The following is a 72089-nucleotide window of genomic DNA, read 5'->3' on the forward strand; positions in this document are numbered from 1 at the left end:
TATGTGACTTTGAACCTTTCTGTGCCTCTGACTCCCCACCCATGAAATGAATGCTAGAATAACATCTATGCTATTGTGTACTTTTAAGGAATTGAGTCAGATTTAATAGGTGTCAATGGTGATGAAGTGAGGATGGTGATGGTGGTCATGAGATGATGGTAATTTTAGTAATGATGCTATAGAACAATTCTTCCAAGAGTAGTCCAGGAAGACTTGGTAGAATGGTGACATATGAACATGGAGTAAAAACAGAAAGATTTTCTACCTAAAGGAGAAAGCAAAAGATCCTTAGGACATTGCAAGCAACACTGAAAAAAGTTATAGGACACTTCTGAAAGAGCCTACAAAAAAATCCCCACATCAATCAACAAGCAAGCGCACTCACTTGTATGAGTTTATATTTTTCATGTGCATACTGTGTCTGAGGGGGCCAGAAAGGGCCACTTACCGGGTTCTAGTACTGCTGAGTCCCTGATTGGGAGAATTCATTAATGTTAATTTGAGACTCACTTTCATGAAGGACACTGTTAAAAATCTTAATTTGTATGTCAATACTAAGAGAATTCACATCTATCAAAGACAAGAGAAAGGAATAAAGCAATTGTTCAAATGATTGGTCTCTAAATTTGATTAATTTCTTCTATGTTCAATGTTAGAAATATAAAAAAAAAATCTGAGGGAAGATGGCTTAGTGGATAAAATGCATGCTATTCAAGCACCAGCTTCAGTTTGGCTCCCCAGCACTCGCATAAGTGTGTGTGTGTGTGTGTGTGTGTGTGTGTGTGTGTGTGTGTGTGTAATCCTAATGCTGGAGGGACAGAGACATGTGGATCCCACAGGCTCACTGGCCAGGCACTGTAGCCAAAACGGTGAGGTCCAGGTTCAGTAAGAGCCCCTGTTTCAAAAAAAGTAGGTGGAATGAGATAGTGGAAGCCCCTCAATGTCTTTGGCTTCCATAAGCAAGTGCATAAGCAAGTGAATCCACACATGCAAGCAAGCCCCCCCCCTCTCTCTCTCTCACACACACACACACACACACACACACACACACACGTGAATCCTGTGCTAAATTGGTCTCTGGGAAACAAAGGATAACAAGAATGATTTGAGAGAGACCTTTCATCGGTAATACCTGTAAGAAGGAAAAGGGAAATGAAGCAGTGGGCTGTGGAGAGCCTGGGATCATGAAGCAGCTCTGAAAAAGACTCTGCCAAGCCAAAGGGAGATCTGATACAAATATTGTCCATAAAGAGAGCCCCTCACTGGGCAAAATAACCAGGTCTTGGTATGCCTGTCATGGCTGATAGCTTCCTATCTTTGACTGATAGCTTCCTAGGAAAAGTAAGACCCCTCCAACTAGAAAGCAGAGGTGGCTCTTGCAAGCATTTAACAGCTACAGATTCTCAGCTGGACAACACCTTTTGTCTTGAAGTGCAATCTGCATTAAACATCTCTGATGGTGTCATGGTTCCACTAATGAAATACCTCTTAAGAGATCCACCTGTAGCCAGGTGGTGGGGGCAAATGCCTTTAATCCGAGCACTTGGGAAAGCCCTGTGAGTGAGAGAGAGGGGGGGGAAGAGAGAGAGAGAGAGAGGGAGAGAGGGAGAGAGAGAGAGAGGGAGGAGAGAGGGAGAGAGAGAGGAGAGGGAGAGAGAAGGAGAGAGAGAGGGAGAGAGAGAAGAGAGAGGAGAGAGGAGAGAAAGAGAGAGGGGGAGAGAGGGAGAGAGAGAGAGGAGAGAGAGAGAGAGAGAGGGAGAGAGAGAGGGAGAGAGAGAGAGGGAGGGAGAGAGAGAGAGAGAGAGAGAGGGAGAGTTTGTATGTGTGTACACATATATGAATATATGAACATAGGCACATATTTGATGAAATGTTATTTATCACTAATGACAAATGAAATTACAAAATTCTCAGAAAAAAATAGATGAACTTAAGAAACATTACTGTTACAAACATTCTAGAATAAGCTCATAACTTGCCATGAAAACTTAAGAGGTTTTAATGTAGGAGCTCAGCAGGAGCATCTGAAGTCACTTTTGACTAAGTGGAGAGTTCTAAGTCGACTTCCTGAGATCCTATAGGAAGGAAGGATGGATGGAAGGAAAGAAGGATAGATGGAAGGAAGGAAGGAAGGAAAGAAGGGCAAGCAGGAGCTAAAGTAATGGTTCAGCCATTAAGACTGATTGCTGCTCTTACAAGACTGATTATATCAGGTGGCTAACAGCACACACACACACACACACACACACACACACACACACACACACACACACCTTTAAAAAGAAATTAATTCACCTGCTTTGAGCTAAACAGCAGTTATATCTAGGAGGAAGTGGAATGCCCTGGTTTCTGGGAAGGGGTAAAAGGCATTTTTCTTCCAGAGTACAGTTTGTGTTGTTTCTGGATTGCCTAGTAACAAAAAGCCTCTGCTTGTTCTTTTTCTGACCTGATTATTTTCAGCGCAACCATTTTTTTCGATTGAAAGTTTTAAAAAAAATAATTGTGTTTTACTTCCCTAGTCATTTGAAGTCATTGAATCTCAAACAAAATGTTGGGGAAGCACACAAACATTATCATTTGCTGTAACCTGCACAGTTACTCACTTTCTTTTCTGTTAGTGTGCTTGGCAACCCAGTTTTCTTTTACAGAGAAAAAGAAAAGACCTTGCTCTTACGTTGGCCTTACGGCCTGTGTTGGGAGATAGGGTGGGAGGGGGTGGGTCTCACTCATTTCTTCTGAAAACCAAGGTTCCCACATCTTCAGACCAAAGAGGATGTGCTTTGATAATTGGTCCATTGGTACAACTCTTATGGATCACAGTCATAAGAAAAGGAGAGATGAGGGGGAAAAAAGCACGCAGTTTGGTTTAGAGGCATTGGCTGTACTAAGCAAGCACTCCATCATCGAGCTACATCCTCGGACCAAAAGGAGTGTCTCTGAATAGCTATGGCAAGGTGCAAGCTGATTGGCTCCTCCTATTGGAAAGGTGGCTTCTCATGATTGGCGAGAGAAAGCAGTTTGGTCAGGACAGGGAGTGGAGTATTGTAGAGGAAAATGAGCAGCGGGGTATCAGCTCTAGTCCCAGCTTCTTTGCCAGGAGATGGGAAGTAGGGGCGTGGTTGTTGTTATGAGCCCTTCAGAAACCTAAAAGCATTTCCCTCGAAATGTGGCATAATCCATCGCACGTTTCTGGGAGGATATCTCACCTCGTTTATTGCAAAGAGAAGCACAACAGCAGTCCTGTCACCACTGGGAATCTGAGAGCTTCTGTGCCTTTCTACTCTTTATCTTAAATTACTTTGATATTAAAGAAATGTGACTGTAGACACGCGATAGGAAATGAACAGCATGTTTATTTCCCCAGAGGTAAAAACCCCACAAAAAGGAGAAAGAAAGCAAAAATGCATCTTTGCTGAAGAAGAAGCTGCAGCTGCTGCATGTTCTGTCTTGTTTTTATCTCCTCTCTTTTTCTTGGCTCTGCTTTCAGTTCCCTAATTCTTTATCCATGGTTTCTACTAACCTGTGTCTCAACATATTTTTTTTCCTTTATTCCCTTTTGTCTATGAGACTGCTCAGGAGAATGCTGAGTCATGGTTATCGTTCTATTTATACCTTTTGTACCCTGAAAAGAAGTGTGAACTGATGGCTGAGCTTCCAATTTTCAGAAGAGAGCTATCAGTCATGGGACTGCAGCCATATTGCTTCTCTTCTCCCAACTCCTCTGTTTGAAGAGGAGTGCAGATAGCCTTACATCATTGTCTGTTTTTAAGGACTCCAGAAGAGAATCAATGTTGGTTCTTTCTATGACTGTGTCTTCTGTCTGTCCTCTTTCCACAGATCTTGTACTAGCCATTACATAGCTAGCTAGCTTGTCTTTTATGGAAAACAAAGAGATTTGAAATACACCCATATGCAGCCAGGCATGTTAGTGCAAGCATTCTTGGAGGATGAAACAAAATTACTATGAGTTCAAGGCCAACCTGGGTTACAAAGGTCAGCCAAGTGATATATGACAAGAACATGGCTCATAGATAAAATGTAATGCCCATAGAATGGAATGCAAAAGGATGTAGTAGGAAGGCAGTAACAGTGGAAAGTTTTCAATGCGTCTATGAGGCATTCCAGGCTGACAAGGCAGCAGCCACTACGAAACCTCCTGCTGCCCATGTGACTTCACTGTTGGACCTTGATGATGTGGAGCACTAGCAGGGCACACTTGAAGGGTGGACTGTTGGCTTGCTCTTTGCTGGAAGTTCCTTTCTTCCTACTCAGCAGACGTTTCCAAGTTAGGAGAGGTGTTCTGTGAGCAGCACTATGACCTGTGTTCATGATGGAGTACACTTCTGACACTGGAAAAAGCCTATTTATAATGGAGAGTTTCAAGCGCATACAGAAATGCATGCAGAGCGTGAGCCCCATGTACAACCATCCTTAAGTAACTGTCAACTCACTCTTGCTTTGGTTTTGCCCCTGCACATTCCTCCACTTCTCCCATGATGTTGAAACAAGTTTATCCCACCATTTTGGCCATAGCCATTTCAGCAAGTTTCTGTGGGCCAGCATGGCATCTTATAAATAAAGTTTCCTGGAGCGCAGCCACATGCATTCATTTTCCTACAGTCTCTTGGCTCTTAAACAGAGTCAGCCTAAGGCTTCACAAAATAAAATATTTATCATTTTCTCCCTTAAGAAAAAGTGTACTGAGGCCTGCTTTAAACAAAAATGACTGAAAAATAATAATTAATTAAACAATAAAAGTAATGACTTTTAAAAATAATCAAGATCATCACCAAGTCTCAAAGGTGTTAATACTCCATAGTCATATAAAATTGTTTAGGAATTTATATATTTTCAGATTCTTTGTTATTTGTTATATTCTTTGAATCTTGCAAATAGAGGATCAGAAGGAAAACCAAATCACAATAGTCTTTAAATTCCTTTGGATGCAAAAACATGGAAGATTAGAGAGTTTTATAAATTGACCCCCAACTGATCAATGTGAAGAGAATAAGAAACCATAGCATGCTCAGAATTAAATCGATTATAAAATCCACCCCCAAGGCTCAGGGATCTTCAAGGAAGAGGAGAGGCAGAAAGATTATAAGAGCCAGAGATGGTGATCAGCTTCAATGAAGCATTATTTTCTGGTCATAACAGGGCAGTTGCACATATGAACTCACAGGGGTTGTGACGCTTTAACAAGATGTCCATAAACTCAAGCCAGATAAAATCCCAAGATGGAAGAGAGGTGGACATGCGAGCCTACCACTAGCTGAGGAGCTATTGGCATTTGATAGCTGCTAGAAGAGGAAATCTGTTGTATTAAGAGTATGACACCTAGTAAGTCAACAATATTCCATGGCAGGGCCCACTTCCAAGAGTCACTGGACAACACAAATTGGACTCAATGTATTAATTGTTTTGAAAAAGAAAACTCAAAGTTGGATAGATACAGTGATCTAGAGTAGAGAGGGTAGATGTAGGACGAGTTGAGGTGAATATGATCAAGATACACTGTATGGAATTCTCAAACAATTGATAAAATATTATTTTAAAATGACATAATCAAAGACAGGTAGTTAAAAAGCCACTTGAATAGCATGTCTCTGTTGCATATGATGGGGTATAGTATGTGACTGAGGAATTCTTCATACATGTCTTAGGTGCTCTGCGTCAAGAGTATTTGATTTGAAGAAGCTTGGATGGGAAATATATTTCAGACATGACTTGGAGTTAATTTAAGGTGAGCCTCCTTCAAGCAGTAAAAATAACAGCAGTTTTATATTGAGTAAGAGTTCCTATGGAACCACTTTGAGTTTGAAGTGCCATACTGGCATTTGGAGGAAAGAGATCTATGGGAAAGACTTTTCTAGTATCTTCCTTCCAGAAGAACATGGTGTGTTATTTTACAGGCTAGAGGAAGCGGGGGAGGTGAAATGCGATATTTGGGCTCTCTTTAGTTTCACGAGCACCTAGAATCTGGAAGCACAGCCTGGCTCATTTGTTCCATAAAACCTGCTGCAAACAAAATAAAAACTAGATTTACTTTGGAGAAACCCAACAGAATGTTTTTCTGGGAAATAATATTCTATATTTGAGAAGAGAATCCAAGAAAATCAGTATGTTCAGTAATACTTAAAAACTGTTAACAATAATATTTTCTTTTATTCTTTTATTTATTTATGTATTTGTTATTTTGTGATAGAATCTTATGTAGCACAGGATAGCTTCAAGTACCTGATCCTCTTGCCTCAACCTTACAGGTGCTAAGAGTAAGAGCCTGTGACACCACACCCAGTTTTGTTCCCATACATCAGTGAAATGCCAGAAAAGACCAGAAGAGGGTATGGATCCCCTAGACCTAAAGTTATGGATGGTATGAGCCATCTGATGTAGGTGCTGGGAACTGAATTCCAGTCCTCCGCAAGACTATTCCATACACTTAAGCACTGAGCCATCTCTCCGGCTCCCCATTCCTACCTTTATATAACCTCAAACCCATCAAACCACCAAAGATCATTACTGAAGCAAATTCCACATTGTTGACAGGGAATGCTTGTTTATGCTGACCAATGAGATAATTTTTCTTATAGAAATTTAAAATGTTTGTATGTGGCACTGAATAGCTATAGAATGTCAACATCATTCCTTGTCTATACATAATTAAAATCACATTTATAGTAATTAAGAGATTAGCCTAAATATTACCTCACAATGGAGAGTCCTATCAGGCACCACCATAACCAAGTGGTCAAGTTTAACATTGCCACAGAGGACTGACACTGATGTGGATTTAATAATTGCTTCTAAGCCCTGGTCCTAGATCCAGGATGAATATATCCCCCTTCTATGACAAATTCTTTGTAGACAAAGAATTTTTATTAAGAATTAATGAAGACTTTTCAGATGTAGCAATTATCCTGGATTATCTGAGTAGAGCCAATGTATCACAAGGGTCCTTATAAGTTGGAGGCAGAGGAAGACGTGCTCATATAAGAAAAGGCAATGTGATGATGGAAACAGAGAATGGAGTAGTATGGCCAGAAGCCAAGGAATACTGGGTGTAGTTCTCCCTAGAGCCTCCAGAAGGAGCCCTCCTGAACAACAATTTGAATTTAGTCATAAAGGTTCCTTTCAGAACTGTAAGAGAAAAAATTCATTTTCTTTTATGCCATCAGTACTTGGTTATAGAAGCAGATAACACACACTCCTTGATAATATTTGATTAGAAAGGCTACTGCTTTGTGGTTTTCTTTCCAGAATTCATCTCCCAAGTTTAATAATAAAGCATTAGGAAATCCAAAATTGAAGAATATTCTACAAAATACCTGACCCATACTTTCTAAAATAGTGTTACGATCAATCTAGGTCTAATAGCACATGTCTGAAATGCCAGATACTCAGGGAGATGAGGCAGGAGGATCACACATTTGAGTCCTGTGTGAGCTACAGAATGAGTTCAAGACCAGCCTGGGTTCAATCCCCAATAATGGACACACACACACACACACACACACACACACACACACACACACACAGAGAGAGAGAGAGAGAGAGAGAGAGAGAGAGAGAGAGAGAGAGAGAGAGACAGACAGACAGACAGACAGACACAGAGAGAGACAGAGAGACAGAGACAGATAGACAGACAGACAGAGGCAGAGACAGAGAGACAGAGATAGAAACAGAGGCAGAGAGAGAGAAAGACTGAGAAACTGTCACAGATACAGCACTAGTCTAAAGAATAACGATTAACTACTGTGAAGCCTCCTGGATTGGATCCTAGAATAGAATATGACAGTATAAGGACCAGATGTCTGAATAAAGTCTATAGTTTGTGCAATAGTATTATATAAATGTGAATCTCTTAATTTTGTGAGATGTTAATGCCATCGAGAATTGGGTGACGGATACATCTGCAATCTTTGCCCTGTCTTTTCAACTTTTCTCTAAACTTCTAAAGTTACTTCACTCACCTATTGTGAATAGGCAGAATAACTCAGGGTTGCCTTTCAGGGCATTTAGCACTCTTCAGGGGACAGGGAAAAAGACTGGGAAGAAAAGGCTGATATTATGATGGTGCCTCTCTTACATGCCATAACTGTTATTGGTCAGGACTGCTACCTCATGTTGTCCTGGGGCAAAGGCAAGGGGGAAATGTTCCTGTATTTCACAGATGGAAAACCACAGAACAGAACACTTCAGTAACAAATAATGTTCATTGAATTGATTTGACTCGCCCAAGCTCACTGAGCAGATATAGAGATGGCATATAAATTGTCTAATTTCCAGATATATGGTGACTGAGCAGCTAAGTTCAGCTCATTTATACTATTTTCAAAATACGTATATCTTATCCAGATAAGAAACTCTGGTTTCTAGTATGACAAATGGATTGGAGTCTGCATAACTTCTGCAGACTTGACCACACTTTTACTTCAATGAACACTCTGTCTAAACACTCATGGTCCAACCTAGGTTTATATAGCCCTTGCCTCTTGTGGTCTTTTTTGTTTCTTCTTTCTTTTTTAGTGGTTCGTCTTTCTTCCTCTTGTCCATCCATTTTACTGATGAAGTGTAATCCATTGCTGTATAACAAATTACCATCAAATAGTGGTTTAACAATAACAAACATTTATTAATTCACAGTCTCTCGTGGTCAGTACTTTGGGAGTACTTTGGCTGGGTGGTCCTGAGTCAGGGACTGCCATGAACCTGCAGTCATGTATCAGTTGAGGCTTTGGCTCTACAACAGTGATTTTCAACCTGTAGGTCATGGCCTCTTCGGAGGTTGAAGGACTTTTTCCACAGGGGTTACCTAAGACCATCTGCAGTACTGGATATTTACATCATGGTTCATAATAGTAACAAAATTACAGTTGTGAAGTAGCAACAAGAATAACTTTATGGTCAGGGGTCACCACAACTTGAGGAACTGTTTTGAAGGGTTGCAGCATTAGGAAGGCTGAGAACCACTGCTTTAGTGGCACCCGCTCCCAAAATGACACACAGCTGCATCAGTTCTTCATCAAGTAAGCCTATCAATAAGGACATTTGAATGTCATATTATATTAAGTACTTTATTAGCACCTGTGACAAAAAGTCTGACCGGTGCAACTTAAAGGAAGAGGGATTTACTTGGGCTCACAGTTTGGTCTGGGGCTACGGGACCTTGTGGCTGCTTGCTATATCTTGGCAGATCAGAGCTAGAGGCAGATGTCATTCAAGACTCTCCTTTGTCAGGCTACATGTTCCAGCTAGGCCCTGTGTCCAGAAGGATTCATGATGCGCCCCCCCCCCCCGAAGCACCACTGTCTTTGACCAAGTGTTCAAATGCATGGATCTGTAGGGGGACAGTTCACATTCAAACCATAGCAAGTGTCTTCATGACATTGTAGCTGGTTTCTTCCAGGGAAAGTGCTCCCAAAGAAGAGGCTGTGACGCATTTTTACCATCTAGTCTTGGGGGTTGTACACTGTCCTCTGCGTTACCATTTTACTTGTTGGAACCAAAAGGCTCAGTACAGCTCATATCTAAGAGAAAGGATATTAATCCTGGTTTCCTAAGCAGACATGCTCTGTGTTCATTACTTGTCTCATTGCTATGACTAAATACCTGACAAAAATCATTTAAGGAAGGAAGCATTTATTTTGACTCACAGTTCCTGGGGACAGTCTAACATGGAGGAGAAGTTACAGTGGGAGGAGCTTGAGGCAGCTGAGCACACTGAATCAAAAGAAACAGGGAGCCATGAATTCCTGTGATTACCTCACATTCGTTATATTCAATTCAAGACCCCAAGGCATAGACAAGTACTGCCCACATTTAGGGTAGGCCTTCCCGTCTCAATGAACACAATCAAGAAACTCCCTCATAGATAAGCTCAAGGATTTGTTCCCAAGGTGATTCTAACCCCATCAAGTTGACAATCGAGGTCATCATCCATCACACGTATCAAGAATGAGTGGACTTACTTAAAAAGCATAACATTAGATATTCCTTTAGCTTTGAGGTGGGTTTAAAATGTGGACTTCCTCTCCAGGCTTTCTCTGGCCATCTGAATTTATTTCTGCATCTTCATAGGGCTCAAACTGATGTTGACTCTTTGGGAACACTCCCCTCATCTTTCATAGAACTTTCCTAGTCCACAAAAAGTCACAGAGTGTTGAGAACAGAAAAGGGAATCCGAAACAACCCCAGCATTATGGGATCTGGATAGACTCATCTGCCTTGCCTGTTCCTGCTGCAGCACTAAAATTTGACATCTCAGATTCTTTTCAAGCAAGAGTTGCTGCAGTCCTCTGCACAGCTCCTCCATGCCGCTGTCACAAATCTCATACTGAAACCATGCTCAGTGCCCACTGACATTCAGCACATCCTCTCATCAAAAGTGATGTCACTCTACTCTTAACTATTTGGTATTCAGCATTCTGGTTCTCTCAGTTCTCTGCAGCATTTACCTCTCTGCCTTCATCTCTAATTTCCATTGAAGCACTTACTTTCCTTTGTTTCTATAGTGAATTTAGTTTGCCAAAGACCAAGTTCAGAATTTCCCTCTAGAGTAACTTCCATTTTGTCCATGCTTTTTATTCTCAGGGTGATATCCTTAAAAGTAAGAAAAAAACCCCATCATCCTATGGCTGGGTGAACTGGCACATACCTGGAATCTCAAAGCTCAGAAGGCAGAGGCCGGTAGAGTTGGTTGGAGTCTTCCTCTTCGATGTAGTGATGGAGTCTAAGATACTGGGACAACTCTCAGCCATTATCAGGAGTCTGGGGAAATCCTCAGCCATTATCAGGACTATGAAAAAGCATCATGCAGTAAGTTACTATTTATGTATTTGTTTTGTAATTTGAACCTCTTGATCCTCCTGCCTCAGGACTTCTATGTATTGGGACTACACGTACACATTACCATTCTGAGCTGCAGGGCAGCAGTGGTTCCTAGTTTAATTTTAAGGAAGTTCAGTCTCTGCTTTCATGCTGAGCTTGAGACTCCAGCCTCCTACCCATTTCTTGTTCCTATTTTGGTTTCTTAACCACTGTTCCCATGTATTACTGATGCCTACATTCATGTATCATAGACTTTAACCTGCATGTGAATTACCTGGACATCTTGTTACAGTGAAGATTGTTTCTTTTAAATATAGCTTATTAGGAGGCTCAAGGTAGTGCCTAGGATTCTGCATTTCCACTGTTGTATTTATTTATTTATTTATTTATGTATAGAGCATGCAGAGGTGCATGTGCCACGTAGTGTGGAGGTCAGAGGACAATTCTCTGGAGTCAGTTCTCTCCTGCCACCTGGTGGGGTTCATGGATTGAAGTCAGATTGCTAGGCCTAAGCAAATGCCTCTACTAGTTGAGCAATGCCACTCACCCAAGATTCTGCATTGCTAACAAATCCTCAGGTCATGCTACTGGATTAAGGATTTACTCTGCAGTAGCAAGAACCTATAGCAACAATGGAAATTCCTAAATATGTTCCCTTTTTTACTCTCTCACCAGAGGGGACAGAATATGTACTGTCTTGTTGACATCATCTCTATAGCCTATGCTGTTTGCCTCATTAGCCCCAGTATAACAAAGTGCTATAACCTCCCTAGGGACATAATGAAAAATAGTGATTATTGGGTTCTGTCATTGAAGATTTAAAAATAGTATATTTAGGATAGGGCCCCAGAAGTTATATTTTTTACAAAGTACCTCAACAATCTTGCTGCTTTAAAAATATTTTGTTAATTATGTATATGTGTGTATCTGTGCATAGGTCCATGCTTGTCAGTGCAGGTACTTGCAGATGCCAGAAGTATCAGATCCCCCTAGAGCTGGAGTTTGTGGGATGTGAGTGCTGGAAACCAAAATCAGGTCCTCTGAAAGAGTAATATATACTCAATCACTGAGCCATCTTTCCAGGAAAACTTTTTTTAAAAGACTTGTATCTTATAGGCTAATGGCCAACCTAAAATCTTAAATGAAAAGTCTTCCCCAACAGATCCTATGTCCTTTATTTTATTTTGTTCTCTCTCTCTCTCTCTCTCTCTCTCTCTCTCTCTCTCTCTCTCTCTCTCTCTCTCTCTCTCTCTCTTTCTCTCTCCCCCTACCCTCTCCCTCCCTCTCCCTCTCTCACCCCTCCTCCTTTTCCCTATCCCTCTTTGATCTGGACAAAGTCACTGTAACTAATTCATCTTAGTGGTGTGTGTGTGTGTGTGTGTATACACATACATATGCATTTATCTTATGAAGAATGCAAAACATAGTACCATGGGAAGAAACTTTCTCTTTGATTCTATGGAATCAAGTTACTCTCTTAAATTTTACCAAGTCATTGTCCCTCTCATTAATTTTCCAGAGAAGAGTGACTTTTCTGGAAGAGTAGAAAACTTAATTGTGTTGGCGGCAGTGGAAATACAAGTGACATCTTTAAACCTAGCACACAAGAAAAGACATTATCACATTCCAATCCTATTGAGACACAGGATTCCTCAAGGACAGGGACACCATTTATATTTATCCTAGGTCATTTTCATAAGTCGCAGGCATCTCGTGCTCATCACTAACAACAAGCTAAGCAAAGGTCTGTCTGTATATGTTCAGCCCTTGCCTAGAAGATGGCACAGCACCAACTATGGACAGAGTCCTTACAGATAATTAGTTGAAAATGGCCTTAGATTTCCCTGGCTAGCCTTTTACAAAATTCTTAAATGAATGTAGTGGATGTCAAGCCTCAATATACATTCACTCTTAAATTACCATTAGAACATTTCTATATGGCTGTGGAAGGCATAATGCCAAGAACAGCTTTGAGAAATCAACACCTGTCCACACCTGCTTAACTTACATGGGAAAAACCACCAATAGCCTAGTTGGACTTAAGAAGTGAGATCCCTACCAAGACCTAGCTGACGAACATGATATTCTCCACCGTTGAGTGGAGAGTGAGATCTGACTCTCACACGAGCTCTGGTGCCCCTTTTCTGACCACGTCCCCTGGATGGGGAGGTCTGGCGGCACTCAGAGGAAGGATAGCAAGTTACCAAGAAGAGACTCGATATTCTAAGAGCATATATAGGGGGAGGAGGTCTCTCTCAATCACAGACATAGGGGAGGGGAGAAGGGGGGAAGTGGGAGGGAGGGAAGAATTGGAGGAAACAGGGGAAGGGCTAACAATCAAGATGTAATATGAATAAATTAATAAAAAATGTAAAAAAATTTTAAAAGAAATTTCCACAACATAAAAAAAAAAGAAGTGAGATCAAGTCAGCACACGAAGGTATCTGAAGAAATAACAAAAAAATGATGCCTACAAGTCCTCTTTGTGTACCCAGCTTCTACAGGCAGAACTTCATAGCAAGGACAGGGGATTCAACACTGTCTCATCCGACTTGCCTCCTGCTGGGTCTCATGTTGCACTTTCCTTGCCCTGTTTCTTCATAGTTGAGGGACCTTCATAACAGGGTTTGTGGTTGTTCTCTAGCTCAGTGCCACGCCCCTTCCTTTGTGCCACCAAGCACATGCTGCTTTTTATCTGTTCAAAGAGCTCTAGCACACACTTAGCAAACCGTCAACATCAAGTGTCACTTTTTTTGTAAGGAAAGGTGGTTACTCCATTCTACAAATGGAATGGGCGCTAAAGAATGGTCCTCCTGCTTGGTGCCTGTCTAGCCTCTTACTTATGTAGTACCTGGCAGCTGTAAATTTCCCTCAAGTAAACAGAGGAGTTGATGACTCACTGGTGTGTGTGTATGTGTGTGTGTGTGTGTGTGTGTGTGTGTGTGTGTGTGTGTGTGATCAGTCTATTGATTTGAGATCAATCAGTCTTCTGAGCTATTCCAAAGCAAATCTTTTCCCCGCCAATCCCCAAATGGTAATCATGGTAATAGTGATAAGTAGCCAAAATTAATCAAGTGGAATAAACAGTATACAGTCTTACCAGGGACTGTTTTTCTGTTGAACTTCACAAATTATACCTGCTTTACAGATAAAGAACTTAACCCTGAAGATACATAAGTAACTTGCTCAAGCAGTTGTACCAAGGTAATAAATGAGAGGGTTAGTCAGGACTGAAGCTCATGCCCTGCATCAGTAAGTTGTAGTGCTAGCAACTGACTGACACCACTAGGCTCATGGTTATTGACTCAGTACTGGCAATGCTGGACTCCAGTGAGACACTCTTCCTCCTGCAAGCATCGAGCATCAGTCTACTGCCTGCTGCCTACAAGGAACCTTTCATATTACGGAAAGGGTACCTCAGCCTCCTGGACATCAAATGCTGCAAGCAGCCATGACAACACACTTGGAAGCTTTCTTGGTGGGCCCTGATTTGTTATTTCTTATGGGTCCTGAAATGAGCCTTTCACAACCACTCTTAGTAACTGGCTTTCTGATACACATCAAGAAAGGCCAGCTCCACTGATACCATGAAGGTATAGCCTTCTGGTGTATTTATTAGTGCTAGCTAAACATCAAACATGATTCTGATAGTCTTTTTAATAGAGTCTTTCTTAGCACTTCTTCAGCCATAACTTATTTCTTTCACCAGCCTCTCTTCCCTCGCCCTACCCAATCTTGGGAAGGATCCACAACTGTTGTATACTTCTGAGGAAATTGAAAGCTTGCCAAAAAATTTGCAAGAGCTACACACACACACACACACACACACACACACACACACACACACAAAGAAAAAAGAAAATAGGAAAAAAAAAAAGAAAAACAGAGAAAAACCAGCTCATATGATTTTTATATTAGAAATAAAGGGCATTTTTTTTTCTGAAAGAGATCGTTGATTTTTGAGTGTTGAGCACACAGCTGGCTCCATGGTTAAGGAACACAGGGGCCTGGGAAATTTTCAGGAAAGAGCACATGTGCATTGTGCTTCTGGTTTTCCTGGAGTCTGTTGCTGAAGGTTCAAGGTGTGAGTCCTGTGCATGCCATTCTCAGTAGCAGTCCCTATTTCAAGGGGACTAATTGGGACAGCTCACACACAGACCCAGAGGTGCTTTCTAATGCATTAGTAAAGATTAGAAACAGGAGGGGTCATGAGTCACATCTGAACCCATGGAGATAGTATCAAAGATATCCCCAGTCTTTGCAGCCAACTGCATTTATTAAATACCGACTATGGGTGCTGCCAGTTTAAATGAAAAGGCAAAGGTATCTATCTGTTAAGCCACTTAGGAGTTGTGATCTGCTGCCTGATTCTCAGTTGGAGAAAGCAGGCAGCTGGGCAGTGATTGAAGTGTCCAGTAGGGGGCTGGCATTCGCTGTCTATACGTGATCCTGGCTCCTCTTCAGAGCCACAGCTCAGCAGAGCTGCCGTTTGCTGGGGAAGCCAGTGACGTGCAAAGCATCCTGCCTATAGGATTGGAGACTTTCTTGGTGCAGTTTTTTTCTACCCACTTTAAACCTTCAGGTTCCACATATCAGGAAAGACGGAAAATGCTGTGTGAAAACAGCACTCCAAAAGTTCTTAGTAAACTGCAGCCAGAGAGACCCAGACTGAGTTGGAGGTAGGAAGAGGGGACACAGAGTGGGTGTAATTCTAAGCGTTTCTTCAGGCTGAGTTTCTGTTGCTTGTTAACTTAGTGAATTTACAGATGTACTGCTCACCGGTGGTGTGAAGACTGGAATAGAACCAACATCATCGTACTCAGCCAGAGTTTGTAATACCTGTGTGTGTGTGTGTGTGTGTGTGTGTCTGTCTGTCTGTGTCTGTCTGTCTGTCTGTCTGTCTCTCTCTCTCTCTCTCTGTCTGTCTCTCTCTCTCTCTCTGTCTGTCTCTCTCTGTCTCTCTCTCTCTCTCTCTCTCTCTCTCTGTGTGTGTGTGTGTGTGTGTGTGTGTGTGTGTGTGTGTGTGTGTGTGTGTCTGAATTCAGAGTGCTTTTATTAAGGAAGATGAAGAGCCTGGCCCAGATCTTACCTTCGTCACCTAACTGAAAAACTAAGAAGTTAGTTAAGAAGCAGCATCTTGAAGGCACTTTTTAAGAGACAAGTCTTGAGATGGCTGCAAATAATTGTTCCCACCTGAACTGGGAAGCGGATCCTTTCCTGTCCTGCAACAGCACCTTCAATCAAAGTCTGAATCCCCCCAAGATGGACAACTGGTTTCACCCAGGAATCATCTATGTCATTCCTGCAGTTTATGGGGTTATCATCGTGATAGGTCTCATTGGAAACATCACCCTGATCAAGATTTTCTGTACCGTCAAGTCCATGAGAAACGTGCCAAACCTGTTCATCTCTAGCCTGGCTTTGGGAGATCTGCTGCTGCTGGTAACCTGCGCCCCTGTGGATGCCAGCAAGTACCTGGCTGACAGGTGGCTTTTTGGCAGGATTGGGTGCAAACTGATCCCCTTTATACAACTTACTTCAGTGGGGGTGTCTGTCTTCACACTTACGGCACTGTCGGCAGACAGGTGAGTACTCGCGGGAAGTTATATCCTCTTTTGGGGTGCTGGACCACACGGTGAATGACACAGGAGAGCTGTTTGCCCAAAAGGGAAGTTTTACTCAAACTCACATTGTCTTCTAGGCATGGGTTTGTCCTGGAAATTACTTCTGGAGTTTGGCATATTAGTTTAAGAAAAGAAAAATGAGTGAATGGTGGGGCCCGAAGGAGATAAATGAGAGTTAAAGCTCTAAGCCTGAGACTGAGGGGTATTTTTTCCAGAAGAGAAATCATTGCCTCTCCCTGCCTTCTCCCCCTCTGAAAAATTAATTGTGACTGAGAAGGGCAGTCACAACCCATAGGTCCAACCTCAGGCTAATGTGTCTTAGAAGCAATTCAGAACCTTTCAGGAAACAGAGAAGTTCCCACTGATCCTCCGTGAAATATTCTTTGAGGAAGTACAAAAAATAGCCTCCATTCCTCTGAACTTTGTCTTCCTTGAAACTCTTAACTGTTCTTACATCTCATTTTTTAGTGTGGTTGAACAGAACAGTTGTGTGTTGATTTTTTAAGTCTCCCTTCAGTGAATTTAAACATGATTGCTCCCTTTGGTCCAGCTAAGCAAGTACTGTTCATGGTTGACTTCTAATTTTAATAGCTTTATTAATGTCCTTCTATGTACAGTATCTTCAGAGCTTGGTGAGGGTGTCACTTTTTATCCTGGAAAATACACATCTTTGTGAACTTCACATATATATATATATATATATATATATATATATATATATATATCATGTAGGTCACAATATATTGGCATAATCTTAAAACCTATATTTATCAAATATCTGCCATGCTAAAAAAGAAAACTCATGCTTGAACAAGCAAGCAAAAAATATTTGCAGGCTATTCCACACATTGCTGACTGTATCTTATGTTCTGAAGTCTGAAAACGGAAGTGATTAGGCTATTAGATACAACATATGCTAAATGGCTAAATTAAGAAAAAAATCGGTCCAGTGGACCAGAGATTATAAATTGTTATCTCAAGTCAACTATATGGTATATAGTAAAGACACATAGGACTAGAGTGTATACTAGAAAAGCCATAGGTGCAGTTCTTAAAAGTTTAAAATCTGAAGAAAACGGCCTACATTTTCATACATGTGGTTCTGGAGTCTCCGTTTGTAAAGGAACAAACTGTCCTCAGGTGAGCTGGCCTTGATAAGTAATAGACAAATAAAGATAGGGTTATCAGTAGTTGCGGCCACGTGTTTATCACAAACTACTTAAAGTACACTGCTCAGAACAGATGATATTCTCAGAGACTGAAAAGTAATGGTCCAGAAATGAGGATACTGTGTGGACCGGACAGGGTTTCTCCACTCACCCTCCTCTTACTTGCACCCCGCCTATTTGCCCTCCAGGTACTAATGACCACAGACACTTTTCTGTGTTTGTTCAGGGCCAACAAACTTCGAAGCTGGCAGAAGTTCCATGGCTGGTTCCCACTGGTGGAGGGCACGTTAGGCTCAGCGTAATTTTCTTGATGGGAAGAAGAGATTTGGGTTTCCGGGCTGGTGAATACAGTGGTCCAGATGGTGTTTACTGTCTCCTCAGGGAGGCGAACAGAGTAGAAAGGGAGGGCATGGAATGGAAAACAGCAGCTGCAGGGACCCTCTTCCCAGAGTTTCAGAGCAGGCTGAACTCGCCATCAGCAGTCAGGGAAAGCTCCGTGCAAAGCTGAGTTGAATGCCACCGCAGCTGCAGTGTGTCCTCACTAACTTTTTGTATTTCACAGTGCCTTGCAAAGGCTGATGGGTCACTGAAATTACAGGTGGTGCATTACACCAACTTCAGCAAGAATAGGTACCCAGTCAGTTTGATAGTATGAGACCGAACTTCTCTATTTATCTTGCGTTAGAAAGCTGCAGGATTCTTAAAACAGCCTTATGGGCTTGGCAAGACAAATGTGAGTTCTATACTTCTCAACGATGTGTCATCTAGGTACACAGTAAAAAGAGTAAGCTAACAGCTCGATATTTTATATGGTGTCTATGTAACTGTGTAACCACCACCTGGGTGAGATATTAAGGCGCTCCAGTACCTTGCTCATTTCTAGTTTGATATTCCTACAAAGAGGCAGTTCTTTTGTCATTTCATTCACCCGACATTACTTATTGCACTTCTCGAACATATAAATGAAATTATACAGTAAATGTAGCTTTGTGCTTGCCTTATTATGCTTGGCGTAGTTCTGTGTTATTCACCCATAATCGCATGCTTAGTAGTGGTTTTTTTGATTGTGTGCACGGTCCCATTGGAGGAAAAAAAAAAAACCTCGGGTTATCCTGATGAATATTGGTGTGTTCTTATTTAGGGCTGAAAAACTTTTCTAGATATTTACATTTTTTAAAGGATTTCATACAATAGATTTTGATCATATTCTTGGTCCTTCCCCAACTCCTCTCAGATCCTATGCCCTCCCTACCCACCCAACTCCACATTCTTCTTTAAAAAAAAAAAAAACAAGCAAGCAAAAGCACACAACAAACAAACAAACAAACACAGGGTCAGCTTTGTATTGGAAGGTTTTCCTGAGCATGAGACCTGCCCTGGAGTGTGGTTGATATATCCAGTTGTCACTTCATTGAAGAGAACTGATTTTGCCTCTCTCAGTAGCTGTCGGCAGCAGATAGCTTCTTGGTTACAGGTGGGACTTTATATATCTTTTGGTTGACATAAGAACTGATTTCTTTTAGGCATATGTTCAAGTCTGAAATGCTGTCATTAGTGTATATATTTAGTAGGTATTGCCAGTTTCCAAGTGAGCCTCCATGTTTGATAGCTTGGTGAAAGGGAGCATCAAACTGGCCAATGTGGATGACCATCGGAACTAAAGGGGGACTTTGAAACCTTACAGAAGCCTAGGCCCCATCCCAAGCTACAGAAGCAAAGTTTCCAGCATGTGAGTGAGACTCATAAGTAACCACTGTAGGTTGTCTTCAGTGCCAGTGTTCATCTCAGTCCCCTTCTGCAGCCTTCTCTACCCACAGGTGAACTTCAGTCTTTGTCACTAAGAAAAGAACGTTTTTCTACAAAACTTTATACCAGTGTCACCATCCCAAAAGGGAGATTGCTAGGTAGCCTCAGCACATAGAATCCTGGGATTGCCACAGCTGACTAATTTCAGGTTCACAGTCAAGCACCTTCAATTTTGGTTCCCATCTTCTCTCTCCTACTGTTTTTAATTTACCAGTATTATTAGTATTATCTGTAGGCCCAGCTAGCAATCAATCAAGACACAGACACTCGTTATATTTTAAAATAGCCTTAGTTAATCTGGAGCAGGGAAGATATTAATCCTCTAAACCACTTCCCATAGTGGGCAGGTATCCCTGCCCCAATCCTATGCCATCTGTTTCTACCAATTTCTATCAAGCTACTTCCCATCCATAATCCCAAATATTTGTTAATGTTCTTCATCTGGCCCGAATTCCCCATCCACGCCAGCCATGTTCTTCTCTTCCACCTAACCCATAGCAGACTTTCTCTCCTCCTTGGATCTCTCTCCTTCCTCCTCCTGGTGATCTCTTTTCTTCTCTGAATTCCTCTCTCTCCTAGCCCCACCTATCTTCTTTTCCCTGCCCAGGTGGGATGGCTTTTTATTAAACAAAAGGTGGGTCACACAGACAGCAAGCAGTAATTAGCACAAAAATACATCAGACCATCCCCCAACATCTCCCCTTTTCTGTCTAAATAAAAAGGCCGTTTTTATATACAGTAAGTACAATTATGAAAAAGTATAAAAACCAATAGGTAAGACTTACACACATAATTTTTAATCCAAATATATTTGGCAACCCTGTAGAAAATATTATCTATTTTATCTGAGTAAATCTGAAGTTTTGAACCTAAATCAACATCTATTAAAGCACAAATCTATCAGCCTAAAAGTATCTATCTAGACTTAAAAGTATTTTTTAAGTCCCAAACAACTAAGCTTAATTTTAAAATGAAATCCCCACATCACTCTGTCTGCATCCATGTCTGCATTCATGTCTGCATGCCTTCATCCATGCTATTAGCACTTCCCATTCTTGTAGAATCCACTCTGCAAAGGGCTTCCTCCTTTCACAAGCAAACAGTTCCAGTTCTCATCCCCATGGCATAGGCCTGGGTGGGCATCAAAAGGCCTGAATTGTAGACATTTATCTGCTACTGCTATCCATATGAAAGAGTTGTGCTACCTCTCTGGCCTTGCTTTAATTACCTGTAAAATGTCAGAGTTGATCTGAGTTGTTTTGAAAGATATGGAGGGAGGGAGGGAGGGAGGGAGGGAGGGAGGGAGAGAGAGAGGGAGAGAGAGAGAGAGAGAGGTGGGGGGAGGGAGTTGTGAGCATGTGTGTGGAGGCCAAAGGTCAACTTCAGGTGTCAGTCATCAGGAGCTGTCCCCCCCCCCCCGTTTTTTTTGAGACAGAGTCTCTCACTAGCTTGTCTCTTGGCCTCCTCAGCACTTGGACGCTCCATAAAATCTATATTTTCTTTAAGATGCAGGATCCATTCTACTTCTAAGAGTTGGATAACTACAGTTTGATTGATATTTGAACAGCAGGCACACAATACAACTAAGCAGCTAACAGTAGAAGGCATTTTTCAAGTTCAAACCCTTGTTTGACACAGAAACCAAAAAGCAGGCGATGAGATTTAACCTTCAGGACAAAATTGAAGGAAAGTGAAACTAAAGCCCTACTCCCCTCGCTGCAAGCTACAAATCTTTTAGCAAAGCTAGACACTTTTCTTAAGAAACTATCACAGTCTGATTCCGTTTCCCTTCTCCTGACATGGAGCTCCAGACTCCAAATCTGGCTGTTTTATAAGATGGTGCTCAGTGACCCAAAGCATGATCAGTTTGGAAAGGGTCTTTCCCTGGTCACTTCAACAGATCTTAGGTTATTGTGCCCAGCTTTCTGGCTTCTAAAGAGATTGATCTCTCTCACACACACAAAAGAAGACTCAATTTAGTTTCCTTTTTTAATTGTATTAATTTATTCAGATTATAAATCAATTGCCATCACTTGTATCCTCCCATTCCTCCCTCCCTCCCTCCCGCTTTCACCCTATTCCCCTCGCCTAGGTCTACGACTGAGGGGGACCTCCTCCCCCACTATATGGTCATAGGCAATCAAGTCTCATCTTGGTAGCCTGCTTATTCTTTCTTTGAGTGCCACCAGGCCTCCCCACCAAGGGGAGGTGGTCAAATATAGGGCACCAAAGTTCATGTCAGAGTCAGTCTCACAATTTTGTGGAGAATGTCCTGTCCATTGGGTAGATCAGAGTAGGGGTTCAATGTTTACTATTGTATTGCCCTTGGTTAGTGCAGTAGTTTGAGCGGGCCTGGATCCACCCATCACGATATTCTTCTTGTAGTTTCTAAGACCCTCTGGGTCCTTCTATTTCCCCATCTCCTATATTTCTCTTACCTAGAGTCCCAGTAGGATGTCCTCACATCTATCCCTACACTATGGACTACTATTCAGCTATTGAAAACAAGGAAATCCAGAAATTTGTGGACAAATGGATGGGACTAGAAATGATCATAATGAGTGAGTTAACCCAGAAGCAGAAAGACTCACATGGTATATACTCACTTATAATTGGGCACTAGCCCAAAAGACATATCCCATGAAAGTCTTCACTTACCAGGAATTCAGTTTCTTATAGAGCATCCTTCCCCCAAATTCCCCAGTAAGAGGAGGTTGGGTGGGCTGACAATTCCTAGTCCTTTATGGCTTGGTTTTCAGAGGCATATGCTGCCACTCTGCATGAAAGGAGAAGTGTGTCTGCCCACAGCCACGGTGAACCAGCACTGCTGCCAGCAGGGTCTGGGAATGCCCAGAGGGCAGGTGGTGTGCAGGTGGACTCTCCCAGCCAGGCTCTCTCTCAATAAGAATGCGGTGGAAGAGGAGAGGAGGGAACAAAGAACCTTCAACTTGTCTCTAACACATTATTTTTTCAAGTGTCAGGCTTTTATGTGATTAATTAAGTATCATTCTGGCAACTTAATATGCATGAAGGAAAAAAAAAGCACAAACTTCATCATGAAACACGCAGCATCTCATGAAGGGCTCCCTGGTGAGGTTTTTTTGAACTGTGCCTGTCAATAACATCCTTTAAAAATAGACTAAATTTGCATTCTTGCACTTATAAATCTTCCTGGTGTGTGGAGTCGCATAAATTCTCTTTTAATTAAAACACATGCTTTCAGAATAAAGCGGAAGTTTTTCCCTTTTCCACCTCTGAGTAAAAGCAAAAAGGGACATCCAACAAGTTTCTTTTGCACAGTCATCACCTCCTCTAAGAGGCCTTCTTTGGCCACTGTCAGTCTAACAGAATGGCCAGTGGCATCCTATCAACCAGTTTCTTTGTTTTTCAGGTTTATTGGAATGTAAGTTGTATATAAAAGTTCTTAGGGGGACAGGTCTATGAACCTTGGCACTCCCACTCCCACCACATGACCTTCACCAACACAGTCCAAACACATATCGTTCCTATCCTCCCCCGATTCTTTCTGGTCCCTGTCTAGTGTATTCCTTCCTTTTAGCTCAGTTCCTGCAGACTTGATCTTTTCCAGGATGTCCCATTAATGATAGCATATGGTGTGGTTCCCTTAACACACCATGTTGCATATGTAAGTAGCCCACTCCTATTTTGCTGTGTAATATTCACAGTGTTTATGTGTCCTGGTTTCTTTATCTGTCTTCCAGTTTTCTGTTTAGTATGATGACGAATAAATCTGGCATACATTATTATTGAAAGTTTTAGTATGGATAAAGGTCTTCAGTCCTCATGGGTACATACAATCCATGATTAACTTCTCTTGAGTTTCCTTGCTTAATTGTTTTTGTCATACTGCACGCACACACACACACACACACACACACACAATGTGAGTCTAGGGGCCTGCAGGGATGGCTCCATTGGCAAAGTGCTTGTCATGCTAGCATGAGGAACTGAGTTAGATCCCCAGAACATGCCTGCAATCCCAGCACAGAGAAGGCAGGGGTAGGAAGATAACAGGGGCTTGCTAGGCAGCCATTCAACCTGAATTCTCAACTTCTGGGGTCAGTGAGAGACCCTGTTTCAAAATATAAGATAAAGAACAATTGATGTCAATTTCTGCCTTCTACACACACACACACACACACACACACACACACACACACACACACACACACGTACAAAGTAGGAATCTACAGCATTCACTAATATTTTGTCTGATACTAGACCAGTACCTAGCCTGTACTAAATGCTCAAGATATTCTTGCTGAACAGATGAAATGAACGACGAGTGAACGGAGGAGTGGATTCAGATGGCTCATACCGGATGAACCTAGAATACTTGATTAGGATCCCCAAATCATGTTCATTTCCTCTGATGATTCACAGAGTAACACTAGAACAATCATAGTTCCAGCCACAGATGACAAGAGCTAGGCTTTGTAGGAACTGAAGAGTGCTTTTAAAAAGAAAAAGCAAACAAAATTTTGAACAGAAGGCAGATAAACGAATATTTAAAATTACTTAGAGCTTATACAATGGAGTTGGTACTCAAATGAATTACACATTAAATGAGTTAAATTCCACAGTCATCTAAAATTTAGAAAAGCACCATAATGCCTAACAACTAGTTTCCTGACTCTCCTTGGCCATGCTTTTTTTCTTAAATATTTTGGCCCCATCCTCATCTGTCTCTTCTTAAAACAGCCATCATTTGGACATATTCATTTCCTTTTCTTTGCTTTCTTTTTAAGTGCTGGACACTGAATTGAAGACCTTATGCATACATACTAGCATGCATTGTACAACTGAGCCACACTCCCAGCCTGAGAACAGTTATTTCTGTAAGAAGTTAGAATCAGTCTTTCTCCAAGGACAGGTTCCCAAGAAGTCAGTGTTAAACACATGTACAAGGGCAGCACTAAATGGACGCCATGAGCTGTATTTATATATACATATGCATATAATATGTAAATTGTAACTCTTAAAGACGAGATCAAGGATCTGAGAAGAATTGAGGTAAATGTGGAAGGAACAGGATGGAGAGAAAGAGGGATGGAGATGATGTAAATATTGTAGTCATGTGTGAAGTTCTCAAAAAAAAAAAGTTACCAAGGCTCGCAAATACCATTTCCTTTAAAAAATGAAAAATTGGCATTAAAATGAGAATTAAAAAAAGGAATTAGAAGGATACAGCTGTGTTTTACCATGGTTTATTAAACTCAGCTTTTTATTAGAGGTTAGAAAAGTTTTCATCCAATTTCACAGCTCATTATTGAGCCTGTCATATACAAATGTTTAGAATTATCAAGTTTTAGAAAACTGTGGTCTTAATCTTGTTTCTCTCTTATTACAACAGAATAGTACAAATTGAGTAAATTATAAAAAGTAGAAATATATTTATCTCATGGCTCTGGAGGCTGTGACATCCAAGAGTGTGAACAGGTAGAGAGGGTCCAATTGCTGCACTGTGACATGGCATGAAGGAAAGAAAATGTGTGCGAGACACTCAGCAACCTGAAATTTTATAACAATTTATTGTCGAGAAGGGGAACCAGAGAAGGCAGTGGGGCAGGGGAGAGGAGAAAAGCAAACTATCACACTTTTTGTCTCATATGTTAAAAAGATACATAGATGATAGATACATACATACATACATACATACATACATGCATACATACATACATACGAATAGACATAGATAGATACATACATACAGACAGACATAGATACACAGATAGATACATACACACAGACATAGATAGATAGATAGATAGATAGATAGATAGATAGATAGATAGATAGATGATAGCTACATAGACAGATAATTATTCTTCTATCACCTCCTAAAGTTCTTTTCTAATCCTTTGTAGTGTAGTGTACCCCTTCCCTCTACTTCAGTTCCTAGAAACCTTGATCTTTTCCAGAACATCCCATGAACAGTAGCAAACAGCCTGGTTTCATTTCAGACACTGTACTGCATGGGTAAGTAGTGCACTCCTATTCTGCTGGGTAGTATTCACAGCGTTTATATGTCATGATTTCTTTATCTGTCCTCTAGTTTGTGATCCGTAGGACTGTTTTCAGTTTGGGATAGTGGTGAACAAATCTGGCATAAATGCTCATTTACACTTTTAGTATGGATACAGGTCTTCTGTTCTTCTGGACACATATAACCCATAATTATTTTCTTGAGAATTTTCTTGCTTGTTTCTTATATATGACATTAAAACAGAAGAACTATTGGAAAGGAGGAAAAATAACAATAGCAGAGGGGTGAATATGAACAAAACACAATGATGCATATACTCAAATAAGTAATGATAAATATAATCAATTCAATAAATGAAAAAAGTAAAAAAACAAAACAAAACAAAACAAAAACAAACAAAAAACAAGTAGCCATTCACCAGTAATGGCATTAATTCATTCCTAAGGGCAGAGACCTTATAATCCTTATAATCTGAATACCCCCTACCATTTAACACTGTATTATTTGAATGATGACCAAATTTCAACACGAAATTTTTAGGTGGACATTCAAACTGCTGCAACCACTACCAAGCTTTGTTTCCTATGTAGGCTGCTAAAATTGACAGCAGTTCCACTTTCTTGGGTTTTGAGTAATCTTAAGTATTCTTTTGATGAATGGCACCTACTATGAGCTCTTTGCTATCTTCATCAGTCTTGGTATTCTATGAGTATGTATAATAGAAGTGAATTGATGCAATATATTTGATACTTATAAATTGGCCACAGGCTTCTGCTTTACAAATTCAGTTCTATTTATGTATCTAAATAAAATATTTTACCTTATTACTTAATTTTTCTTTATTAGTCTCACTTTATCTATCTATCTATCTATCTATTTTACCTTCTGTGCTGGCTAGTATTTTTTCTACTTATTTATTTATTTTTAAATATAGTTTATTAATTTCTGGCTAGTTTTTATGTCAAAGCTAGACTGATCTGAGAGGACAAAACCTCAATGAGAAAACGCCTCCATAACATTGGGCTGTATGCAAGTCTAAAGGCATTTTCTTAGTTAGCGATTGGTGTGGGGGTACACAGTCCAGCTTATTCCTCTGGACTGGTGGTTCTGAGTTTTATAAGAAATCAGTCTGAGAAAGTCATGAGGAGCAAGCCAATAAACAAGTCCCATCCATGGCCTCAACATCAACTCCTGCCTCCAGGCTCATGCCCTGTTTGAGGTCCTTCTCTCACTGCTCTTGATGATGAACTGTTATGTGGAGCTGTGAGTGAAATAAACCCTTTCCTCCCCAAGTTGCTATATTGATCATGATGTTTCCTCACAGCAATAGTAACTCTACAGCAGATTTTAAGTTAACTTAATATTTTAATTATTTTATTTCACTCCCCTGTGAATTTGTTAATTATAGAAATCCTTTTCAGTATTCATTCAGATGCATCCCTAAAGTTTGCAATATGTGTCCTTCACAGAGTCTACTACACATTAGAATTTCCTCCCAATACAGGCCTGTGAGGACACTTCTAGTTCATTGAGAATTCCTCCTTGCTTAAGACAAAAAATTCAAGTGACACCACATGCTGGCGAGGATGTGGAGAAAGAAGAACACTCCTTCATTGCTGGTGGGAATGCAAACTTGTACAACCATTTTGGACATCTATCTGGCACTTTCTCAGAAAACTGGGAATAGGGCTTCCTCAAATCCCAGCTATTCCACTCCTTGGAATATACCCAGAAAATGCTCCACCACACAACAAGGATATATGCTCAACCATGTTCATAGTGGCCTTATTCATAATAGCCAGAACATGGAAACAGCTTAAATGTCCCTCAGTTGAAGAATGGATAAAGAAACTGTGGTACGTTTACAACATGGAATACTACTCAGCTATTAAAAACAATGAAATCCCAAAATTTGTGGACAAATAGATGGGACTAGAAATGGTGATACCGAGTGAGTTAACCCAGAAGCTGAAAGACTCACATGGTATATACTCACTTATAATTGGGCACTAGCCCAAAAGGCATGTCCCATGAAAGTCTTCACTTACCAGGAGATTGGGATAGATGTGAGGACATCCTACTGTGACTCTAGGCAAGAGAAATACAGGAGATGGGGAAATAGAAGGACCCAGAGGGTCCTAGAAACTTACAAGAAGAACATCATGATGGGTGGATAGGGGCCCTGGGGGGGTCTGCTCAAACTTTTGCACTAACCAAGGACAATACACATAGTAAACATTGAACCCCTACTCTGATCTACCCAATGGACAGGGCATTCTCCACATAATTGCGGGACTGACTCTGACATGAACTCTGGTGCTCCATATGTGACCACCTCCCCTTGGTGGGGAGGCCTGGTGGCACTCATACAAAGAAAGAATAAGCAGGCTACCAAGATGAGACTTGATAGCCTATGACCACATAGTGGAGGAGGAGGTCTCCCTCGGTCACAGACCTAGGGGAGGGGAACAGGGTGAAAGCGGGAGGGAAGGAAGAATGGGAGGATACAAGTGATGGGATAACAATTGATTTATAATCTGAATAAATTAATAAAATAAATAAACAAAATTCCTCCTTGCCTTTGATTTCTGTGCTATATTTTGCATTTTATTTATTTGTGTATATCTGGGTGGAAGGCTATCATGTGGCATGGTGTGTATGTGGTTGTCATCTGCCACGTTTATGTGAGTTTCAGGGATTGAACTCTGGTTGCCAGGCTTGGCTGCAAGCTTCTTTATCTACTGAGACATCTTGCTAGGCCCTGTCTGTTCAATATTTTAATTCTCTGTGTTTGTTAAAGTATCATTTTTATTATAATTTATTCAGATTGCATCCAGATTGTTATCCCTTCATTTGCTTGTATCTTCCTCTTCCCACCCTCACTCCCTCCCTCTTCCACCCTCTTCCCCTCCTCTAGACCTCTGACAGAAGGGGACCTCCTTCCCCACCATATGACCACAGCCTATCAGGTCTCATCTGGATAGCCTGCTTCCCCTTTCTCTATGTGCCACCAGGCCTCCCCATGATTATAGCAGCCTAATTGGTAATAGCCAGAATCTGAAAACAACCTAGCTACCTCCGTGTGTATTTTTATAACCCACAGCACACCATTCGTGTTGTTTGTACATACTGTATATTTAACCACATGCTTATTTAATATTTAAATTTAGATTTAGATTTCTCTCATTGCTCTTTTATGTATTCTCCATTCCTGTCTGCATCTCTGTGGCTTTTCACCAGAGATTATTTTCCTCCTGTCCAAAGAACTTTCTATTTAGCACTAAGGTCAATGGTGACACTTTTTCTCACTTTATGTTTGACACTATCTTGTTCTGTGTTTATTTTGGAGAATATTTTCAGAGCTCTAAGAGGAGGGTTTCTATCTTTTGGCACTTGGCAGCTGCCATTCACCATCCTCCGAATTCTTCTGTGAAGTCACAGTTTACTGTAGTTCCTTTAACAACATTGCAAGGTTTGTTTGTTTTTTTTTTTTTTTCTGAATCAACATTTTTTTTTTAATCTTTCTCTTTGACTTTGAATCACGTTACAGTAATGTGTATAGATGTAGTTTTTTCCCCCTTTCTTTCTCTCTTTCATTGTTTTCCATGCTTGGGGTTCATAATGTTTCTTCAATCTGTGACCTGAAGGTTTTAGTTGTTTTGGGGAAGTTTGTAATCATTACAATTTCAAACATAAATTCCATTCCTTACTCTCTTTCTTATCTTTCTACATATGCACAGAATAATTGAGCCAAGCTCACAATTTTGAAGTCTGCCCCTTTCGATCTTATTAAAACTAGCAATTTCTTAAAAGCTCTGTTGCTGAAGAAAATTTCATTTCTTTACCTGTATGCCTTGAAATTTTTATTTTGGATTACTGGAGATAAAAACTATTTTAAACACATTTTAATGTCACAATTTTGTCATGACTAAAGTGAGACGCTTCTCTCACTTCTCTATTGAAATTCTAGATTTTCTATTTGGTTCACAAATAGATTCATATTATGTTTTTTAAACTTCCGGTGGGGCCTGGAGAGATGGCTCGGTGTTAAGAGCACTGGCTGCTCTTGAAGAGGACCCAGGTTCAGTTCACAGAACCACGTGACAGCTCACAACTGTTTATAACTTCACTTTCAGGGGATCTGAAACCCTCTTCTGACTTTCTGGGCCTTCCTGGCACACACATGGTGCACATAATCTCATTCAGGTATATATAAGTAGGTAAATGAGCGTGGCAAATTCTAACCTCTGAAATGCCTATAAATCTATTTCTATTTTAACTTTTTTCTCCTTATTTTACAGCCACCTTTATTTTATTTTATGGAAGACCATGTAATTTTTATATGAATGTTTAATTTTGTGTATAAAAAAAACTGTAGGTAAGTTGTGGCTTTGGGTTATACTACCTTCTAGAAAGTACTGGCCTTTGCTCTTGCTGGCAGCCAGAAGGTAGCATTGTATCAGACTTAACTAGAAAGGGAGCACATTGGAAGCTGAGCTTTGGCCACCATGAGAGTTAGTCTGGGTTGGGGGACACTTCATATACAAGCAGGGACCTGGACCATTTTCAGTCTTTCTCTTCTTCAGTGGATACTGGACTCCACTTATTACCCATCTTCACCCTAAAGCTGCTTGAAATTTGTGAAGGCCTCCAGGGGAGAATGATGCTGAATTCCGGCCCTGTGCTACACTTAATTTTTCGTTAGGATTCCAGCTTCTCACATTGTTATCACCATGGTACACCTCTGACTTTTTTTTTTTTTAAAGAGATTAAAAAAAATATTTTTTTGAGTCTGAAGCTCCGCCTGGCCACCAGCTAGTTTGCCCTGATCAGGAGTGGGAAATCCTACACCAGCTCTCTGAAAAACCTCTGCTGCCCTTGAAGGAGCACTCAGCACAGGCCTGCTAACAAGGAGTTCCCAGCTACCTAGTTGCCTCCCACCCCCCCCATCCCCCGCCCCCCCTCCCCCCCCCCCGTGAGGTCAGCCTTCAGAGTCTCAGCAATTTAGCATCAGAGAATGGAGTTCTGGCTCACTTCAAAGTGAAGCCAGCCAGAAATCTCAGCAGAGGTGTGCAGCACTAGGCAGTGCTGAGGGTGCAGGCTCATCAAAGCCTCAGGGATCTTGAAAGTAGGCCGGGACTCTCAGCCCAGTAAGCACGAGTTGGAGCTGACCTTTAGCTACACAATGAGTTTATAACAGTTGAGTTTTCATGGGAAGAAAAGAGCCAGAATGGTCTTAAGGTATGTTTCTTTAAATTTCATTATTTAATATTTTGAGAATTTTATACCTGAGTGCTGTATTTACATCATTTCCACCCCTCCGTCTCTCTCCTCCAATTTCTCTTATGTCCGCCCTTCCCTCTCAAATGTATGACCTCTTTTCCTATAATTATTATTGTCATATATATGTGCATACACACATATGATATAGACACACACATATGTATATATATATATATAATATATTCTATTATCCTACTGAGTAGAATTAGTTTTGCCTATATGTACATGCGTTTAAGTCTGACCACTTAGGATTGGATAACATTTCAGGAGGCTAATCCCTGGAGAAAATGGATTCTTTCTCTCTCAGCAGCTCTGCATGTGTGTGTCTCACAGTGGTGTCCTAATCCTCTGCTTCTCGCAGTGTTTCCACTTCCTCTGCCAAAACGCTCCCTGAGCCTGAAGTGTGTGTGGGCGGGAGGGATTGAGTTGTAGATGGACCCACTGAGGCTGGTCACCATATGGTCATTTATTCTCTACAGTTTGACCAGTTCAAGTTTGATTTTTACGGCCATTGTGTTTCATTATTGTACACAGTGGTGGGCTGCATGAAAACATTTTCATACAAATATCAATTGCATGCTGAGCAAATGCCCCTCACTACTTTACTCCTTCTGTTTTTTCCCCTCTCATTTCTTCTCATAGTCCTATTTGTTGCCCTAGATGATTTTGCTTCTGCTTTCATAATATATACAGATGCATAATTTTATGTTATATATAATTAAAAAAATCCAGGCACCATGTATGAGAAAGCATATGCTATCTTTGCAGCACTGGCTTAATTTGCTTATATGAGTAATGGTTCGTTTTCATTGTCAACATGATCTTGAATCACCTGCAAGAAAGGCCTCTGAGAAGGTCTGTGAGGGATTATCTTATTACATGGATTGAGGTGGGAAGACTTGTCCATGGTGGGTAGTGCCAGGGGATCCTGATCTGTGTAAAAAAGAGAGCTGAGGAGCAGCACCCGTGTGTTCATAGGCCCCTTCTTCTGAGTGTGGACTTCCTGTGACAGTTGTTTTAAGCTCTTGTTTCTGTGACTTCCCCCACCTAGAGTTGGGACCAAAAACCAAAACCAAAAAACAAAAACCCTCTTCCCTCCTTAAGTGGTTTTTGCATGAGTTTTTGTTGTTGTTGTTGTTGTTAGTTTAATTATAGTAACAGGAAAAGAAACTAAGATCTATTTTTCTGTAAATGATATGACTTCATTCTTTTTTATGACTGAAAACTCATACACACACACGTGTGCATGTGCACACACACACGCACACACACACACACACACACACACAAGTCATTTTTATCTCTTTCGTTGTTCTTGGCTACTTGAGTTAGCTCCCTCACTTAGCTATCATGATAGTGCTGCAATAAACACCGATGTGCAAATAGCTCTGTGATATATTAGCTTGGAGTCTCTTGGGTAAACACCCAGGAGTGGCATGGCTGGGTTCTATGGAAAAATCTATTTTTAGTTTTATTTCTTTATTATTTTCCTCTCTTCCTTGACTTTCTTCTTTTCTATCCCTATCTCTGTTTCTATCACCTCTGTCTCTTTCCCTTATATTCTACTCAAGCTAATTGGCCAGTAGAAACTACTGAAGATTATGGTAAAGATATAAGGGGAATATAAATATGGCAATAAGGAAATTTATTTTCTTTTTATTAATTAATTTATTTATTCACTTTACATTCCAACCATAGCCACCGTCCTCCTCTCCTCCCAGTCCCACCTTCCCTTCCCCATGCCTCTTCACTATTCCTCAGAAAATGGGAGCCCCACTATCCCCCCCACCCCTCATCAAGTTGCATCAGAACTAAGTTCCTCTTCTTCCTCTGTGGCCTGGCAAGGCAGCCCCGCCAGGGGAAAGTGATCAAAAAGCAGGCAACAGAGTCCATGTCAGAGACAGCCCCTAGCTCTCTTACTAGCAGACCCACATGAAGCCTGAGCTGTCCATCAGCTACATCTGTGTACAGGGCCTATGTCCAGTCCATGCATGGCCCTTGCTTAGTGCTTCAGACTCCACAGGCCCCTCTGGGTCCTGCTTAGTTGGCTTTGTTGTCTTCTTGTGGAGCTCTTGTCAACTCTAGGTTCTTTTATCCTTTTTCCACTTTTCCCCTAGACTCCCTATGTTTCCCCAATGTTTAGCTGTGCGTTTCAGCATATGTTTTAAGGCACTGCTGGGTGGAGCCTCTCAGAGAGCAACTCTGGTAGGCTACTATCTCCAAGCACAGCAGAGTATCATTAATGGTGTCAAGGGTTGGCTCTCTCCCATGGGGCAAGTCTTCGGTTGGGCCAGGATCCTCACACATTTTGTAGGCAGGGTAAGTTTTAGATTGAAATTTTTGTGGGCGGGTTGGGGTTCTTCTCCCTCCACTAGGAGTCCTGTCTAGTTAGAGGGTGTCCTGTTCAGTCTCCATAGCCCCTGCTACTAGGAGTCGCTGCTAGACTTCTCCTCATATCCTCCCAGAGCAGGAGACTTAAATCAGAATAGGCCTCTGGGAGGAAATTTATTTTCAAGCAGAAGGACTAACTGTGATAATAACATGTCTATGTGACTCACTTGTTTCTTTATACTGTCTACATATAAATAGAACTATAGGTCACATTCAAGCTTCTCAAAGTTCTCTTTTGCCCTTTGCTAATTTTGGTCTGTTATGGTCTGTTCTGTTGAGTTAGGATGTTTCATATTTGGGCCAAGTATCTGTTATGAAAACTACTTTAAACAAAATTTTTAGAACAATAGAAAATTATGCTACAGCAAACAACAGTAGTTTTCCCCCATGAAAACATGGAGCATACTGGTTTTTACATTGTTTTTTTATTTTATGTGTATGGATGTTTTGTCTGTCTGTCTGTATGTGTGTGCATCACTTACGTGGCTTGGAACTTCAGAGGTCAGAGATGGTGTTGGATCCCCTGGAATTGTAGTTACAGATGATTGTGATCCCACTGTATGTGTGTTGGAAATTGAACCCAGGTCCTCTACAAGTGCAACAAGAACACTTAATCACTGAGCCATCTCTCCAGCCCTGGGAATGCTTTCTAAAATATGGTGATACAAACTAAATTTTAGAAAAATCTCATTATTGAGTGATTATCTAATTAAATACTGCATGTTCTTACATTAGGTGATCAAACACATTACAGAAAAACCAGAGCACAATTTCTTCCCAAATCTGTCATCAAAAGTAGAATTGAACGTTAAAATGACAGTGTGAAGAATGTAACATTTATATAATTCCTGATTGTGTCATGGTTCTTCTTGCTATAGGTAGTTTATTGTATATATGTATAATGACACAAACATGTAATGATATAAATGTAAAAAATAAAAAATATTTAATGAAAATACTGAAAAATGATGATGTGAAGAAGGCATATATCATACAATGCACATTAATAGTATTTAATTTTAAGCATCCTTTAATTGTGCTTTAAAGGAAGACATGAGGATCTAAAGAGCAATGCTCTTGGCTCTTCTCTGGGCATTAACTTTTATGGTACCAGAAGGTACCACGCTAGCATCCAGAGGAAGGAGGTAACCAACAGTTCTATTCAGCTATAATGCCTATGAACCACATCAATGAATATCATAGTACATTACCCGTAAGCATGCAGGTAGTGGCTTACATACCTTGGCAATAACCAAAACCTCTCTAATTGGACTTAGGACTCACTCAACAAGAGGGAAGCCATGCCTGGTACTAGAAATCCAGCTAACTACTCAGTGCCTCTGAAATCATGGTTATTGGAGGAGAAACACTAAGTTACTACATTAACATAATTTCTAACAGCAATCTATAAACATTTACCCCTATACTTACAGATGAGTATAGTTATAGTATTTACCCCTCATCAGGGAAACTTCTCTTTGCAACAGATGGAGAGCAATACAGAAAAACATACACACAATCCAAGTGCAGAGCTGTGGAGGCCAGCCCCAGCAGATACGTCTAAAAACCACTCCTACACCTAAAGCTCTGGGAACATCGTGGAAGAAGGGGCAGGGACTTTGCTGTGAGATACTGTCTCCTAGTAATATCAGAAGCTGTACCAATAAGGTCTTACCAACTTGACTGCCCAAGAATGAGTGGAACAAGGATGGCACCAGTGGGCATGCCAAAGTGGAAAGGGAAAAGACTTCAAGGCCTCAACACTACACAAAGAATTATAGGCAGCTGGGAAAGCTGAAAGTTGCAGAGGTGGTCTACCCCATGAAAGAGCACACCAATTGGTTGTCCTAAATAGATAGTCAGCCCTGAAAACATGTATATAAGTAACAGTATATGGACTTGAGCAGATGTGTGTGTGTGTGTGTGTGTGTGTGTGTATGTATGTGATATTTCTATCTAATATATATCCTATACAATATATATCAGAATATATATATATATATATGCATGAAACAAAAATTAATGCAAAAAGGCTGTGAATTTGCAGAAGAGTAGAGGGGGTGTGTCTAGGGGGGACTTAGAAGGAAAAAAGTCAAGGAAGAAATGTAGTTATATTATAATCTCAAAAATAAAACAAAAGTTAAAAAAACAAACATGTCATAGGACATCATCACTGTTTGGGCATCCAGCACCTTAGGCGCTGGGAGGTTCAGCTAACTGACTATGGGATTTCTCTTAGCTTTGATGTCTTCTTCAAGAGAAAGAAATTATACTTGATGACAGCTTGTTTTTCAGGTCTATAGTTCTATAGGAGAAAGATTAGTAACTAGGAGGGTGCGTGCATTTGTCTGTATTGTGGTAGCAGCACTTCACATATTGATCTACTGCCATCAGCTCTAAGAGCTCTTCACAAAGATCTATGGAGAAATCATTGCCATGTTCATTAAGGGCTCTTTCTGGGTGTATTTTTCCAGTTAGATTTTAAAACCTCATTGGCCAGGAACTTTCACATTCAGAGTGCCAATCCGAGCCTGAATACCACCTTAGTACTTCAGTGCTGTTGAATTGACTAAGCGTGCTGAGCAGTGAGAGCTTGGTACTAGAAGTCCAATGGCAGAGCTCACTGGCCTATTGTCTTTATTGTCATGAAGTAATAAGGCTAATAAGCAGTGTTGTGTGATGAAAGGCAGGCTTACTTCTATTTAAAGATGGAATGAACAGCTTTGAGAGGGACAAGCAGAGAACACAGGAACATTAGTCATGTTCTGTATTCAGTGCACATAGGCCAGAGCTTGGCAAACAATTCTGGAAAGGGCCAGATGATAAACATTTGAGGATTTGAAGACCATAGGGTCTCCATTGCAACCACTAAATTCTGTTTTGTAGCATCAAAATAGCTATAGATATTGTATATACATGGGTAGACCATGTTCCAGTAAAACTTGATTTATGGATGCTGAACTTTGAATTCCATGTAAATTTTGCACACCCCATAAATATTAGTCTTTTTTGGATTTTTTTCTCAACCACCTAAAATGTAAAATAAAATTATTAGTTCATGGCCATTCCAAAAGAGACAGAAGACCAGATTTGACCAATGAGTCCCATATAGTTTCCTGTCCAAGATGAACACTTGTGTGCACACTTTCTGAGATGGTCATTTATGAGTGAGAGATCCCTGTTTAAATGGAGTGTGCCTAGGAGAATCAATGATCCTGTTCCAGTTACCAGGAAAAATGTTCTGGGGAATATTACATATCAAACCCCTAAATTTTGGCTGGGTATAGGGGTAGCTCAAATGGGTCAAGTGTTTGCCTTGGAAATATGAGTTTGATTCTGAACACACATGTGGAAAAGCTGCCCATGATGGTGCACAATTCTAATGCCAACTCTTGGAAGTCAAAGGCAAGAGTGATTCTGGGACTCACTAGCCATCTGGCCTGATCTATATGATGACCCAGGTCAGTGAGAGATGCTGTCTCAAGAAGCAAAGTGGATGGCAGTTGAGAAATTCCCAACATTATCTTCTGATCCCATGTCATGCACATGAGTACACACACACACACACACACACACACACACTCCTACATCTCTGGGGTATTGCAATGGTTTGAGGCTCTGCCATGGTATACACTTTAGCTTTTCAAATCATCAAGAACCACTGTCATCTATGTTTTTAAATGGTAAAGTGGGATTCTATAGCATACGATCAGCGAACAGTAAAAGTGAGAGAAAAGCTAAGGTATTTCAGCCAGCTCTTTGCTCCTACACACCCTTGGTTGTCTGTGATGTGAAAAGTTTAAATAGACAAAAGGAGAACATCTTTTCTATCTTATTGCACCTAAAATTCTGAATGTAAATGAGTATCTATCATATCTCACCATTATCAACTTAAACCATCTATCTAGACCTAAAAACGTCTTAACCCCTAAACAACTAAGCTTAATTGTAAAACTAAACTAGCTGGTCTTCAACCCCATCAGATGTATATGTAAAAATAAAAAAATAATAAAAATAAGTAAATAAAAATAAATACATAGAAAAAAAGGAAAGTCTTTTAGAGACAATGTTTAGCTGGATTCCAACACACATCAGGCTTCTTGCAATCCCTGCCTTTGTGTCTCATCATTGTGCATGGTGTTGCTTCCTCCAAGGTCTTTCCACCATGTTCATTGAACAGGTTTAATATGTTGTAAAAAGTAAAGAGGAGGGGAGGGGGCAGGAACTGGGCCTGACCACAACACTTCCTTATTTATCCCTAGTGGATTTGGAAGACTTGAAATGAAGACTGAGAAATAGGACGCATTTGGGCTGTGTAAGGTGGTCAAAACAATGATGTGTAAGACCTGGAGAGGATGATTTAGCTAAGTGCATGGCAGGAAAAGAATGGGTCACTTGGAACATCTCAAACTTGTTTCCTAGTCTAAAGCACATTACGGGCAGGCAAATAGAATCAAGAGTTCCTAATATTTAGTTTTAGTTATTTATTTAATAAATGAAGCATCATAAAAATGAACACGATATAGACTCTAGTCCTAATACCAATAGACATGACATGCAAGGGAAAGCTCATGAGATCTTCAATCCTACAGAGAGAACTACAGGCAACTAAGGAATGCTGCAAGTGGTAGAAATAGACATCCCCAGGGAAGAGCACACCAACTGTTTAGCTAATACCAAATGGTCAACCCCAAAAATGTACCTACAAATAACATTGTACAGACTGAGCAGGTTGTACTTAGGAATATATATGTGTAGGTATGTGTGCCTGTATGTGGATATGTGCACATGAATGTAGGTACTCAGGGAGGCCAGAAGCATTGCATCTTCTGGAGCTGTAGTTACATATGGTTGTAAGCTACCTAACATGGATGCTGGGAACTGAAACGGAATTCTATGGAAGAGCAGCAAGCGCTCTTAACCACTGAACCATCTTTCCAGCCTGAATCATAAACCTTAATTTCCAGACTAGAGTAGGCAAAAAAAAAAAAGTCACTAACTCTCCAGTTTATGGATTCGTTTGCATTAACGCGTTGCTCATATAGGACCCTGTAAAAGGAGATACTTAAGATATGCTTGTGTGTTACCAGACATGCTACTTTCTAGGTAGTTGAGAGTGTTTGCTTAACTTGAGCTCATTGGAGGAGGCACATGAGAAAGTAGAGGCGCTGTTCCCTAGAGATTGCCAGACGTCCTTGAAAAGATACACTAGCCAAAGATGCTTGTTAGCACCTGCATTGTATATGACCTGATGTCTGGAGAGGCATCCGTGTGATGTCACAAAATATTTACATGACAGACTGATGTTAAAAGATAGAAAAAGTCTACTTTTAATCCCGTTAAAAGACACACACGCACACAAGAGAAATTGGAAAGAATTATATCACAATATCATGTATAAGACTGCTGAATGATTCTCTTTTGTCCATAGGATTCTCCACTTTCTAATTTTTTATGGTGAGTCTTGGGACTCTTGCAGTGTTGTTTTGACTGAAAAGTGCTTCAAATTAGCTCTCACATCCACCTTCCTTGTTGATATCTTTACTCACTCAAGGCAACTATGTCAACTCTCTCTCTCTCTCTCTCTCTCTCTCTCTCTCTCTCTGTCTCTCTCTCTCTCTCTCTGTGTGTGTGTGTGTGTGTGTGTGTGTGTGTGCGCGCATGCGCACGCGCACGTTTGTGCTGTGTGTATGTGTATGTGTGTGAGAAAGAGAGACAGAGACAGAGACTGGGGATGGAACCTCAGGACTCACAGAACTAAAATCTTAGGTTCTGGAGCCTGGCCTCAGGAGCCAAATGGCCTCTGTTCAGATTCTAGCTCTGAAGTTTATTTATGTGGCCTTGAGAAAGTTGGTCACTCTGTACATTCTTTCATTTGTAAGAGTTATAAGAAAGAAGGAGGAGTGGGAAGGGAAGAGGGTGAGGAAAAGAAAGGGAGAGAGAGAATGAAGTGAGGGACGAAAGAAATGATAAACAGTACTTACAGCATCCTATTGTAATAAGGATTTTTTTTTGTTTTTTTGAGACAGGGTTTCTCCGTGTAGCCTTGAGTGTCCTGGACTCCCTTTGTAGATCAGGGTTGGCCTTGAACTCGCAGCGATCCACCTTCCTCTGCCTCTGCCTCCCGAGTGTTGGGATTAAAGGTATGTGCCATCACCGCCCAGCAAAAGCCACTTTTTTCTCTTTCTTTTTCTTTTTCTTTTTTTTTTTTTTTTTTGCTTTTGTTTTTGTTTTGGGGTTGGGTTTGGTTTTGAGTAGAGTTTCTCTCTAGCCCTGGCTGTCCTGGACTCCACTCTGTAGACAAGGCTGGCCTAGAACTCACAGACATCCACCTGCTTCTGCTTCCCTAGTGCTGAGATTAAAGGCATGCACCACCACCGCCTGGCTTGTTCTAAGTACTTTTTAAAGGTAAAGCATAACTAACTATTGAAATGTATTTCATAGAATATATGGTCTTTCTTTCACAAGCACAAGGTCCAAAGTTATTTGACTGAGGATGCTAATAGATACAGGCATAACTGCATTAAAGTTAAATTTAGAATTTAATGACAAAAAGCATTTTAAAAGCTATCCATCTCTTACATAGTAAAATTCAAATTAGAGACCTTTTTATCATTTAATGTCAATCTATCACTTCTTTTAAGTTAATTCTTGAAACCAGTTGAGAATTGTGCCAGGAGCACAGTATATGCAATGTAAGTCTTTGTTAAATAACAAAATAGTCAAAAAATCAAAATGAACCCTAGGCCTCATCCTGCCTCTCTCCTTGCCTCTGGCTTTTTCCTTACACAACAAGACCTCCCCAACACTGCTAATGTCAACCTAAGCTGGAGGACTCATTAAGTTGCAAAGCTCAATCACCCTCTTACTACTTCTCACCAAAGTTTATTTAAATATACTGCTGTTAAACTTTTATAATTAGACACAATGAGTCATATGCCATGATGGTATTTTTCAACATCAATGAATCTTGTTTTGGAAAAAAAAGTTGTAAGATGCTTTATTAAGGTAATCTAGAAATTATATTTTTAGCCACAGTAATGTGAAATATATTTAAAACTACACACTCTGTGATATTTCAAAGTTTACCTGTATGTTAGGTAAACTAAATGGACCAAGAGAAGAATTCGTGCTAGTGTGCCCTGGGAGAGTTGGGCTTCTTTTCTCAGAGAGAGGGCAATCACTGTGCCCAAGGGGCAGGCTGGAGCCACAGCAGAATTAACAACTAACACAATTCTCACCCAAAGAGGGCTCAAAGAGGGCTAGGGACTGCTGGATGAGTAATGTCACTTTGTCCTTGTCTGACACAGTTCTGCAACTTTCTCCTGAGGCTCTTAAGTGTTCCCTTACTCCTTCTTCTTCTTGTCTCATTCTCCACACACCCCCAGTATTTCTGGTAAATTTAAACTTACTTAATTTAAATAATTACCCCTGAATCTGTTTGAATGTGAATGACCAATTTTGAAGACTATCGAAGATGCAAAATCAGTGGTATATTCTACCAGAGAACACGGGCAAACTTTGTCCTTGGGGCTGTTCTCATTCTCTGTATTTTCTAGGCTGCCAGGTAGAGTGATTTTACCATGTCTGACTTCGGTGTTGCAAATGGAATCTGAAAATGTTTTCCCGACTTTGGACCTAACAAACTGTTGTACATTCTAAGAAGATCTAAATATATGTTCATCTATCCATAAAGTTTTTGAAGAATGGTCTATGCACAGTTTGTGCCAAGATGCTTGCATACCTACTGGAGTTTAACTGGGTGACTGCTTTCCTTTGTCATTTTAAACATACCCAAGGGCAGGAGCAATATTTCAGTCTACTTATACCCCTTTGGACAGGCTCTCTTACAAGATTAACATTGAACTCTGGAATTAGATCATCTTGATGAAACTCATTTTTACCTCAAGGTTCAGTTGATGCACGATTCCTTATGAGAAAGCATTTTAAGATGTCCAACAACTGATTACCCCTCTCTTTCCAGTTTATCCCTAAGATTTTACAGCCCTCAAATCCTAGAATCCAAGGGCTGTGCTACTGTTGTTTTTGTGGTACTGAGGATTGAACTCAAGGCCTCCCACATGGTAGGCAACTGCTTCACAACTGAGACATGCCCAGCCTCATCTCCCGGAATCAGTATCTCTCTGTCTGCAACATTCCTGGCATCATTCTGGCTGCATTCTAGCCTATAGGCTTCTGGGTATTCATTGATGTCAATGCCTTTTCCTTTTTAAACATCACTCCAAGGTCTCACTCAGATGACCCTTTGAGCCTTGGGGGTCTCTGAATATAAAGGATAACTCAGACTTCACTATAGGCCTCAAGCCACATGGGGACTCTGTCTCTGTCTGTCTGTCTGTCTGTCTGTCTGTCTGCCTCTCTCTCTCTCTCTCTCTCTCTCTCTCTCTCTCTCTCTCTCTCTCTCTCTCTCTCTCTCTCTCTCTCTGTGTGTGTGTGTGTGTGTGTGTGTGTGTGTGTGTGTGGTAGGTTTACTATATCAGGAACCCCAGGTTTCATGATCAATCACAGGATCATCAGATTAGGAAGCTATCTGTCCTGATAATAGATAGCCTTAGGAATCATATTGAATAGGCTCAAACTTCTTTGCTAATGTTTAACATTGGTGGACTTGGATAAGTTACTGAACCTCAGTTTACTCATCTGTTAAAGAACATGTGTCTACCTTATAAGACTGATGTGAAGACAAAGCATGATCATTTAATCAAAGTGTAGCCCAATCAATCATAGCACAAGTGCCTGATCCATCCTAAGTAGCTCACAAGCTTCAGCTGTTACAGTGGTGGTGTACTTTACCGAGTCAATATAATTGAAACCCATATACAGATGTTTTATTACTCAGAAATCTGCACCACACTCACAATCAAGGACCCAAACATGACATCCTCTACTTGTAATCCCAGCATGTAGGGAAGCAGAGGCAGGAGGATCTCCCAGGGCTTTCTAGTCAGCCAGTCTAACTCAATTAGTGAGCTTCACATTTAGTGGGAGATCCTATCTCAAAAGAAAGGTGGAGAGTAATAGAGGGAGACATGGACTTATATCTCTGGTCTCCACAGAATGAACATATACACAGATATTCACACAAATACAGGAAGACATTTAAATACAAAATAAATTTCTACATGATGCTGCAAAGCCAGTCTTTGAAGCAGAAAGTAAGTAGAGATATGTCTACCTGAATCTCTTGTTCCCCACAAACAGTACAAGAATTAGAAAGATCTTTTGCTGGGATTTCATATTGGAACATGAACACAATGACTTCTATTGTACTATGGAACAAATAAGTGGCAGCTTCCCCAGACCCAAAGCCAGCTATGCTCTCCAGGAAATACTGAGTATGTACTGAGAGGATATGGTGGAGAAATTTCAGCTCTCAGATAAACAACTTTAGAATTATACTGAGTGTGGGAGGGGTCTGCCTGCATACACCATTTGTTTCTTGGTCTCTTTGAGGACAATAAAAAATCAAACTACATACCACAACACAGATCATGACCTACTCTCTTAGCCTAGGGTAAAGCTTGCTTCTTCCCAAAGCAGGAAGATCTCTGTTGAAGACTTCTAGGAAGCCCACTAAAACCTTAGCTACATCTTCTAGAAACTTACCTATGGGACAATGGATTCCAAAGTGGGTATCACTCACCTGGAGAGAGAGCTGAGACCTAATGGGCAAGGAAGGAAAGTATCAAACCTTCTATTTAAATGTAAGGATGAATTAAACATTAGGGTCCAAACTGAGGCTCGCTCCTTGTTTGCGCTATCACAGGATCCCTTACCAAATGCCTATCAGGCACCAGAAATAGTGCCCACACCCACAATTGCAGCCTCACTCTTCCCTGATCTCTCAGCTCATATCCAGCCTCTAGAACTGATATGTATTTTATGTAATCTAGCTTTAATTAAACTAGCCTCCCAAATGAACAAGTGGCTTAAAAATAGTCCTGATGAAACAAAAAAAAAAAAAAAAAAAAGCACACAACAAAACCTCACAGGTTATAGATGATATTAAAATCACAAACTCAAGAGAACAGTGTACCTATTCCTTGCTCTTGGTGGAGGTGCTAGCAGATATGATACATTCAACCACACATCAATTATAATTTAATAATGTGCATATGGCAAAGGCTTTTGCCTTTAATGAAAAAGTAAAACATATGACTTTATGTCTTAGTTGCTTTTCTATTACTGTGAAGAAACACCATGGCCAAAGCAACTTATATAAGAAAGAGTTATTGGGTTTACAATTTCATAGGATGAGTCCTTGACCATCATGGCAGGGAGTATGACAGAAGGCAGGCAGGCAGGTATGCATGATGGTGCTGAAGCAACAACTGAGAGCTTAAATGTTAAGATTATAACCAGGAGAGAGAGAGAGAGAGAGAGAGAGAGAGAGAGAGAGAGAGAGAGAGAGAGAGAGAGAGAGAGAGAGAACACGGTATGGGCTTTTGAAACCAATAGCACATCTCTTTCAGAAAGGCCACACCTCCAAATCCTTCCCCAACAGTACCACCAATTGTGGAACAAGCATTCAAATATGAGAGCTGATTCAAACCACCACACATTATTTTACCTTTTTCTCTACTGTTAGCATGTTTTAATAATTTATAGTTTAGACTACCCATTTACATTCAATAATAACCATTCCTCGATTTTGCCCTTATCATGTAGTATGTGTAAGTGTCAGCATGTGTATTTTTGTTTGTTTGCTGTGTTCTGTTTTGTTGAATTTTGAAAAGTAAATATCGTTAATTTTTACCCCTATGGATTTCAGTGTTTTTCCTCAGAACAAGAACAATATTCAATATTATTATTTTATTGAACAATTTTGAAAATAATTCTTTAATAACATCTAATATTTAACCCATAATAAAAATTTCCTTTATTGTACCCTAAAAGTATTTTATAGGTTATTTTTAATAATCACACATCAAATAAAGGGTTAAGCACTACATGTGGTATATACCTTTCATCACTTTCAAGGCAGAACTCTATTTTCTTTAGTCTCAATTTCTTTAATGACAATAACATTGATATTTTAAGAATATTTTGAATTTGTTGTTTGTCAATTCTATAAGTGTATATAGTGCATCTTGATTGTATCCACTCCCAGATTTCCCCTCAATTCCCTTTGTGCCCTTCCTCAAACATCTCCTTCCCACTTCATGCCCCATCTTCTTTTTACAAAATAACCCAACTAAGTCTAGTTAGTACTTCCCATATATGCATGAGCATAGAACTCTCCAGTGGAGAATGAGCAACTTACCAATTGCCACATCCTCAACAAAAATGACTCTTCTCTCCCAAGAGCCACCAACAGCCAACAGCTCTGTAGCTGGGGTATAGCTTTATGATCTCACCCAACAACATACTGGAATGTTGACTGATTTGATCTTGTGCAGGCCACCACAGCTGCTATGAGTTCATGAGTGCAACAGCCATATCAAATCCAGAAGACTCCATTTCATGGAACTCCTTACCATCATCTGGTTCCACCTTTGGCCCCCTGAGACTTGGACATGGAGATTGACATAGATGACCCATTTAGAACTGTGCATCCAACAGTTAATTATCCTTAGCACTTTGACCAGTTATGAGTCTCTGCATGGACAGCTACCCACTAAAAAAAAAAAAAAAAAAAAAAAAGAAGAAGAAGAAGCTTCTCTTACCAAGTTTGAGAACAGGACTAAACCAGGCATATACATGTAAATATATTTAAAGATTTATTTATTTTTATTTTATGTTTATGAATGTTCTGTCTACATGTACACTTCATGTGTGCCAAGTGCCCATGGAGGATGAAGAGTAGGGAGCTGAGTGCCATGGAAATGGAGTTACAGGCATTTGTAAACTGATATATGAGTGCTGGGAACCAAACCTGGCCTCTGTAAGATCACTGAGTGCTCTTAACTGCAGAGCCATCCCTCTAGTCTCAAACTTATTTAGAAGGTAGTTTGATATTTATCAAAACATTAGTAAGTTCTTTTGGGTCCATGGCTGTCCCTACTAACAGCATTTGACCAGGCCTATAGTACCAGGCATGAATCCTTTCTGTGGAGCAGGCCTCAACTCTAATCATAAAAGTGTTGGTTCCCCCTATGATAGTCATTCCATTATGGCACAGGTGGGCACATCTTGCCTGCCAGGTTAGTGTTATAGCATACAAGTTTCACTGCTGGGTAATTCTACTGATGACTTCCTGGCCCCAGATTGCCTTCATTATCAGCTTCTGATACTAGGATACTAAACAGTAGGGTGGAAATGTCCAGATCAGTTACATCTTGATTTTTTTCTATGTTGTGCAACCAAAGTACATAGTATCTGTAGCAGCAGTTCTTAATATCTAGTTACAGTTACAACAGACATTGATATTTTTGATAAGTCAAAGCCAGTTGTCTTCTAGAATGTGCCAGAATATGGATTTGTCTTTTTTTTTCTTTCTTTCATGTTTAAATTCTGGTTAAATGTTTTGGCCAAGAAGACTGGCCACATAGGTAGCCAATCTGATGACTCAGGACTATAACCTTAGGTACTTAAGAAGCTGAGACAGGAGGATTGCAAACTGAAGGTTTAGTTTCATGAATGCATTGGTATAAAGACAAAATTAGATCAATTGTATTTTTAAAAATTTTAAGTAAACTTAAAGCATTTTCCTAGACTTCTGAGAGTGTCTTAAGCACTGGGTCATGTGCCTACTCTATTTAAAGGAAAATTTGGCCTTGCATTTTATATATTAAGGGTTAATTTCCAAATCATCTATCAAAAAGGTATATTTTCCCCTTTGTAACTAGGTAGTGATCTTTGGTGGTCAATGGTTTTATTATTTTCATCTGAATCAATGACTACAAATGATTATGAATGGATATCATCTATACATATTTCTTCTTTATTTATTAGCTAGCCTTTTTTCCTTTGTTCATTAAATTTAAAAGAAGGACTGGAAAAATGGTTCAGCTGTTAAGAGCAGGTAATGCTTTTGCACAATAGCTGAGTTGAGCTCATAACTGCATGCAGTTGCAGCTCCAGAGAATCTGACATCCTTTTCTGGTGTCTATAGACACTTGTGTGCACATGGGACACATAAACTGATAGAGGGGCACCGGGGCACACACATATGCTTATAAATAAAAATAATAATAACTATATAGGTTTATGAATAACTATAAATTTACTGTCTATTTCCACTGCTCTAATTTGATTGCTAAAATTGTCCTATGAAGACTCTCAAATATTCTTTGTATGTCACACTACAAATCTCTCATTGTTCAAGCACTTCCTTTCTGTCTGGTACCATAATGTATTTGAGGTTCACCTTACGTTTCTTACTTCAGATGTATAGCTAACTACTTCCCCAGGAGCTTCTGTTTTCTTTTAGTGGGTAATACATTTATATATTTTCTTACTAAATATGGATATTATTTATGAATTAAAACAATGTAAGTGCATGTTTCTTTTTTGTCTTTACTGAGTACTTTTCCTAACTAGCACAATGGGGAGTGCCCTCGCCCTGTCTTTGAAGCTAAGTATCTTCTTTTATCATTTCATTTACATTCTTTCATTTGTTGTGAATGAAAACCTTCTTTGGTACTTTTGAAATAGGAAAGAAAAAAGATCTCAATTCTATGATCAATTTTTCTTTGTTCATATCACTTCCACCAAGCCTTGGATAGAGAAACAAGTTCTACAATTGTATCAACTCTACAAGTTTTCAGGATCTTCAGCCATGTGCTATTAGTGCCTATCCCCACCCCACATGTTTGAGATGTATACATTTCTCATGGTGGAGTTGTGCTTCATTGAGTTACTACTTTCTGAGTGAGATCTCTGCCTATTATTTTTAAATGCTTGAAAAAAGTGGTGTAAGGTGAACCTCAAATAACTACTGCTCTGACACTAGCTTCCTTGGGGGCAGCAAGGTACATTGACAAAGTCTAGGTGAATACATTGGCCAGGGCATGACACAACAACAAATAGGCTCAGACTACTGTTTAGTGCTTTCTTCTCATTCCTTCTGTGGTCTCCATTTACCTACCATCTCACCCTATTTCCTGATTCCTTCTCTTCTCTTTTTTTCTTTTTCTCAACCCTTCCACCCACCCAGCCATCTCCCTGGGGATTCTGCTTTGATCATAAGTCTATATTATAAGTGAGAAAAAACTAGAGCATATTAAGATGGGGTGGAAAAGAAAACTGGAGCTAATAATAACATGGAGGAAAATTAGAGAAGGATGACTGTAACATGTCACATACTTAAAAGGGAACAGTTGGATCTGCTATAAGGACCACTAAGATGTTTGCTGAAAAGTAGCTGAGGGGGGTGTGCAAGAAGGATCTGGGAGGAACTGGGAGAAGGAAATACATTATCAGTATATATTGTATGAAAAAAAATTTAGTCTCCACTGCTCTGTGCTCTGGATGTCAGGCATCTTACAAGTCAGTTAATAAGAGTCTCACATTCCTTCAAGGGAGATTGTAGGTACTATTCTTAAGGGAAAATAAATCCAGGGTTTGTAGTTTTGTCAAAATTTACCTGTAGGATTATAATTTAAATTCATGCAATATGCCGGTTACTGCAGAGACTATTTTGTTCATTTTGTTTTCTTCTAGACCAATCTTTTCTGTATAATGAGTATTAGGATTGTACTGTGAGTTTTAAAGTGCTTGTGTTCAGCAATTCCTACTGACTACAGTAGGTAACTATAGACAAGCGAGGGCTGAACTATTTGAATAAAATAATGAAATGGAAGACTATTTGAATAAAAGCCATGCCTTTCGGTGGACAAAGGTTTTCAGTCTTGGAAACGCGAGACAATTAGTCTGAGTCTTTGACACATTAATTTTGTGAAGACCATCCTTCACTTGTTCCAATGCTGACACAAGAAAAATGAAGCCTGGGTGTTTTCAGAAGTGGGAAAGAATTGTCTTGAGCCTCGTACTATCAGCAGAGTAAATTTATCCATCTACAGAAGAATAATTCTTACTAAGTGTGTAATAGTGAGAACTTGGGAATAAGTGATTCGCCTGCAAGTTATATATTGGCAACCAATAGCAAGTATTTGCTGAGATCCTGCTTAAACATGTGTGGAAAAGGACTTGAGTCATTTTGAATGGAAAATATAATCTTCAGACCTCAGGAAACTGGTGAAAAAGTCAGGTAGAAAAGCCAGACCAATAAAAAATTAGCAAACAATTAGTTCAAGCCTAGATGGGTGGTGCAGCCCATAATCCAAGTTACTCAGGAGGCAGAGGCAGAAGAGTTGCCATGTTCAAGGCCTAATTCGTCTACATAGTATGTTCAAGACAAACTTAAGCAATTTATAAGTACTGTCTCAAAATGATAAGTAAAATAGAAAGCTGAGGCACCTTCTGTTCAGAGCTTGCCTAGCTTGCATGAGCAAAGTCTTAGTCAATTCTCAATACCATAAACATTAAGTAATTAATGAGAGGAAGTGCATAGTAAGTGAAAATGATAAGAGCTGATAACCCTATCCAAAAGATGTAGATAGGTTGGGTGTGTGTAAGACATTGGTTACTCTGCAAAATCTACAAGATAATACTTAAACTAGGGTTCAGGAGGATTGGATTCAGCTGTATGCACACTGTGGGATTGAGCCTGAAGAGAAAGAGGGAAGCAGAGGCCTAACATCTTAGGCATCTGTGTATCTATCCCTTGAGTACAATTTAAACAGACAGCTTACTCTTTTAAGGGTTTGGAAATGACACATGGGAAACTATCCTGGAAATAAATATGATAAAGAAAAAAAACTTCGAATAGCCATTATAGTTGACTACTTCATGTACGGTTCTTTTGATAGCAAAGAACAGAAGCCACTCAAAGTAACTCAAGATCAGAAAACAAGAACCCTCTATGACTTAGAATCACATTGTCTGTTTCTCTTCCTTCATTCTCTTTTTCTCCCCATCCATCTACTCTGTTTATCTTTTCTAGAGTTAAAACATGGCTGCCATGATCACTTCTTTGACAAAAACCTCCCCCCCCCCAGCATCAATCATTAACTAGCTATATTTTTCTAGTTAAATGTTTGAGATAAAAAGAAAGTCTTTAGTACCTGAATAAACAGTGCATCAGCTTGTTCAGCTCAGGTACCCACCCCCAATAAACCTTTGTACCTTTGACTTCAGGCCTGTGTCTTCTCCCCAGCGTTCTTGACCCAAGGCAGCAGTGGTCCAGGTATCTCACAAGGCAGCAGTGGTCCAGGTATCTCACAAGGCAGTAGGGAGCTAGGAAAGAAGGAAGAGGGTAAGAAGGTGAAGCAAAGATTAATCACCAACCTCCTTCTGGCCTCCTTCCAATGGCCTATTCATTCTCCTTCTTTGAAAGAAAAAAGAGACATGTAAAGAATATTCAACGACTTCAAGTTCCCAGAACCGCATGTGAATACTCAAAACAAAGATTTTACAAAAGAAAAACAAGCTCATTGTCTCTATATCTCTCTTTAGGTAGCAATTTGCTTGTTATTCATTTCTGAAACTTATTAAGAAAAATGAAAGGAACGTCAGCTTTTCTGAGAAGCACTCTTAAAATCAAGAGGCAAGGTGAATTGTGCTGCACAGTGACTGCAGCTATTAACAACATATCGTATGCTTGAACATCAGTGAGTCAATTTTAATTGGCTTCACAGAAACAAAAACCAGATAACTATGTAAGAGAATGCATATGCTAATTACTCAGTCTAGCCTTTATATAATGTATACATATTTTGAAACGTAATACTGTACACAGTAAATAAATATGTATAATTTTAAAGGGGAAATCTCATGGGAACCCATGCATAGACAAAGAACTCCAAGCATCTAAGGAATACTGAAAGGGGGGAATTAGTCCTCCCCAGAGTAGGCCGTGCCTAATTTGTTATTCAATACCAAATGGCCAGCCCATACTTACAAGTAACACTGAATGGACTGAGCACATTGTATTATATTTAAGTGTGTGTGTGTGTGTGTGTGTGTGTGAGAGAGAGAGAGAGAGAGAGACAGAGAGAGACAGAGAGAGACAGAGAGAGAGACAGAGACAGACAGACAGACAGACAGAGACAGAGACAGAGAGACAGAGAGACAGAGACAAACAGATAGACAGACAGACAGAGAGCAGAATGTTACTTCTCAAGGCATCAATTATAGACCAGATAAAATGAGGCAAAGGACACACTCGGGGTGCCAAATTTCAGAAGGCACTCACTTCTTTTGGGGTCATGAGAATTCAGAATAAACATTTTCATGAACTTAAGAGGGAGTATCTCCTTAAATTTTGCACTTCAACAGCCTAACTTTGACTCACCCTGGTCCTGGCTGTAGTATCATCCATACTGATGTTGGAACAACTTACATGGAACCTATTCCTTTTTGCTAACCCAGGTACAAAGCCATTGTACGGCCAATGGACATCCAGGCATCCCACGCCCTGATGAAGATCTGTCTCAAAGCGGCCTTCATCTGGATCGTCTCTATGCTGCTGGCCATCCCAGAAGCTGTGTTTTCTGACCTCCATCCCTTCCATGTGAAAGATACCAACCAAACCTTCATTAGTTGTGCTCCCTACCCACACTCTAGTGAGCTGCACCCCAAAATCCACTCTATGGCTTCCTTTCTGGTTTTCTATGTTATCCCACTGTCAATCATCTCTGTCTACTACTACTTTATTGCCCGCAATCTGATTCAGAGCGCCTACAATCTTCCTGTGGAAGGAAATATACATGTCAAGAAGCAGGTGGGTGTGCTTATTATGGATTCACTTTCCTCCTTAGGCACTTGGCCCCTTGCATTAATTTTGAATCTTAGTGACAAGTATTGTGTGTGAGTAGCCATATCAGCTGATTCTGAGATTCTAGGAGGTGAGTGATGCTTCGTTAAGTGATGAGGCATCTGCCTAGCATACCCAAGGCCCTGGGTTCACTTCCCCAGAGCTAGGAAAAGGAAAACCATTTCAGGAACTCTAATGCTTTCTACAGATCTTTCTTTTTAACCCAATCACACTGTTTGCCCAGGAAGAGACTTACCACACAGATAAAGAAGAGGGAGCAGAAAAATGAGACTGAGTGAAGAAAAAGGAACAACCTGGTTTAAAAAAAGACTCATGTTAGAGGGAGGCATAGAAGGGTGACTAAGGTCAAAGCACATGAAATGCTTGAACAACAATGTCATTATGAAAGCCATCGCTATGTATACCAATGGTGGGGTGAAGGTTTACAGAATGACTGGCTCAAATCCAGATTTGATTTTCCCTCTTGAGGCATGCCTTACTTTTCCTTATCATTGTTATAACAGCAATAGCTTTTATTTTGTAAGGCTATTTGGAAAATTGTGAGAGAATTGTAAGAGCTGAAGATGGCATCATGCAGGATACTCCCATATGTTACTCCTCCTTCTATTTTCCGTAAACCCCTGCAATTTTATCCTATACCGACAAAGAGTAGAAAATAAGGACTCTGGCTTTCCTTTCCTTGTCAGTTTTTAAAAATTGCCTTTAGATTTATATGTTTTAATTTTATTTATATGAATGCTTACCTGCAATGTATTATATCACAAGCATGCCTGATGCTCACAGAAGTCAGAAGAGGGTGCCCAAATCTTATGGGACTAGACTTACAGATGGTTGTGAGCCACCATGTGAGTGCTGGCAACTGAACACAGGTCCTCCATAAGCTATCTCTCCAGCCCCAGTCAGTTCTTTTTGCCTCTTCACACAAATGCAGATTTTTGATAATATATTTAATGGTAGAACAAAAGACCCCCCCCAACTCCATGGAAATAAATAGTTGACCTCATTTGGAGGGCTCCTCTTTCAAAGTTCTTTTTTCTACCAAGGAGAAATGGCAATTGGCAGTGCAACTAGCTGCCTATTTGAAAAGCCTTTTAGTAAGCAAACACCCATTGTGTTCCGAATTGTTTAATGAGAAAGGAGTTCCCCCTTGAAGTCACAAAGGGAGTTACGCACAAAAAGAGATGTTCACTCCATGTGGTGTAATCACCTTCCTCATTGTGTCATCCAGAAATAACTAGAGATTAAATAATAATAATAATAATAATAATAATAATAATAATAATAATAATAATAATACAGACTTATCTCACCTTGGCCAATGAGGAAGAATAAAGCTGGCTGCTGTTTAGAGCATCAGAAGGGAAAAGAAATAATTAACTGTTGAGCAAAGAAAGGCATGAAGTAGAATGGCCTCAATGCTCTCTGAAGGAAAAAGAAGGCACTTGCTAGAATTTCATAATGCGATTCATTCAAGCGTGTAATCAACTTTGTTTAAAGATCTGTTCTCAGCAGCATGTTCTATTTTACCTCACGGGTTTCTGTTTCCTGCCTTGTCAATCTATGTGTTTCTGATTCTTTTTTCCTTCCTTTTCCTCTCTTCCCTCTTCTCTCCTTATCTTCATCTCCAACTGTACTCTTTCTGTGGCTCTGCTCCCTCGCTCATTTCTCTGTCTTCATACCTCTAACACTGGCCCCCTTCTGCCTCTCTCCCTCCTCAGATCGAATCCAGGAAGCGGCTTGCCAAGACAGTGCTGGTGTTTGTAGCTCTCTTTGCCTTCTGCTGGCTCCCCAACCATGTCATCTACTTGTACCGTTCCTACCACTACTCTGAGGTGGACACTTCCATGCTCCACTTCGTCACTAGCATCTGTGCCCGCCTCCTGGCCTTTACCAACTCCTGTGTGAACCCCTTTGCCCTGTATCTGCTGAGCAAGAGCTTCAGGAAGCAGTTCAACACTCAGCTCCTCTGCTGCCAGCCTGGCTTGATGAACCGGTCCCACAGCACAGGCAGAAGCACCACTTGCATGACCTCCTTCAAAAGCACCAACCCCTCGGCCACCTTCAGCCTCATCAATGGGAATATCTGTCATGAGGGGTATGTCTAGACTAACCCTCAAGCTTGGCTCCTAAGGGACTCTGGATTTTGTTTTATGGATGTCCAGAAGCCCTGAAGTTGATTGTTGTCTGTATACCTTCCGAAGACCCTTCAGGAGTTGCAGATGGATGAGAAGGATGTTTAAATGCAACCAACACTATTGTATCTCAATGTAAGCCAGCAGGCTTCATTTTTCATTTCAACTTTGGAGGGCTTCTTTTGATGGAGATCAAATCTTCCTTTCAAAAACAAGGAACAAATTGGAAATTATTATTCAAAGTACCAAGCCCTGCTATGCGTGTATGGTCAATTAAGTCTTAGAAATTATATGAACAAAGAGAGCAAAGAAACCATGTATTGGATATCTGCTCTGTGAAAGATGTTCTTTAAACAGAAGCTGGTTGCTTTCAAAGCATGGCTTGACTCTTTTTCCCAGAAATATCTATACTATGTAAACCAAGGGACAACTTTAATTTACATTCCTAAAACAAACAGCCAACTCTAAAAAAGAGTCCATGTGTGAGGAATGGACTTCATTTATAACATTGGAAGCCAGTGTAATATAAAACAAAGTTCTAAATATTGACTTTTTCAGTGTTGTTGCTGAGGACACAGGAGAAACACTCAATATAAAATGTTAAGGCAAAGTACAACCAAATGCATAGATCCATGTATGGCTATAGAGCAACGGCTTATACTCTGGCTTCTCATTTCATAGAAATTCTCATTCTTGTTAACTCAGTTTTGTCCATTATAGTGCCATTCTACCATAGAAGAGAAATCCTTTTGTGGAAAAAGTAAATATCCATTTTATCAAAGTAACATCTATTTATAAATGTGTAAAGGATGACATTTATTCTGGGCATACATATTTTCAACCAAGTTTACTTACTTAGGTTTAATTTGACTTGTTGTAGTAAAGCAGTAGTTTTAATACAAGAAATTATCTGTGAAGAAATAAAATCATGTTTCTACTGAATGTATAGTTTCCCTAAAGTGTGTGAAGAAAACATAATTTTAGTAACATGATCATGTTTCTAAACATGTGTTAAAAGAAAAAACTCAGAAAGCTTAAATTTTTGAACTGATCAAAAAGGGTACATATTTGTTTCCACTTAAAAACATATATGAAATGGCTCACATGCAGAAAAAGACTGGCCTGATGGCTCCATCTCTTTCTAAATTCATTGAAATAGTTCTGCAGTAAAGTTTTGACTATCTTATTTGGGAAATCCTGCTTTTTTTCTGAATTTAAAGATGGGCCAATTCTGACAGACTGTGAACCCTAGTTGTCCAAGTATTTCCTAGTATGTATCCCTGAACTCCGGAGGCAAATTTAGATCAAGGTTTCCTCTTCCTGCATGAAATACAAATAGCAAGCACATAACACATATTAGAAGAAAGCTTTCTGTTGCTTATGAGGGAAAGTACTGGCTAGCTGTGGAGCTTTAGGCATTAGGACTAAGACAGTGTAAGGATCTGTGCTTACCGCTGTACCAGTGGGAACAAACCTCTTCCCTCCTGCTTTCTCTGGGCTCTTACGTACTAGAAACACCACCTCTCCTGGTAGTCTGTAATTACATTGCACTTTATGAAAAGCAAAACAGACAGTGGAGGTGAAAGAACCAAGATGCCTTGCTATCTCAACCCCACCCCTAGCTGTATGACTTTGGCCATCCACATTCTTCCCCTAGGCTCCTTTTTTTGTGTTTAGAATTTGAAGACAGAGCTAAGTTCTTTTTATTACTAAGGTTCTCTGAGTGTCTCCATCTCTTCCATTTCTGTCTTGAGAGCACGTGTGTGGCCCACCCTCTTACAGTTAATACACTTCTGTTTCTCTTACAACCATAATGTATTGGAGACTCCCTCAACTACCCTTCCATGCTCTTGTACACATGGCAAAATGAAAAAAAAAAAGCTAGGTTGTTCTGCTACCCAGGGACTCCTTGGCATCATTCACATTAATAATGTTCCATGAGCTTGCAGAGTTGTAGGATTAGAGCTGAGAGATACATAAGAAACATGTGGCTCAGTCTTCTCACTCCTCAGAGGGAACTCTTGTTCTTCAGTCTCGTGAAATACTGTGTCACAACTCTGCTCTTTTGCCTCAAACCTTCAAAGCCCTTTAATATAAATGGCTCCATGCCTAGAGAGTTGCTAATATTGATAGCACTTTGGATACCTAGAATTCAGGCATATGGATTTTACAGTAATAGTTTTAGCATCTCTGACATATCTACTGGTAGACACACCTTAGAAATATTATTCAGCTTCCTGTCTCCTTTAGTTAACATCAGGGCACAGATGGTGTGTCTCCTTACTAGGTATTAGACAAACAGTGAGAAGATCAAGGTCTGGGTATTGCTGTGTGTCCTAAGGCAAATCTCATTACTTCCTTGTAACTTGTAAATGAAAGAGTTGGAGGAAGTTTTTGCCAGCCAGTGACAAAAACTGACAAAACACATAGTGAATGAAATCATGGGTTGAGCTAGACTTTCTTATTAAGAAAAACTCAATTGGCCCGTCTCTAAGGAAGTAGACGTTTTATTTTAAAATCAAGAACATAAAATCATATGAGAAACCTGAGACCCATGTGGTGTCCCTTTTTTTTTTTGCCAGGCAGAACACACAGGACTGAAGCCGAGACATTTCATGCCTGGCTTCCAAAGATAATCACGTTTAGCACTTATGTCTTTGGCGAAGGAAAAAAAATCAATTTTTGCTGTGGAAAACCATCTGTGTTTATTCAATTGACAGATACTACCTTTCAATCTATCTTAAATTGAGCCTCCCTGAGGCGGGCAGCTCAACAGTGATAGATTAAGCAATAAACAAAGCAGTCTCCCCACCAAGGGCTGCTGCTGGCAGCGTAGGTCCAGCTGCCACTGGGAGTGATATTCTACCTCAAGATGATGCTCCCTACTTAGTGCAGACAAGGCCCCTCCCTGTTGATGATTTTATGATTCCCCATAAATGTGGATGGCTCAACCCAGTTCTTCTGGCTGCTCTCACTTCCCCACTAGCTTTCTGCCTCATTAGCAAGGCCTCTTTGCCCCACTAATAACTTGGTTCTTCAGAGTAGGGGATGGAGAGTCTATAGGGAAATGGTTCAGAAGCTGCTACAGATGAAGCAACCTTGTCTTGTTACAAAAGTACACACTGAACAGAAATAAATGTGCTTGGCTGTAGGACGTGGGAGAACTTGGGTTATAAAGTTCTCACTTCCGCCAAGAGTAGCAGTTGGCTATTGGCTTGCGAGCCCCATTATATGTAGGACGGCCTCTAGTAAAAGGGATTATCTTTGTTTGGAGAATGACGTGGTGAATGGCACCCTCATCTGTGGGCTAAAAGGTGGCTAAATCAGTTTCCGCAGAAGCCAGATAGAAACAATTGCCCTGAGGACTTGACTGTATGAGAATTGAATGAACAGTGCGCCTTAAATCATGGTAATATGAGGGTGATGCACACTTTCTTGCCATCCTCTCTTGTACCGTTCATACTAGGAAGGAGCTATTGTGAGAGAATGGATTAGAACTAGCCCTGGGGTTTTGGAAAGAACAGCATATTTTACAAAATTCCTCTAACTTTGGCTTCATTTTCCTTGAATGAACTAACAGCTAAAAGGAAGTAGAACTTCTTTACTTTTATGGGACTAATCTCTCGGGTGTACTAGCTCTCATCCTCTCTCATTGTTCTTCTCTCTCTTCCTTTGTCTCTCTGTGTATACACGCACACATGCTATTCCATGAAAACATCCCACTCCAAGCTCTTATTCCTTCTGTGTCTGGACAGCTTTTTCTCCCAGCCACCCCTCTACCACAGCACACAAACACAGCAATTTTAACACTGTTCTGTTCTTACTATAACTTTGCCTTTCACGGTCAGTGAAATAGCTCAACTAGTAAAGGCACTTACTACCAAACAGACAAGCTGCGGTCCACCCAGAGAACCCATGTGATAGAAAGGGCGGCCTAACTGTCCAGCAAATTGTCTTCTGACCTCCACACATGCACTATGGCGCATGCATGTCCCACACAGAACACTCCCCTACATACACAGATAAAAGGTAATAGTAAGAAATTTTAAAGTATTATTGTTTGGGCCTTCGAAGGCATTCTCTGTTAGATAAAGAAGGATCAAGCATATGCCCCAGGAGAATATATATCTAGAGCAGTCAACAAATAGCACATGAAGAACAAACTTTCCTCCTACAGAACCTCATGTTAGAAATGCACTCAGTGGGTTTTAAATATTTTCTTAAAGTTTCAAGGTTGCACATGTATTCAATTTAGGAGCCTTGGATTAGACTATTATGGCCCATGATTAATTTAAAAGAATATTGCATTTACCTCATGTTCATGGTCTATAAAGCATTCTCACACTCATTACCTCATTAAAGTGAAGCCTTTCCCACTGGTCAAAGAACTCATTTACATTCTTTACTATGGGAATTTAGAAGTATTAAATTCACTTGCTTGTGACCGTCCAGCACTGAATTAAAATGTCCATGAAACCATGGGACTGAAACATGAGCTGTCAAAATCAGACCATATTTGACCTACGAAAAGGCTGTTTCATCCACACTGCAATTGAATCTGATCTCATTTTCCTCTGAGCTGAATTAACTGTACTTTATTCTTATGGCTCATTCTGCGAAAATGACAATCATTGCTTCCTTGGTTTCCAGAACAGTTTGGTACCCCTAGACAGAGTCTGCTTACCTTGGTGCAAAAGAGTTAGTAATGTTATTGTTGACTAAATGGAAGTGGGAATAACTTCCCATGCTATAAGTGGAAGGCAGAGACACAGGACAAGATGCTTGGGGAAAAACAATGGCCATAAAATGTGTAGCACTTATCCAAAACCTGGAGTCCTATGGCTTTGAATATGCTAGAAGGCAATGAACCAAGCATTTATATGTGAAGCCACAATTCAAGGCCATTTCTTTTTTTTTCATCTTTTTTTATTAATTTATTCATATTACATCTTGATTGTTAGCCCTTCCCCTGTTTCCTCCCATTCTTCCCTCCTTCCCATTTCTCCCCTTCTCCCCTCCCTTATGTCCGTGACCGAGGGAGACCTCCTCCCCCTATATATGCTCTCAGAATATCAAGTCTCTTCTTGGTAACTAGCTATCCTTCCTCTGAGTGCCATTTCTTAATAATCTTAAGGTCACATGGAAGAGTAGAGAGGCACAATATACCTATAGACTATAATTTTTCTGGATTCCACATCTCTATCCAGAATTAATACCCAAATCCAGGATGTGTGAGAAATAAAGTTCACAAGACTTAATACAAATTCTACTACTCTAGACATTGGCCAAAGACCTGGCCTAGTGATAGACTTCAAGGAGTTCAAAACACACAGCTAAAGGGCTCATTGAAGGCCAAGGCTGGGATGCAGCACCAACTGGTGGAGCATGGAAGTCCCTTAGCTTACACCTTCATTCCAACCCAGAGATATACTTCAGTTGAAAGCACCAACTAAATGACATGATCGTAATCCCAGCACTCAAGAGGCTGAGGCACAAGAACTGATGCAAGTCCTAGGCCAGCCAGGGCTACATAGTGAGACTTTGTCTCAAAACAACAACAAACATAACCAAAAAAAAAAAAAAAAAAAAAAAAAAAAAAAGATTCAACAACAAATAACTCAGCAATGGACAGTGTCTGAGAAGAGGACCCAAATACTAATAATCAAGCTTTCTTTTAATAAGGATTCATTAGAGAAAAGGTATCAGGAAAGAGGCATTACCGCATTACCACTCACTCACTCTCCCTCTTTCTCATTAAATGAATAGATATGGATGGCAATGCATGGTCTCTGGGAGCCTGGGGATGTAAGCTACATGAATGGCCTCTAATATAAAATTAATTCATGGAATATTGTCCAGGAACTCAAATAATGAATCAGTAGTCAGGATGCCCAGCTGTGGATGCCCTGCTAGAATCCCAGATCCTACTGTCTCTCTGCTCTCTCTGAGCTTATACATTTTTAGGAGATAAGATTTACATTTTCTCCAAATTCAAAATTCACTCCCTGAGTAGTAAAACATGAGGAGACTTTCATAACTTTATGGTTTCGTAAGAGAATCATTTTAATGGACGATAAAACTTTGTACATTCAAGACTTCATTAACTCCCAGACAAGCTTGAATTTTTTTCTGTATGTTAAGACCTCAATATTTAAGACACACTGTATAACTCAAAGTTTTCTTTGAGTTGGCCCTAGCTATTGTCATTCTATGACAATGAAAAAGTAAAATGCTTTCCCTTAAAAAATATTTTGTTCTCTAAGCTGAGCTTTACTGATTTGTACATGACCTTTCTTACATTCAAGACAACAGAGTTTGAGATGATACAGTCCAGTGAGTTGTGAAACGATGTTACACAAGCTTCTTTAGTGTTATTTTATGTTTTGTTTTAAATACTAGGCACATGTTTTGTAAATTATAATTGTACTTGTTAATATTAGCATAAATATTTATTGCTCTGAAAAATATACTCTGTGTTAAATAACTCAGAATGAGTTCCAGGTGTGGAACTTAGTGTAAATAATGTCATAGTTTGGTTTTGTCTAGACTCTGGATTAATGAATTATGTAGAAGAAATTCACAATATGAACGTGACTGGCTTAGATCCCTTTAACTCTGCCATGTGTGTAACTGTGTGGCCGGGTGAAACTCTCTCTCTAGAAAGTCTGCTCTACAATTGAATTTGGAGTTTTCCAGAAATGCATCCAGTGCCACTATCCTATCCTGTGTGCTCTATGTGACAGTATCTTGAACCCAGTGTAGTAAGCTGAATGTTTGAAGTGGTAGAAGATAATTGCTCTTATTTTGTGACACAAGAAAGCATAATTTATGAACTGGACAGATGCATGTATCCAATGTTCAATAAAAATAGTTGTTGCATGATTGCACTCTGTGATTCTGGATCCCTTTTATTATTAACAATACATTATTGTTGTTGTTGTTGCTAATCATTATTATTAATAATAATTTAAGAGAGCATGTACACCAAGGCACATATCAGAGAACAACTTGTTCTTCTGCCATGTGGGTGTGGGTCCTAGGGATCAAATTTAGTTCTCAGGATTAGTGGCAAGCACCTTTTACTTGCTGAGCTATCTCTCCATGCCTGTCCTTTAGATTTGTTGCCTTCTCAAACCTATGTCAGAACCAATCAGGATGATTTGCTGCAACATGCAGAGTATCTAATATTTTGTTGAGATAGAACACTGATTTGAAAAAATAAGCATTCTAGGTAATTTCCATAACTAGAGTTTTATTGCATTTTTTACCTGTACACTTAACATTTTAAAACATATTTTATTAATTCTTGGAGAATTTCATGAATGTATTTTAATGTTATTCATCCTTTACTGCCACCTAACTCTTCCCAGACCCACTCTCATCTCCCTATGCACCCACAACTTCATATAGTTGTCTTCTCCTCCTCCTTTTTTCTTCTTTCTTTCTTCTTTCTTCATTTAAATAACTCCTTGACTAATTTGTGCTGTCCATATACCCCTGAGCCATCTATCTTGTGGAACATAATTGACCTACCGAGAACTATACCCTTAAAGAAAATCAACACTCCCTCCCCTAGAAATCATCAAGTATCCACAGCTCTTCTGTTAAGGGTAGGAGCTTGTGAACCTCTTCCCTGTCCATGCTAGAATGTTGACTGTGTTGGTCTTGTACTGACAACCACCACTGCTGAGTTTGTGAGTACAAGTGGTCCTATTATGTCAGGAAGACATTGGTTTGCTCAGATCTGCCCTAATCTTTGTACCATGTTTCAGAACTAAAAGCATGGAAAATGGTATCCAGTGCAAATTTGTTCAACTATCACTGTCCCTTGTCCTCACAATGTTCAATATCCATCACCCAAACCCTGCAGTTGGTGATCATTGTTGCATTGTTTCTAGTTTCTTTATATGTTTATTGCAGTATTTACACATATATACAGATAAATAACAAAATGTTTTCCAACATTCCATCCTCAGTTTACAGAAATGGTAACGTATTGATTGCTATGTCCCCTTGTTTACTTATGACACACCATATCTTGAAGTCTTTTCTCTACCAGTGCCTAAAGTGCTTCTTCATCCTTCATTACACCTATTTATTTACCTAATCTCATTTGAGAAATATTTGGAGTTTCCCAATATCTTGTTATCATCAGCAATGACATGATATAAACAATAAACATATTATACTTGTAATTTCATGTACATACACATATTTCTATAGGAAAAATTATAGAATGTAGAATTATGGAAACAAAGAGTGGATGCCTTTATAATCATGATAATCATTCCAAATTGCTCTCCTTAAGACTTGGATGCTAATGTTTAAGGACCCTTGCTCTCTGGAATTATTATAGATAACACAGGACAGAAGAGCTCTTAAAATTTATGGCTTAACAGGCTACCAAGAAGAGACTTGATACCCTATGAGCATATACAGGGGGAAGAGGTCCCTCTCATACACAGTCATAGAGGATGGGAATAAGGGGAAAATGGGAGGGAGGGAGGAATGGGAGGATACAAGGGATGGGATAACAATTGAGATGTAATATGAATAAATTAATAAAATATATTTTAAAAATTATGACTTAAACCAGACCAAAGCATGGAGAAGAGAGATGAGCATGAAGTCTCACCCCTAGCCAAGGAAACACTGGCAATTATTGGTTGCTGGAAAAAGAAGAGTCAGTTTTTTTCTATGAATGTAGCCCCTGGTAATTCCACAATGGACCAGTGAAAGGCCATACATCTAAAATATGTGCACAGCAAAAATTGGATTTTATGAGCTTTATTTAAAAATGGACACAAACTTGTCTTAGTGGTGGGGGCAGACCTGAGAGTTGAGAGTGGGGGAATGAATGTAATCAAAATTTCTTATGTGAAATTCTCAAATAATTAATAAAGACATATATTAAAAAGAAAAAGCAAGTGTGTATAAGAATGTCTCCTACTATTCTATACAGTGAATTTATGACAATGAAAGACACATTAATAAAAATATGCAAAAGATTGCAATTTAAGTGTGTGGCAGGGACTCCTTATGAATCAAAATGGGGAAATCTAGCTAAAGATCCAAAATAGTCAACACATCACCCTCCTGGGTTCTACTCTCCTTTCTTTCCATCTATTCAATTGCTGATTGTGAAGAAAAATGAACAGATTTTAAGGTGTTATTTCCACGGATAATGAGGCTATCTGACACTGAGTTCATGAATTGTTTTGCTCATTTCTACAGGGCCAATAATCAGAAAGCTAATTTTTCACCCTTTGTCACCAACCCACTTGCATGAAACGTTGTGTGTGCAATGGCTTCCATGGGGATCAAGTCTTTTGAAATATTTAAAATACTCAACAATAGCTGAGGCTGGTTATGATTTGATTATCTCCATGGCTTGATTCTTGAGCCTCAGTGCCTGGTGTGAGTAATGAAAGGATCAAATTCAATCTAACTGTGATATTTAGAGGTGGGGCCTTCAGATGATGAGGATTAAATAAGGCCCCCATGATTAAATAGTGATGGCTTAAAAATAGGGAAAGAAATCATAAAGCAAAGTATCATATATTTTCTCTCATTTCAAGTTTCTAGGTTTTATGTAGTATACAAAGTTATGTATGCATATATAAAATGAAAGTAGAAGTGCAACTGTCTAGGGGTGTAAGAGAAACAAAAGAGAGGAGAAAGGGGCAAAAAGAGAGGACATGATTACTTACTATGTTTTATGTATAATATAAATTTATAGGAACATTTAAAATAAAATTTAAAAGTGAAGCTTAAAGGAAAACACACACACACACACACACACACACACACACACACACACACACACACTGCACCTGTCTCTTGTCATGTGATGCCCTGCACTGCCATAAAGAAAGCCATGTGGCCTTGGTGGCACAAGAATGCCTATAATATCAGCACTTGGGAAGTCAGAGACAGGATGCTAATTGAAAGTTTGAGGCCAGCCTTGGCTACTTAGTGAGTTCCAGGTCAACCAGAACTACAAAGTGTGACCATTTTTCAAAATAAAACAAAATAAGCAAGCAAAGAAAACTAAGACAAAAGATGATTACCAGCCCTGGCCTCAGAAGCTTGGCCCTCAATAGCTGGAAAAATTAGGTTTTTCTTATAAGTCTGTGTTCTTGGTAACAGAAAATGGGCTAATGCAATGAAATTGACATCAAAAGAATGACACAGTCATAGTTGGTGTAAATATAGCCCACTCAAACCCCATGCCTTAGTGATAAGAGGTAATACTAGGGGTGCCTATCAGATGTAGTCATCAAATTGGTTGAAGAACATGCTGGTCACCATTGCAAGGGACTACCAGAGGTTGGACCTTTGAATTTGTTTGAAAATAAGTTCCTTCATTTTCCACATTCCCTGCCATGCACTCCACCCTCTTGATATGTATTGTGTACAGTGCACAATTAAGTTGTAAAGGCTTTATGAAAGTGTCAATACTTACATATAATAACTCTTAAGTAGTGCTTGAGTCTCTGGGTTTCATGGGTTATATGGGAAGATAGCCCAGATTAAAAAAAAATGGGGATATTCAGGCAATGAAATGGTAAACTGAATGAATGTAAGGTGGTTCCACTTTAATGGCTCAAAGCTTCATCCAAAGCAATGGAAACTCCATAGAATCTAGGGGGGTGACACTAGTGAAGACTCCTAGTAATGAAAGACAGGGTTCCTAAACAGGCAAGTCCTTAAGTAGAGAGATAGAGATAGAGATGCCAACCCAGCCACAAAAATCTCTGACCTACATTTTGTCATGCCTGCGGGATGTGCTCGGACCAGAGCGTAGCATAATAATCGTCCGAGAGACTTCATCAGGCAACCGATGGGGGCAGATGCAGAATCCCACAGCCAAACACTGGGTGGAGCACAGGGAGTCCTGAGGAACAAGGGGAGGATGGATTGGAGGAGCTGAAAGAATCAAGGATACCATGAGAACATGGAACTCAAGTGGGCTCACAGAGATCAGGGAGCCTGTATGGGTTCGACCTCTGCATCTATGTTATGGTTGTGGAGCTCAATGTTCTTGTGAGTCTCCTAACAGTGGGAGCTGGGATGTCTCTGACTCTTGTGTTCTGTCTTTGGGGCCCTTTCCTCCTACTGGGTTGCCTCATCCAGCCTTGATGTGAGAATATATACCTGGTCTTATTGTAGCTTGTTATGCAGTATTTGGTTGATGTCCCTGGGAGGCCTGCTCTTTTATGAGGTGAGGGGAAGTAGGAGGTAGGCCCAGGGGAAAGGGAAGGTGGTAGAAAGAGGCTGGGAGAACTAGGATGTAATAATATATGAGAGAAGAATAAACTTTTTAAAAGAAAACCTTTGAATTCTTTGTAAGCATCCTACTACCATGTCAGGAAAGAAAGAATTACTAACCCACAGATTGTAATATGAAGAGTTTAATACTCTGTCAGAAACATGGAATATTAGCATTGGGAGACACCCAGAGAATGCCATGCACAGGCCCTCATTTTACAAATGAGGAAGTTAAAGAAAAGTGTCACAATTCATGCTTCACGTAGTCATCTGAGTTTGGAAAAATGAAGACTAATGGGCTGGGAGAGGATGTAGATGAAGCGGCCAGGCTTTCATCAGTCCTTTCTGCTGGGGAAAGGCAACTCTGTACATGACTGCACTGAAACACACCAAGCTTGTTCTTTAGGCTCAACACTGAGAAGTGGTGGTTTCTAAATACACGAAAGATGGAGTAATTTCTCAAAAAAAAAAAAAAAAAAAAAAAAAAAAAAAAAAAAAAAAACAAGACGAAAGCATGACTCCAATCCTTTGAATATGGACTGAATTGTGCTTTTTATTATGAAAATGAATTTCTGAAAGTACAACCTTTTCCGGAGTTGAAGTCAGGAAAACCAAACACCTTGTTCCAAACCACAGGCCAACTTTAGCTCCTCCCATACTTTCTAGGCTTTTCAGGGGAGCTGCAATTCCCAGCACACTCGTGGCTACCTGACCATTAAACTCACCTCAAAGGAAGTACTGTCTTTCTGATTAGACACTGTCACCCCAATTTTATTCAAGTTAGAGGAGATTGTTTAAAGTCCTATTGTAACTCTCTGCTCATAAGCACATTAGTGATTACAGGAAAACCTTTTGTTGTGTCACTTTTCCTAAGCATATGTGACCAAGTTCTAGTCAGGACATTGATAAAATAAACAATTTCATCAGAGCCCATATTGGTGAAACAATTAATTTATTGAAATTACTTAGAGGAATTTAAGTGACTCAAAATCAGCTGTATCATTAAAAAGTCCTGCTTCAGCATGAGTGACAACCTCTCAAAACCTGCATAAAATCCCACCCTCAGTCAACTTTTCACCCATGTATCTCTAGCTCTCCTTCAAGACCATATGCAGCTGGGAAAAAGAAGAGAGTGCTAGGTGGAATCTCAAGAGAAGACGTGGTGATAGTCCCCTTCCTTCCTATGGGGGAGTACTAAGAGTCCCATTACTATTACCATAGCTCTAGATACTGCTGTAAGATTTTACTGATATTCTGTGGTTTAGCATAGGAAACCTGGCTCCATGATAGGCAATGTTACTGTCAGGCCTGCAAGAAATAGCTCTACGCCATCTTTCTTTGCTGTCTCCTTAAAGTGGGAAGATACTATTCTACTTTGACACATAAAAGGAGGAAATATCTCACAAGCCAATGACTAAAATCAGTTGGGTCCTATCTGAATTCTGTCACGAGAACAAAGGCAACAAGTCTCTTACTGAACTCTAGATGTCATGGTGTTTTAATGCATTTTCCCTGTTGCATATTTTAAGAAAACATAAAAGTTTCTCTCGATTCTACAGGTATCCAATAGTAAAATATAGCCCCACATTGATGCCCAACCCGATTATGTTCAAAATCAACATCACTGTCCTTTAAGATCCTTCACCACTTTTTGTCTGTGCTTTGCCTTTTAAAGGCTGTCAAGATTTCCTCAATCACCAGACCTCTGAGATTTATCATCATTTCTGACTCCTTCCACTTTGATCACTCACATCAACCAGCGCCAAGGTCTGCAAACGCCCTTCGAAAATGACTCAAGCAAAAAGCTCATCGCCTAAGGGACACATACATTCAGCAATGAGATGCTAGTTCAAAAGCCCAACAGCCTCAGCTTCTCTAGGACCCTGTTTTTTTATTTCTCCATCATGCAGAAAGTAAAAGGTTGGGCCTCCAGAGCAGAGGCCTAGAGTAGACTGGAGAGTGAAGGCTCTTCTGGTGGATTATCCCTGTAGCATGCCTAAGTTATTACCATTTTGCTCCCTACTTTTAAATCTTCCTAGCCACATGTCATCATCCTAGATATGTTCCTTGTTGTGCCAAAGCCCTCTCCAAATAACCTCTAACAAGTTCTGATTACTGACCTGAGACAATTCACTGCTTCTTAGGCAATCTGGTGACCCCCGTGCCTGGAGGTCACCATATTAGCGCATAGCCCAGAACTCCTGGACTCAAGTGAGCCTCCTGCATCAGGCTCCTGAGTAGCTAGGACTACAGGTGTGCAGGCACTGTGCTTATTTAGGCTCATTTCTATTTTCTCTTCACATTATTTTCTATATCTTGATTCTTTTCATACATCTTTGATTATGGTGTTATCATCTGTACACATTCAGTGATTAGCCCCGTTTCATAAGACTAAGTCCACACAAGTAGACAGTAACTCCCTACCACCCCCAGCTTATCTCCTGCTGCTTAATGCCTTGTACCTAACCTAGAATATCTATCTTAGTTAAGGTTCTTAGTTCTATGATAAAACCCATGACCAAAAACAATTTGGAGAGGAGTTTATTTTATCTTTCACATGCAGATAACAGTTAATCACTGAGGGAAGTCAGGGCCACCAGTTAAGCAGGGCAGGAACCTAGAGTCAGGAATTAACATAGAGGCCATGGCAGAGTTCTGCTTGCTTGCTTCTCATAGCTTGGTCAGCCTATTATACAACTCAGAACCAACTACCCAGGGGAGTCACTATCTCCCCTCCCATGGGCTGGGATCACCGACATTAACCATTAATCAGGAAAATTTCTTAAAAACATACCATCAGGCAATCTATGGAGGCATTTTCTCAACTGAGATTCCTTTCCCTAGATAATTATAGCTTGTGTTGAATTAAACAACAACAACCAGGATAACTGACCCTTTGTTAATTTGGCACATCAATATATTACTATTAAACTATAACCCTTCCTTTTTTTGTTTATCCCCAAATTCTCATGTGAATATTAATATCACAATATAAAACATTCCAAAATATCACAATCTTTAAAACTCCAAACACTTTAAAAGTTCAGTCTCTTTAAAACAACCAAAGTCTCTTTCGAAGGTCAAAGCTTCTCTAAAATTCCAAAATCTTTCTAAAATATCAAATGTCTGTCTAAAATTTCAAAGTCTCATGATTGAGAGAGCCTGTTTTTTTTTTTTAAGTTATATACTTTCTTACTCCAAGGGGGAAGAACCTGGGCACAGTTAGATTCAAATCAACGCAGAACTGAAGTCCCAGAGTGTAAAGCTCCATGTCTGTGGGGAGCCAAGACCATAGCCGGCAAGAATCTCGGACCTTGGCATAATACATTGAGTGGACCTGGGGCAGGCTGCCTTGTGACCTCTTTCCCTCCTTGCCTCAGGGTACATTCCAGAAGACTGCCTTGTGACCTCTTCCCCTCCCTCAAGGTACTCTCCCGCTGTTCTCAGTATTCCTGGAATTACAGAGACCTTCAGAGGACGAGCGGTACAAAGTCTATAGATAACACCTTGTGGTTCCAGATGCCTAACAATTCCACCCAGCCCCAGAACCACAGGGGCCCTCGCCCTGCCAAACTTCCTGACTTCCTGATATCTTGTGAAGACCGCCCACCTGGATCACCCCACTCAGCCTCCTGCTTGAGTGGTATATAGTTGCCTGTGAGAAAATAAAATTTGGTCACCTTGATCAGACTCCTTGACTTGCTGTCCGTTCTTCGTGTCTCTTGTCCCCCATTCTCTCCCTAGGGGTCCAAGGGTCCCAGTTGATTGTCCAGTGGGTCTGGACATATGTCAGACTTCTGGAACTCACAGTCTTCTGGGCTCCAAAGGGCTCCATTTCTCCAGCTCTACTACCATTGTCAGCAGACACAGTTTATCTCCTACAATCAAGCCAGTTCCACTCCACAGCTGCTGCTGTCCCTAGCAATCATCCCATGGTACTATCATCTCTAAAATGCTGGGGTCTCTGCTACAACTGAGCTATACCTTCATAATTGGTCCCTACCGGGACTCAAACCCTGTCACATGAGGCCAACCAGGCCTCAACTTTTTATCACAACTTATCCTCTCATGATGCCAAGTCTCATCTGCTTTCCGTGACTCCTTCATGTCATCCAAACCTGTATCACCCAAGAGACATTTACACATTACTCATATAAGTGTGGCTGCAGGCACAAGATATAGCCTTGGTTGCCTCTGGACCAGAGCTTCGGTGTATTGGCTCTGTGGAAATACTGTCCAGAAGATCTTGCCTCAATTATGGCCTCCTCTTCCCCCCTCCTCCTCTATCTTCTTCATCTTTGTTTTCCTCTTCATATTTGTCATCTTCTTTTCATTTTTCCTTTTATTGAAAATAATATTTTTTCTCATATAGTATATCTTGATGCTCCCAATTCCTCCTCACCTTCAATGCCTTCTGGATCTACTCTCTTTCTGTCTCTCATTATAAAAGGACAGGCTTCTAAGAGATATAACTAAACACAACAAAATAAAATATAATATGATAAAGCTAAAACTTTTATATTGAACTTGAACATGGAAACCCAACAAAAGAAGGCAGAAGAGTCAGAGACCCACTTGTTCTTACAGTCAGTAGTCCCATAGAAATACTAAGCTAACAGGTATAATATAGACACAGGGGACCTGGTGCTGACTCATGTATACCCTATGCTTGCTGCTTTAGTCCCTGTGAGTTCATATGCACCCTGTTGAGTTGATTCAGAGGGTCAGTGTTATACTGGTGTCCTCCATCCACTTTGGATCTTATACTCTTGCCACTTCCTCTTATGTGGGAATCTGGAGCTCTGAGGGGGAGGTATTTGATAGAGCCCTCCCATTTAGACTCTTTCCATATAATGTCTGGCTGTGGATCTCTGCATCAGTTCCTGTCTGCTGCAGGAGGAAGCCTATCTGATGATGACTGCATTTGGTACTGATTTATGAGGATAGCAGAATACTATCAGGAGTCATTTTTTTTTATCTTTTTCCTTTAGACCAGAAGTTTTTTTTTTGTTTGTTTGTTTCGTTTTACCCTATGTCTATCAGCATTCCAATCTCTGCTTCTTAGTTACCCAAAGTTCCCAAGCAGTATCAGTTATGGATTATCTTTTGTGGAGTGGGCCTTAAGTCTAGCTAAGACAGTGGTTGGCTACACCCACAAGTTCTGTGCCACCATTGCCCTAGCATATATTTCAGGCAGAACAGATTGTAAGTCAAAGGTTTTGTATCTAGGTTGCATTCCAAGTTTCTCTTTTGGTAGTCTGCAGAGTACCTTCCTAAACCAGAGTCTAGAGTGCAGGAGTGGTGGTTCCAAATAAACATCATCTTGAATTCTCCATGCTCAGTGAGTTGTATGGATGTTATCCTCAACAATGTGACCCTACCATTGGTTTGCAGAGAGCAACCCTTTGTTTTGGCAACAGCCTGGGTTGTTTGGAAATTTCCATGCATTCCCTTTGGCAAACAATTCAATTAAATGCAACCTAGTTGTGCCATTGGAAACCTCACCTGGTGAAAAGAAACATCCAGTTGAGACTCCCTCTCCCACATTAGGAGTCTTCATTTGGATACATTCCAAAAAGTTTCCCAGTCTGCCCATAAAACCTATTCTATTTACTCCTCCCAAGGAGATCCATGTTCCTCCCCCAGAATTTACCTCTTTACCTAACCTCTGTGGGTCTATGGATTATAGCTTGGCTATCATTTGCTTAATAGCTAATATCCGTGTATAAGCAAAAAAAAGCATATTTATCTTTCTGAGTCTGAGTTACTTGACTCAGGATGTCTTTTTCTTTTTTTCTTTTTTTTTTTTTTAATTTTTTTTATTAATTTATTCTTGTTACATCTCAATGTTTATCCCATCCCTTGTATCCTCCCATTCCTCCCCCCCCCATTTTCCCATTATTCCCCTCCCCTATGACTGTTCCTGAGGGGGATTACCTCCCCCTATATATTCTCATAGGGTATCAAGTCTCTTCTTGGCTACCTGCTGTCCTTCCTCTGAGTGCCACCAGGTCTCCCCCTCCAGGGGACATGGTCAAATGTGAGGCACCAGAGTACGTGAGAAAGTCATATCACACTCTCCACTCAACTGTGGAGAATATTCTGACCATTGGCTAGATCTGGGAAGGGGTTTAAAGTTTACCTCCTGTATTGTCCTTGGCTGGTGCCTTAGTTTGAGTGGGACCCCTGGGCCCAAATCTGCCTATCATATTGTTCTACTTGTAGATTTTTAGGACCCTCTGTATCCTTTTATTTTGCTATTCTCCCATGCGTCTCTCATTTAGAGTCCCAATAGGATGCCTTCCCCTCTGTCCCAGTTTCCTGGTAAGTGAAGGCTTTCGTGGGACATGCCCCTTGGGCTAGTATGCAGATATAAGTGAGTATATACCATTTGAGTCTTTCTGCTTCTGGGTTAACTCACTCATTATGATCATTTCTAGCTCAATCCATTTATCCACAAATTTCGGGAATTCCTTGTTTTTAATAGCTGAGTAGTATTCCATAGTGTATATGTACCACAGTTTCTTTATCCACTCTTCTACTGAGGGACACTTAGGCTGTTTCCATGTTCTGGCTATTATGAATAAGGCTGCTATGAACATGGTTGAGCAAATTTTCTTGTTGTGTGCTGGAGCATCTTCTGGGTATATTCCAAGGAGTGGAATAGCTGGGTCTTGAGGAAGCCCTATTCCCATTTTTCTGAGATAGCACCAGATAGATTTCCAAAGTGGCTGTACTAGCTTGCATTCCCACCAGCAATGAAGGAGTGTTCCTCTCTTCCCACATCCTCACCAGCATGTGGTGTCGCTTGAGTTTTTGATCTTAGCCATTCTGATGGGTGTAAGATGGAATCTCAGAGTTGTTTTGATTTGCATTTCCCTGATGACTAAGGAGGTTGAGCATTTCTTTAAGTGTTTCTCAGCCATTTGATACTCCTCTGTTGAGAATTCTCTGTTTAGTTCCAAGCCCCAGTTCTCAATTGGGTTATTCGGTTTGGTGGTGTTTAATTTCTTGAGTTCTTTATATATTTTGGATATTAGACCTTTGTCAGATGTAGGGTTGGTGAAGATTTTTTCCCAGTCTGTAGGCTGTCGCTTTGTTCTCTTGACAGTGTCTCCTGCCTTACAGAAGTTTCTCAGCCTCATGAGGTCCCATTTATTAATGGTTGACATTAAGGCCTGGGCCGTTGGTGTTCTGTTCAGGAAGTTGTCTCCTGTGCCAATATGTTCCAGGCTCTTTCCCACTTTTTCTTCTAAGTGGCTTAGTGTCTCTCATTTTATGTTGAGGTCTTTAATCCACTTGGATTTGAGTTTTGTGCAAGGTGACAAATATGGGTCCAGTTGCTTTTTTTTTACACATAGACCTCCAGTTAGACCAGCACCATTTGTTGAAGATGCTATCCTTTTTCCATTGAATGGATTTGGCTTCTTTGTCAAAAATCAAGTGACCATATGTGTGTGGATTCATATCTGGGTCTTCGATTCGATTCCACTGATCAACCAGCCTGTTGCTGTGCCAGTACCATGCTGTTTTAATTACTATTGCTTTATAGTACAGTTTGAGATCAGGTATGGAGATTCCTCCGGAGCACCTTTTATTGTACAAGATTGTTTTAGCTATTCTGGGTTTTTTGTTTTTCCATATGAAGTTCAGAATTGAACTTTCAATGTCTTTAAAAAATTGTGTAGGTATTTTGATAGGGATTGCATTGAATCTCTAGATTGCTTTTGGTAGGATGGCCTTGCCTTGTTCCCGATTTTAGAGGAATTTCCTAGA

General features: G+C 40.2%; 1 protein-coding gene across 1 annotated transcript; it reads left to right on the forward strand.

Annotated features, from left to right (window-relative positions):
- Positions 1 to 15964: 15964 nt before the first annotated feature.
- Positions 15965 to 53096, forward strand: Grpr (gastrin releasing peptide receptor). The gene is made up of 3 exons (XM_051142356.1): positions 15965 to 16415; positions 50505 to 50856; positions 52629 to 53096. The coding sequence occupies exons 1-3, from the start codon at positions 16000 to 16002 to the stop codon at positions 53013 to 53015; spliced, it is 1155 nt and encodes a 384-aa protein (XP_050998313.1). The 5' UTR covers positions 15965 to 15999; the 3' UTR covers positions 53016 to 53096.
- Positions 53097 to 72089: the final 18993 nt, after the last annotated feature.

The sequence above is a fragment of the Acomys russatus genome, chromosome X (genome assembly GCF_903995435.1).
Source record: "Acomys russatus chromosome X, mAcoRus1.1, whole genome shotgun sequence".
Lineage (NCBI taxonomy): Eukaryota > Metazoa > Chordata > Mammalia > Rodentia > Muridae > Acomys > Acomys russatus.

What these genes read in the sequence shown, in the direction of transcription:
- Grpr (XM_051142356.1), top strand. Translation starts at nt 16,000, where the DNA reads ATGGCTGCAAATAATTGTTCCCACCTGAACTGGGAAGCGGATCCTTTC. An exon ending in ACGGCACTGTCGGCAGACAG is followed by an intron (nt 16,416 to 50,504) that starts GTGAGTACTCGC and finishes TTGCTAACCCAG; the next exon opens with GTACAAAGCCATTGTACGGC. An exon ending in ATATACATGTCAAGAAGCAG is followed by an intron (nt 50,857 to 52,628) that starts GTGGGTGTGCTT and finishes CTCCCTCCTCAG; the next exon opens with ATCGAATCCAGGAAGCGGCT.